Source organism: Perognathus longimembris, unplaced genomic scaffold (genome assembly GCF_023159225.1).
Source record: "Perognathus longimembris pacificus isolate PPM17 unplaced genomic scaffold, ASM2315922v1 HiC_scaffold_5388, whole genome shotgun sequence".
Lineage (NCBI taxonomy): Eukaryota > Metazoa > Chordata > Mammalia > Rodentia > Heteromyidae > Perognathus > Perognathus longimembris.
In genome coordinates, this window is record NW_025960809.1 from 15,754 (window position 1) to 87,842 (window position 72,089).

Below are 72,089 nucleotides of genomic sequence, written 5' to 3' on the forward strand. Positions count from 1 at the left end.
AGACTTTATTTAAGCGAGCTGCAACTCGGGCCTTGTCCTACCCACTGACACAGCAGAGGTTAGGAGGGAGCCCCCAGCTGTGATTACACAGGGCTGATAAAGGCAAAGAACAAAGTTACAACAATCAGGTGTTCAAGCAAGCAATATTAGGATACAGGTACAAATCTGATTGGCTCAGGGTTCGAAGCACCCCAGGGGTGGTCAGAGTTACCCATTCCCAGCGGTTAGAGTTCTAGACCGACTGGGCACTAAGGGGATTATCCTGGATCTGCACACGGGGCCTGTTTCTCTCAGGTTCACGTGGTAAAGTGGGGTTCACATGGTAAAAATGGGGTTCACAGAGTAAAGTGGGGCCTGACTTCAAAGTCTGGCACTTCACTGGGTGCTGGCTGATGCTTCTAATCCTCTCTCCTTGGGAGGTTGACATCCTCAGATCTCAGATTATAGCTCATTTTAGAGCCCCACCAGGCAAAAAATATCTGTGAGAATCTGTGTCACTGAAACACCTCAAAACTAAGCTAGAGTTGTAGATCAAGCAGCCGATCATTTATCTTGAAAACAAAATAGCTCAAGGACATTTCTTGACACTGAGTTCAAGGTCCAGGATCAGCACCCTCCAAGAAAAATTCAGTTTGTTCTAAATGTGAATTTTGAACATTGTCATAGAATACAAATTGCATGTTTCTTAGCAGGGTTCTAACACCAATGAAGTACCAAAGGAATTGCTTTATGTATTTGAAAGTTTTATTTTCTTCCCTTTTCTGGTGATATTATTTAATGATTAGTTGAGCTGCTACTTAGATCTCTTTCATGAGAGGAATCATTGAATGAGGTAGCACATAACGCTTTTGTGGTGACAGGATGTGGAATCCATAGCATCATTCAATTCACTGACGGGATTTATGTTATTGATATACTACTGTAAGGAATTTGAACAACTTTGATTCCTTAGAGTAGTATATCAATAAACATAAATCCAGTCAGTGAATTAGTCGTTCAAATAAGGAAGCTTTGGGAATGTTAGGAAAAGCCTAAACAGTTTCTGACACATATCTGATATTTCCTCAGCCTGTTCTTTCTGTCTGCAGTGAGAGTTGTGGTCCTGGATTCAGGAAATCCCTTCAGGAGGGAAAGGCTGCCTGTTGCTTTGATTGTACCCCTTGCTCAGAGAATGAGATGGCTAATGGGACAGGTAAGTTCACAGCAGAGGGAGACATACAGGTTCTCTCCTAGTGCCCCACAAACCATGCAAAGGACTACGAATGTCATGTATTAAAATTGCAGTCAAATCTTCCTTCATTCACTTAGGAGTTTTATTAAAACAATGGATGATACTGCTTCTTTAAAAGAAAAAAAAATCATGGGCTCTGAATTGTATATAGAATTAACTTTTTCTAGTATAATGTATGTATGTTTATTTAAATACTGAGAAATGTTAACATATTTTCTATCATATAGAATACAAAATCCTGTTAATAATGTCTCCATGTTTTGCAAATTTTTTTACATTATACAGAAAACACAGATCTTTATTTCCTAGTTGTCCAGAACTGTTATTAAAGCAGAGAAAATGCTCTTGTTTCGTTCAACTCTTCTGCATGGCCTGACTGTATAGCTTCAAAGAATAATTATAATCTCTGTTCTCTAGTGCTTTACAGGTGAGTAGGAAAAGCAAATATCACAACTACAAGGAAGGAACACAGTGCTCCTATCTATTTGAAACAGAGATAGAAAAAATTCAACATCTATCAGTCTTCATTTTAAATAAGGATATTGAGTTGTGTCCAAAATGGCTGAAAAATAGTATGGAAGAATGAAGAGATGTTTAAAATTATTGTTAGGACATTAGGAATGGCAGAGAAGAAAATGAATGATTTTCATTGCAAATTAATAGTTCCATCTAGAATTTAGAGCCAAGTGTAGGAACATAATGAAATTATAAAAATCATACTAAATAAGCCTAGTAATACTTGGTCATATGAAGTTGATGCTAGTAATTATCAATATGTCAGATTTTTTTTTCTAGGTAGGGGTATCCTAATTTCATTTCAAGCACTGGAAAGGAACTAATGGCTTTTTGTCTTCCACACCAGACATGGAGCAGTGTGTGAAGTGTCCAGATCACCAGTATGCCAACACACAGAGAAACCAGTGCCTCCTAAGAGCTGCAAGCTTCCTGGCTTTTGGGGACCCCTTGGGAATGGCCTTGGCCTGCATGGCTCTTGGTTTATCTACACTCACAGCAGCTGTTCTTGGGGTCTTTGTGAAACATCACAACACCTCCATTGTCAAGGCAAATAACCAGGCTCTCAGCTACATCCTGCTCCTCTCCCTCATCTTCTGTTTCCTCTGTTCCTTGCTCTTTATTGGCCGTCCCAACACAGTCACCTGCATTCTACAGCAAACCACATTTGGAGTTGCATTCACTGTTGCTGTTTCTGCTGTTTTGGCCAAAACTGTAACTGTGGTTCTGGCCTTCAAGGTCACTACTCCAGGGAGAAGGATGAGGTGGCTGCTGGTGTCAGGGGCTCCTAACTTCATCATTCCCATCTGCACCCTGGTCCAGGTGACTCTCTGTGGCATCTGGTTGGGAACCTCGCCTCCCTTCATTGACACAAACACATACTCTGAACATGGACACCTCATCATCCTGTGTAACAAGGGCTCCCTCACTGCCTTCTACTGTGTCTTGGGATACCTGGGCTCCCTGGCCCTGGCCAGCTTCACTGTGGCTTTCCTGGCCAGGAACCTGCCTGACACCTTCAATGAAGCCAAGTTCCTGACCTTCAGCATGCTGGTGTTCTGCAGTGTGTGGCTCACTTTCCTGCCTGTCTACCACAGTGCCAAGGGCAAGGTCATGGTGGCTGTGGAGGTCTTCTCCATCTTGGCCTCCAGTGCAGGGCTTCTTGGCTGCATCTTTGTCCCCAAGTGCTACATCATCTTGATAAGGCCAGATATAAATTGTGTGCATGGCTTTAGGGACAGAAAATGCCCTAGGAAAATTAAGCCCTCCTAAGAAGAAACTTACATATCTTTTCAAGGGGTTTCTTTTGCCATTAGATATTAATTTACATAGTTGGAATCATTTCAATAAATTAGCTGCTTTTACTCATTTTTCTAGTAATGGCACAGTCAGAAGTTGTAGCTAGAGATAGGTCAATTTGAATTTCATTTCATATATTTTTGTTCTTTCCTCTAATAAGCACTTTGTTCCAGTTTTCGATATTTCAGAGATATTTGAAGAAAAACAAAGTATATCAATCAGCCTTTGGCACACTGTCACTCATCAAATCCTTGATGATCAGGTGGCCAACTGAGATTTGAGGACCATGGTTCAAAGCCAGCCCCAGCATTAAAACTCTCTGAGAATCCATATTCAATAAACTCCCACAAAAAAGCTGGAAGTGGAGCTGTGTGTCAATGGTAGAACACTAGCCTTAAGCATAATTGCTTAATGATAAGGCACAGGCCTTGTGTTCCAGCCCCAGGACAAGCACACACACACTCACACACACACTACACACACACACACACACACACACACACACACAAACACACACAGAATACCAGGACTTGTGGTGTGGGGGAGAGGAAAGAAGTCAAGGGGAATCAGGGTAAATGAATGGACAGAGAAAGGGTGGGCAAATGAATTCCTAATATACGATGCCTAAATGTGGAAATGAAACTAGCACACATTAGAGGGTGGGTTGGGAGAGATGGAGGAGAAAGATGGAATTGGTGTCATGCATCAAGACGCCTTGCACTCACAAGGTGACATAGTGAATTGCATAGTGAATTCTCTAGATGTGTGTGTGTGTGTGTGTTCCAGTTTTGAGGCTGGCATTCTGGGCCTGAGTGATGTACCTGAGCTTCTCTTGTTCCAGCCTAGGTCTCTACCACTTGAGCAAAAGCACCACTTCCAGCTTTGTCTGAGTAGAACGTTTCTGCCTGGGCAGGCTTTGAACTTGATCTTCGATGTTAGCTTCCTGAGTAGCTAGGAAGACAACTGTGAGCTACTCATGCCTAACATTTTTTTTTTAAATGTAGTTTGGCAAGATTCCCCTCCCTCCCAGGACCACCACCTTTGCCTGTCTCTGGTCAGCTGGGTTTTTTGAGATTGCCTTCCTTATGAGCCACTTTCTTATCCCTGTGTTCTGCCAACCTAAGTTTAGCTCCTATACATCATGTTCACACAACACAATCCAGGAATTCGTTCATTCAATTATTCTATTCATTCAATAAAGGATTTCCATCTCCAAGAAGGTCAGCTTATTTATTCTTATCTTTCTTTATTGTTTTTTAATTTTTACCTTACTCCTCCCCATTTTTCTCCCCAGCCCACAAATTGTACAGTTGGTTCTCACCATATAGTTTTGTACGTATTACTGTTGCATAGGTTTGCCTTTTTCTCCTTTGTCTCTCCATTTTTTTGTATTCCCTTTCCCTTCCATAGTTCAGTTAAATGAATACACAATATTCAGGGTACTAAAATCAGTTACCCAGATAACAGGGGTAAAACCAGGGGAAATAAAGACAAAACTAAAAAAGCGCATAATTTCACATGGTATATAGAAAATAACAATGATAAGCCACATTCTTTCTGTTTTTCTTTTTTTGCTTCTTTGTGTGAGAGTACTTTGAAATGGAATCATGGCCCAAGCACTGTTACTTAGCTTTCTTATTTCAAGGGTGGCCCTCTACCATGTGACTCAGAAACTCCACTTCCGGGTTGTTTTCTGGTTAATTGGAGATCAAAATCTCAGATATTTTCGCTGAGGCTGGCCTCAAACTATGATCCTCAGATGTCAGCCTCCCGAGTAGTTATAATTACAAGTGAGAAGAAGCAGCCTTGGTCTGAATGACGATTTTCTTTCTTTCTTTTTTTTTTGTTGGTGGTTCCCCAATTGTATTCAGAGCTAGAGCTCTGTCCCTAAGCTCTTTTGCTCAAGGCTAGTGCTTTACCATGTTGACCCACAGTTCCACTTCTAGTTTTGTGGTGGTTCAGTTCAGATGAGAATCTCATAGACTTTCAAAACTCGGCTGATTTTGAACCATGATCTTCACATCTTTAATTTGTTGTGTAGCTAAGATTCTAGGCAGGAACATTCCTTATGTTGTACAGTTCTGAGAAAAGACATCTTTCTATTTGTTGTTTTTGCTCTTTCTTTTTTAAATGAAATGATGGATGGAAACAATGAACTGTAGGCCATCAGTGGGCTGCTGCTGGATGTGCAGGTTTGATTACAATCATTTGAAAAAACAAGATTGTGTTCTAATTCTTCCCAGAGAGGATACATTATAGACTTGTGATGTGGTTTGCACGGGATGCCTGGACCTGCAAAGGGCACAAAAGATCCTGGGGTTCCAGAGCTACAATTGAACTGGAAAGATGAAGCTCACAGGCCTTCTTATTACACACATGTACACACACACACACACACACACACACACACACAATTACATTATATTCCTGAGAAGAAAAGACACAGAGAGAGGGCCTATTACCCAGCCAGAGCCTCATGGTTATGAAACTCCTCATCTCTGAGCACCCAGGAACCATCTGCCCCCCGGGAGTAGTATAGTAAACATTTGCACAAATGACAGAAACTTGGGAAGATCTGGATCTTATTAGGGGTTGTCATCACATCTCCCAAATCCTGGGCAAAACCAGACAGAACCTGAAAAAAACTGTCAGGGTCCAAGTTCCCTGTGGGTCCATAGCTCTCCACAGGGGGAGAATAGATACTTTCACCCAAGTGGCCCAACCTAGCCAGGAGGCCCTGGAGGCTCTGCATGGTTTCCATGAATACCTGGTTTCCATAGAACCTGAAGAAGCTAAGCTTGGAGCACTGGCTCAGGGCTGGTAGGAAGACTGAGACCTGAGCATCTGTGATTTCACATTTCTCCAGCACCAAGGTCTCCAGGGTGCCGGCCACTTGCTCCAACAGGGCTCTCAGGAGTTCAGGACTAAAGCTTTTCATGGACAAATTCCTCAGGCACAGGTGCTGGAGCTGCCTGGTGCAGAGACACCGGGACAGTACCTCAGGTCCGTTTCCAACAGATTACACGAGCTCAAAGACATGTTCTTCAACAGTGGCAGTCTCCTGAAGATGGCGGGCAGCTTTCCACCAAGGAATAGGACTGCATATGCAGCCCCTGGAGACGCTGCAGCTGCCACAGATATGCCCCAATTGGGAGGATGAATACGAGGAATTTGGGGAGCTGGAAGTGTTGAAGTGGCCACTTGTATTGTCGAAAGTCGGGATGCGAATGTTCTTCATCTGGCTCCAAAATGAAGCAACGATTTGCATGGTTTCTTCGAGACTGAATTTACTCCCCAGCAGTTCCATGGCATAGTGCAGATTCTCAACTTGCAGAGCCTTCTGGGTTTCAGAGCTAGAGTCTTACAGAATCTCCACCATCCTGGGGCACAGCCAGACTCGTTCTCTCCTCTTCCAGGCCCACTGAAGCAGCGAGGCTTGGATATCGTCCTTAGGGCTATCGTGGATTCTCAGGTCCATGGTGATCATCAAGGGTTGCTCTCCAGCCATTCCTGTCCAGGGACTTGCTCTTAACTCTCCAGATGGGAACCCTGGATAGGAGATTTGGGCCATGGCAGGGTACCCCAGCGTCCAAATGCGTAGGTGCTCACCCTGCAGATCAACCCCTTGTAATTTCCACCGATTTGGGCGCTTCTTGATGTTAAGTAGCAAACCGAGCCCATGCAGGAGAGCCTTGAAGGTTTCCTGGTCTACTGACTCTTCCAGGTCCACCAGGGGAAGGGAAGGGAAGGGCCAGGCCTGCACCTTTGCCTTCAGCACCTCTTGTGGCCCCGAGTATAGGCCTCCATAAACAGCAAAGGGAAAAGCAACACTGGCAGATCATCTAGGACAGAGCTGGCCAGGGTCAGGTGGCTCAGCAGACTCTCCATGGTGAGACGCTGGAGCAAGGGTGGGGAGCTCTTGCTCATCTTGCTGGATAAGATGTGGGGTCCGCTGTGTAGGGCTCCCTGAAGCCCAGCAGGGCCAGGCACTGACTGCAGGCTCAGGGCCTCTGCTGCTGTTCTCTGATCGCTGGCCCCCTTTGTACCCTTGAGCCCTGCCTTTAGAAGTGCATGTCAACCAATCACAGAGCAGATTATTGAGCCACACCCAGCAAACATAGACAGGTGTCACTCTCCAAATTAATTCAAACTGAGCTTCTTATTCTTTGAAATGTAAATCAAACCCAGGCAAAAACAATTCCCACCCTTATCCCTCAATCTCTCCAGGAATTCCCAAGATTCTCCACTGCCCTGGGGCCAGGGAGGATCCCAGGAGAGCCACCAGCCCAGCTCCATAGCATCCACAGAGACCACTGGACATTCTTCTCTGTGTCCTTTTCCTTTATTTCTTTGTTCCTTCATTCCTTCCTTACCCCACTTGCATTTCTTCTTCATTCTGCCTTTCCTTTTTCCTTCATTCTTTGTCTGTCTCTTCTCCTTTGCTTTTCTGTCCTTTGTCTTATCTTCCCTTTTTTTGTTCTCTCCTTCGATTCCTTTCCTTCTGTTCTACAGTTTTTTCCTTTCTTTTCCTTCCTATTTAGTTCCCTTCCTGCTTGCTAGCCTCCATATTTTCCTCCCTTTCTTCACTTCTTTCATACCTGTCTTCTTTCTTTTCTTCCTGCCTGCATTTTATCCTTCCATCTTTCCTCCTTTCTCCCTCCATCTGCCCCTCCCTCCCTCCTTTTCTCTTCCCCTCCTCTTTTCTCTTTGTCCTTTCTTTCTTTCTTTGTTTTTCTTTTTCCCTCTGGAAGTGAAATTGGACTCAACTAGAGTCTTATCAACAAAGGGTGCTGTTATTGCTCACAAAAGCTCATGTGTGGCACCCAAGCCCTGAGTTCCAAGCCCAGAACTGCCACACAAACAGACACACAAACAAACCCATCAATGATGCATTTTGAAAGACAAGAATACCCTGATCCACTTTTTGAAGAAAATATAGGGGGAAGGGAATAAATATCAAATATGGAAGGACCTCCCATGACAACAAGGGAACTATTTCTTCATCTCCCACCCATTTTGGGATGAGACTCCTCCAGGGTAATGCAGTTGTTGTCGAGATTTGAAGAAAATGGCATGAGAATTCAGGCACTAATCGTTCATCATATAGATACCTTTACTTCATGTCTTCCCAGGTCCACCAAAAGAAAGAAAAGTAGAAAGATAGGAAGCTAGGAAGGAAGATAAGAAAGGAAGGAAGCAAGCAGGGAGGGAGAGAGGGAGGGAAGGAAGGTAGGAAAGAAGAAAGGAAGGAAGGAAGGAAGGAAGGAAGGAAGGAAGGAAGGAAGGAAGGAAAGATGGAAGGAAGGAGCAATGGGTAATTACTGTTGTGGCTCAAGTCTTAGGTAGACCACTAGCTTTGACATAAACTGCTAAGACAGAACAACCAGGTTCTGAGTGCAAGTTACTCTTTATCCCAAAGTAAAGAAGAAAGGGAGAGAGGGAAGGAGGGAGGGAGGGAGGAAGGTGAGAGGGAGAGAGGGAAGGTGGGAAGGAAGAAGGCAGGGACAGATTAAAAGTAATATAGATAACTTGGTGGGTGCTCTATATTGGGCTGGTTGTCCTTGTTTTTATTTTTGTTTTTGTTTCTGTTTTTAACTTTATTTGGATCTCTCAGAAACCTCCATTTCTCTGTCAGTATCCAGACACTTACATCTAATAAAGTCAAGAACAACTCAGAACTCCTGTGTGGGCTCGAGTGGTAGAACACTTGAGAAGCTGGGTTGTGTGAGTCACGCCGTTAATCCCATCACATACTAGTTCAAACCACTGTTTGCATTAACCGAAAATACATCACTCATCCAACATGTGCTGTGTTAGGCTCAGAAATCCCATGATAAACTGCTCTTTGGTTGAGATGGGATAGTGAGGGCAGGGCGGGGGGGGGGGGGGGGGTTCTAAAGATACCCAGGAATCAGAGAACAGCCGCAGAGTCATAGAGTCTGAAGGCAGTGCCTGACCCTGCTGGGGTTCAGAGAGCCCTGTACACATGACCCACATCTCATCCACCAAGAGGACCAAGGGGAGCCCAACGTCACCACAATTAGTGATGTGGCCCATGCGGTAGAGCACTTCCCTTTGAAGGGGGGAAATGAAGAGCCAGACTTTGAAGTCAGGCCCCACTTTACCACGCGAACCCCACTTTACCACGTAAACCTGAAATAAGCAGGCCCTGTGAGCAAACCCAGGACAAGCTTATTATGGCCCAGCCGGTCGAGAATTCTAACGACTGGGAATGCTTAACTCTAACTGCCCCTAGAATGCCTCGAGCCCTGAGCCAATCAGATTTGTACTCATAATCTTGCTTGCTTAAACACCTGATTGCTGTAACTTTGTCTTTTGCCTTTATAAGCTCTGTGTAATTGCAGTTGGGGGCTGCCTCCTAACCTCCACTGTGTCGGTGGGTAGGACAAGGTCCGGGCCGCGGCCCCGCTTGAATAAAGTCTTGCCTTGCTATTGCATTTCGGAATGTCTGAGTATTGATGGTCTTCTTGGTGGTGGTCTCGCGACTTGGAACAACACCTTGAGCAGAATAGGCTAAGCAAGTGTTTGCGACTTCAAACACTAGTACAAAATGAAAGAAAATTAAGAAGATAATAAACTAGTGGATGCTCACAAACTATATTTGATGATCACTCAAACATAGAACAAAGATGTTGCTCATCCAAGGTACTTAGTAAATAAGAACTTGAATCAGGGTGGAATCTCAGATCTTCCTAGATCAGGTATGTAGGATTGATAGCAATAACGATGGCTTCTCCTGATAGGGAACTGCAGAAAACATGACTACAAATTGGGAGACTGTGTGTTTGTTTCACAAAGAATGCACCCCACCACTGTGCACAACTGATGCATACTCATAAAACAATGATCAAAATAATGCAATAGCAAAAACTCAGTGAGCCAGTCCTCAGGGCTCACACTTTTAAACCCAGCTACTCAGGAGGGTAAAATCTGAGAAACACAGTTCAAAGCCAGCCTGGGCCTGAAAGTCCGTGAGACTCATCTCGAATGACCCAGCAAAAAAGGCAGAAATGATGCTACTGTTCAGTTGATAGAGGGCTAGCATGGAGTATCAAAGCTCAGGGACAGCATCCTGGCAGTGTTTGTCTTTCAAATGCATAACATATTGAACAGGGAAGATGTCCCAAGCTTATAGCCTCATTCCTCAATGCATTACCACAGATGGCCCAGTACCATGAGCCTGCAGAGGACCCAAAGGAGAGCAGCCAGCCCAATTTTTACCTTCTACCAAGAAATGTGGACATTCTGTCTTCGCTTCCCTCCCTCCCTCTCTCCCTTCCTTGGTTCCTACCCTTGTCCCTTCCTTCCTTCATGGCTTCTTTCCTTCCATTTTTTGTTCTTTCCTTCCTTGCTTGCTTCCTGTCACCTTCTTTCCCTATATCTCTCAGTCCCTGCCTCCCTCCAGAAATTCCTCACTAGCATCCTCCCTTCTTTTTTCCTTCCTTCCTTTATTTTAAATTTGTGCTGAACTGGGTCTTGAACTCAGGGCCTGGGAACTGTACCTGAGCCACTTTTTGTCAAAGCTATTGCATTACCACTTACAGTAATGATCAAATCCTAGAATATCTCACAGACTTTTGGCCTAGTTTGAGTTTGAATTGTGACCCACAGTTCTCAGACTTCTTCAGTAGCTAGGATTCTAGGACAACTATAATTTTTAGTGAGGAGGTTCTTGGGAATAATACTCTGACATACATTCTTGCCTGGCTGGCTTCTCAATGGGGTCCTCAGATCTCAGCCTCCTGAGTTGAATTACATGCAGGAGACATTGAAATCCAGTATGAATATTTCTTTCTTGGTTTTTGTTCTGGCTTTATCATTTTATTTTTGCTGTGCCTGGGTGGGGGGCACAAAGTGAAGACTCCTTATGGGAGAACAAATGGACTCTGGTCTGCATTTTGAAGGCACATTTGATCAAAACTCAACCACTACAGCTTCAACTACTGAGAATTCTCATCATGCAGTTTGTTGCAGAAGTAGAAAGACTTACTTTGGATTTCATGGGAGGTCAATAGTTATTTGATGTTGAATTTCCCCTCATACCATGTCCTCACTAGTGTTGTGGCTCAAGTGGTAGAGCACTAGACTTGACAAACAGCACATCAGGTACAAAAGCCAGGCCCCGAGTTCAAGTCACCGTTGAGGACAAAGTAAAAAATGAAGAAAGAAAAATGGAGGAAGGCAGGCAGGAAGGAAAGGAGGATGGGCGTGATGAAGGAAGGGAAGTAGAGATAAAGGGAAGCAGAAAAGAAGGTAAATATATCGAATTTTCTAGAGTGTAGGTGGGCTCCATAAAGTTGGGCTAAGAGCTCTTCTTGTGTCTTTTGCACTGAGGGCAGTGGAAGAACTGTGGGAATTCTGAAGGCTTTAAGAAAGAAGACAGTCAAGTCTTTTTGTCTAATTTGTTTTATGTTTCAAAGAGGAGCTACCAAGTGTGGGTCCAGCCTTTCATCCTGTGATTTTTTGGTTAAAAGTGTATGAGAATTGATCGCCTGTGCAACACCCAACCAAGGTGTATGGCTCAGAAATCCTATCAGAATCTGCTCCCTGATTGGTTGATATGAGATACTGAGGGCGGGGTATAGGAGTATAAAAGGACCCAGTGATCAGGAACAGCAGCAAAGCCCCTGAGTCTGCAGTCAGTGCCTGGCCCTGCTGAGATCCAGAGAGCTCTGCACACCTGACCCACATCTCATCCACCAAGATGAGCAAGAGGATGCCACCCTCGCTCCAGCATCTCGCCATGCAGAGTCTGCTGAGGCAACCAGCCCTGGCGATCCCTGGCTTGGAGGATCTACCAGTGCTGCTGTTCCTGTCCATCTTCATGGAGGCCTATACTGGAGGCCAGAGAGAGGTGCTGAAAGCCATGGTGCAGGCCTGGCCCTCCCCCTGCCTCCCCCTGGGGGACCTGGCACAGTCCCCACACCCACGAACCTTCAAGGCTGTCCTGGATGGGCTCAATCTGCTACTTGCCAAGAAGGAGTGCCCCAGTCGGTGGAAACTGCAAGTGCTTGGTCTGCAGAAAGAGCATCCGAACGTCTGGACATGGGGGTACACGGCCATGGCCCAAATCTCCTATCCAGACATCCTGACTGAGAAGCCAACAGTGAGTCGCTGTGCAGGGATGACAGAAGAGCAGCCATTGAAGATAGTCATGGATCTGACCATTAAACATGGTGCTCACTCCAATCTTACCTGCTCAATTGGGCCCACAAGAGGAAACCACAGGTCCAGCTGTGCTCAAGGCAGTTGAGGCTTCTGTCTGACTCCTTCCCTGAAATGCAGAGGTTCTGGAGATGCTGAGGCTAGACTTTGTCCAGGAGTTGGTGGTCAGTGAATTCTGGAGTCCACATACCATGCAAGTATGTGCTCCTTATCTGAGCTGGATGAGAAACCTTCGACGCCTGAAGATTTCCAACACGTTTGACCATATGTATACTGTTGAAAGGCAGAGTCCATACTGTGCCTGGAAGTTCAAGGCCCGCTATTGGCGTCTTCCGCATGTCAATCAGCTTCATATGGAAACCATCATGTTCCATCCTGAAAACCTGCTGTCCATCCTTAGGAGCCTGGGGCCACTGAAGACCTTCTCACTGAATATGTGTTCCCTGGGGGAGGCGGACTTGGAGTCTCTATCCCAGAGTCCTCACACTGGACAGCTCCAGCACCTGTTTCTCAGGTGTTCATCCCTGGGGGTCTTCAGGCCTGAGTCCCTGAGGGACCTGCTGGGGTTCCTGGCCTGCACCCTGGAGACCCTGGGCCTGGATGTCTGTGACTTGACTGATGCCCAGCTCTCTGCCATCCTGCCTGTCCTGAGCCAGTGGTCCTGGCTCCGCTTCATCAGTTGCTTTGGCAACCCTATCTCCTTGGCCGCCCTGCAGGAGCTCCTGAGCCTCATGGCCAGGATGGGCCACTTGAAAAGGGGGCTCTATCCTGCCCCTCTGGAGAGCTACGAAGACCCAGACAATGGCGACCCAGAGGATATTGACCCTGAGAGATTCGAAGAAGTTCTGGCTAAGTTGGCACTGGCATTGAGAGACAGCTACTCTAATTTTATTATGGCTACTCCTCTTATCAGGGAAGCTAGCAAACATTGTATTTCCCATGCCTTACGCTGCTTTGCTACTATGGGACTTCCTAAACATATTCAAACTGATAATGGTCCAGGATATGTCAGACGAGCTTTTAAAGCTTTTGGCAAATCTTACTAAATTGTTCACTCTACATGAATTCCCTATAATCCTCAAGGTCAAGGAATTGTTGAGCGGGCCAACGGTTTGTTAAAACACCAAATTTCTAAGTTAAAATGGGGGGGGGGGAATTATACCCCCTCTCTCCTGTTAATATTCTTTCTCATACTTTATTCGTACTAAATTTTTAAAATCTGGGCTGTAATGGCGTTTCCGCAGCACAGCGGTTCTGGGAAAAGAGAGCAAAGAGCTTTTGCCCAAGTTAAGTGGAAAGATCCTTTAACAGGTGCTTGTCACGGGCTCAATCCAATATTGACATGGGGTCGAGGACATGTCGTTGTTTTTTCAGAGGATGAAAAGCACGCCCGCTGGCTGCCTGAGCGTTGCGTTCAGATTATGGAAGCTCATCAGAATGGTACAAGCGCTGACCCACTCGGCTTACGCCCCAGATCCACCGATTTTACACCTTACAACTTGGGAAGGAGGTGAGGTGTTTGTCCATGTCAACAGATCAGCATACAGTACAGCTCCAGATCCTTTTTTCCAACACATTAAAATGGGAGACTTTGACGCTTCTGGCATTGGAATCCCTTCATGTTTTACAACTGACTACAACAGTCATATTCCAGGCTGCAGTGTAATGTAATCCATGAATCATTGAATTTGGATTCCTGTAGGGAACGGAGTCAGCAGTTATTCTCACTTTGATCTCTGGTGGTGTTGCTACCACAAGGATATGCTAAGTGCAAGGAGATTTGTTTACTAGTAACTCTGCCACTACCCAGAATTGCTTTGCTATGTCTGCTTTGCTATGTCTGCTGGAGTCCATTCCTATGTTATTCAACCTCATCCTGTCTTTACTGCCATCAAATGTTGCGAACTTCAAAGACTCTTTGTGTTCTTGAATTTTAGCAACTCTATGCTATTCCCTGGTTCCAAAACTGCATATAAGCTGGAAGTTAAGAATAAACTTGGCTGCAGTCTTGAGTTACAATCTTAAGATGCAGACCTCCTAAACCCCATCTTTTGTCTCTGTTCTTGCATTTTTCCTTTTCTTTAATCCTCGCCCCCTCAGTCAGGATTTCCTCTTCGCTGCCGGCTGGCTCGGCACAGTGGTGCCCAAACAGGGACCTGAAAACCTGGGATGAAGGCAGAGGACCCAGCTGAGGTAAGAGCATGTCTTATCACTTGGGAAAGAGAGCAGGAGAGAGTACAGAAAAATATAGTCGGGAGTAAAATATAATGGGACAAAGTAACAGTCGCATGCTGTATGTGCAAGCCCTCAAAGGGACGCTTCATGCCCGGGGAGTGAAAGTGGGGCAAAGTCAGTTGGAACGTTTCTTTCACTTCATCGAGGAAATATGCCCCTGGTTCCCAGAGGAAGGAACCATTAACTTAGAAGTTCGGCAAAAAATAGGAAAAGTTATTCAGGGACATTATGACACAAAAGGCCCTGAAAGAACCCCAGTGGGCTCCTTTACTCTTTGGAACCTGGTCAGAGATTGCTTAGATCCTAGACATGAACAGATTAAATTCAATCAGTCTATCAGAGAAACTGAACAGGGATCTGATGAGCGTTGCCCAGTCCCGGGAGTATATTCTGCTGCCGGGGAAGAGCTGAGAAAATTAATAAGATCTGAACCCGATGGGCTAGATATTAAAGAAGACTCAGATGGCTCAGACACTGAGGAAAAATTATGCAATGAGCCTACTAAAGATAGATTGACCCATGTTGAGAATATGTTGAAATCAGTTATAGCTTTATTGTCACAGCTTCATCCAGAACAACAAACTCCTTTAAAGGTAGATACTGGTGAGCCCCCACCGACAGTCCTGGCAGACTTAGAGCTCTCCTAGGTGCAGGCTGCTCGCAGAAGGGAGGGACCTGAGGCTAGGGAAATGCTAACACCACCGAGGTAACTTCTCCTGACCGAGCGCTCTACTTCCATCCACCACGACAATGACAGATTTGATACCCCCACCAGGGTGAGTGACCATTAGCCTGGAGCTTGCATTTTCCATAAAGCCACTGGGCTAGGTCAAAGGGATCAGCAATTGTGGGTGTTTGGAGTCAACTGATCTCTAGTTCAGCTCCGCTGGTCACTCATCAAGTGGGGGACAGTCTAAAATGCTTCAGGAAAGCTGCTCAAGCTTGAGCCCAATCTTATGTATTTGGAATATTTTGCAGGATTTACCTAACTTCTATAAGTGCTCAGGCAGATGAAGTTCTCTCTGTCTCTTTTTCTGCCTCTCTTTAAACTCTGCCTGCCTGCCTGTGACATAGGATGGGCTGGTGCTAGCTTCCAAAGGTACTAATATTTGTTTAACATCTGCTTTAAAAGACTCAAAAAAAAAGGTTTTCTATTCTTGTTATTGATGTTAGGTTTGGAGACTCAGTTAAATTTTGCTTGTTTGGCTAAATCCTAAGTTTTCTCTAACATTGAGCACATGGTCGACAATAGGATTGGTTGGAGTGAAAGCCTGACCATCCCCCAGGTCACAGGCATGCCAAATTCCTGGAGGCTGGGCAGGGACTTGGAGTCTCCGGCTCCCTGTAACCCTGTCCCCACTCTGACCTCTGTAATTGTGGCCTTGCAGTTCAAAGGTGTCTGCAATTCAAATGCTGGAAGGTGAAGGTGTCTTGCTGTGAGCTTGCTGTCTGTGTTCTGTTCATGCCCTGTCTCCCGTAAGCTCCCCATGGGAGCTGAACTGGTTTCTCAAAATGTGGCTTCTCGGATAATCTGTGAAAATTTTGATTTGCTGGATACGTTTTTTTCTTGGCCGGTCCTGTGCCTTGGACTCAGGGCCTGAGCACTGTCCCTGGCTTCTTTTTGCTCAAGGCTAGCACTCTGCCACTTGAGCCACAGCGCCACTTCTGGCCATTTTCTGTATACGTGGTGCTGGGGAATCGAACCTAGGGCTTCATGTATGGGAGGCAAGCACTCTTGGCACTAGGCCATATCCCCAGCCGCTGCTGGAAAAGTTTTTTTTTGTTTACTATCTAACCACGTGGTTCTAGAATATAGGCAAAATAATATCATTTGCCACTGAAATTCCAAAAAAATTACATGGCCAATTAAAGAACAATTCTAAGTGTGCCCCAAGGCTTGTGCACACTGTCTGTATGTGTATGTCTGTCTGTCTATGCCTATCTTTTGGTAAAACTTAAAAACAAAACAAAAAAAACAGGTTTTAAACCCAAACTGATCATGTTTGGGTGCAAGCAAATGTGTCTAAGAAAAACTCCAAAAGGTTCTAGTCAAGTGTACATCTAATCCTGACAATTCTTTGATATAGACTAAGATTTTGCTTCTCCATTCCGTTTTCTTTTTTTCCCTATGCTCTCATAAACTCTTTACGATCAAGGGACCAGAGTCATTTTGGAACAACTGCACAAATGTGACTATTAACCTAAATTTTCCTGATCCAAAATTAACATTTTGCTTTATAACATGCAGGTTGACATGGATGCTAGCTGAGTGGACCGTGGCAGTCTGGCTACAGGAAGCTGCCTCCACAGTCGGCTCCCAAACTGCCTGGTTTGCTCAAGCAATTTAGGAGTCCTGTGAGGATTTTGACAAGCCCAGGCTGTCAAAGGCTAATACCCTGGCTCTGCCTGCCCCAAGATTAGAGTTGGGTTTATAGAAGGTCTATCATGACAGAGTTGCAACCGAGACTTATTCCAAGATTAAAAAGCATCAGAGTTGTGTTTGGCGACCACAGGGTTGCATTGGGGTAGCATTGGTGTCTTCTCCCTCCATGTCTCCGAAACTGTCCTGGCTGCTACAAAGAGCAGACTTGGTTGGCCTTCAATCTGTGTGGATTTTGTGACTAGGAAGATGGTTAAAGGCCCAAGCCTTCTAAAATCTGTTTAAAAATGCCTTTAACCAGTCTGTGTAGAAATTTACAGGCAACCAGCAGGAGGTGTGACAACCTGTCCAGAGGACTCTCTGGGATGCTACTACAGGCTTACCCAGATGCATCCCATCTCTCCTGCTGGCCTCCTAATTTGGGATGGAAGACAGCCACTTCAGATACACTGAAGCTGAGACTTTTATTGTTATTCATTTGTTTTCGCTTTCACGTGCCAGTAAGGTAAGGTTAAATAGTATGTTTTGATATAAGAGCACATTGATCTCATTCAGTCTGCTGTTCTCTAAGTGTTACAGCAAAACTCTGGCAACTATTTGTTGGTCAATTCTTAACAACTTACAGGAAACTCTACTCCCTTTGTTCTCCTGTTGCTTTAATTAGAAATAAAAAGGGCATTGATGGCTAAGACTCCCTGGATTACAGTTCAAAGCAACCCCAGGCAGAGAAAAATAAAAATCCCCCTTGGTCATATTTGAGGACCTTATTAACTTAGTAGTCAGAAACTACAGATTAAGAATTCTCATTTGCGTAACTTGCATGATTTTCAAAAAATTTCTGGGAGATATTAATTGGCTTCACCATTATCTTAAATTATCCACAGCTGAATTAAAACCCTTATTTGATCTATTAAAGGGGGACCCTGATCCTACATCTCCCAGGCAAATGACAACTAAAGCAGCTAAAGCCTTAAGCATAGTAAATTCTGCCATTTCTTCCCAACATGTAAATTATATTGATTACTCAGCCCCTTGTGAAGCATATATTTTAACTACACCTCATTCTCCAACAGCGGTCCGCTGGCAGAAGGGACCCCTTTTATGGCTTTTCTTACCTGCTACTCCTTCAAAAGTGTTAACTCCCTATTATAAATTGGTAGCCAACTTAGTCCATATGTGCCGTGTGGAATCTTGTAAGTATCTTGGACGAGATCCACAGGTTATTTACATCCCCTATATTTTACAACAGCAAGAATGGTTTTATATTCATTGTAACTCCTGGGCCATTGCTTGTGCTAATTTCATGGGAACAATTTCACATCATTGTCCCTCCAACAAATTACTTCACTTTGCCTCTTCTTACCATTAAGTGAGGGCAATGCTATTACAGATGAGGCTACTCAAATTTTTCTCACTCAAATTGACTTAACAAAGCAATCACATGCTGCCCACCATCAAAACAGTCGTGCCTTACGTCAACAATTTTATATCACACGTGAGGCGGCTTGTCAAATTGTAAAAACTTGTCCCAACTGTACTACCTTCCTACCTGTAACCTCCAATGGCATTAACCCTTGAGGCTTAGTAGCCAACCATGTTTGGCAAATGGATGTTACCCACATTCCCTCTTTTGGACGGCTCCGCTTTGTCCATATTACCATAGACACTTAGTCTAATTATATTATGACTACTCCTCTTATCAGGGAAGCTAGCAAACATTGTATCTCCCATGCCTTACGCTGCTTTGCTACTATGGGACTTCCTAAACATATTCAAACTGATAATGGTCCAGGATATGTTGGACGAACTTTTCAAACTTTTTGCAAATCTTACCAAATTTTTCACTCTACAGGAATTCCCTATAATCCTCAAGGTCAAGAAATTGTTGAACGGGCCAACGGTTTGTTAAAACACCAAATTTCTAAATTAAAAAGGGGGGGGGGAATTATACCCCTTCTCTCCAGTTAATATTCTTTCTCATGCTTTATTTGTACGAAATTCTTAAAAATTTGGACTGTAATGGCCTTTCTGAAGCACAGCAGTACTGGGAAAAGGGAGAGCAAAGAGCTTTTGCCCAAGTTAAGTGGAAAGATCCTTTAACAGTTGCTTGGCACAGGCCTGATCCAATATTGACATGGGGTCGAGGACATGTCTGTGTTTTTTCACATGAAAATGATGCCTGCTGGCTACCTGAGCATTGTGTTCAGATTGTAGAAGGTCATCAGAATGGTACAAGCGCTGACCCACTGGGCTTACGTGCCAAATCCACTGATTGTGCACCCTGTGACTTGGGAAGGAGCTGAGGTGTTCATCCAAGTCAACAGATCAGCATACGGTACAGCTCCAGATCCTTTTTTCCAACACGTTAAAATGGGAGACTTTGAAGCTTCTGGCATTGGAACACCTTTATGTTTTACAACTGACTCCAACAGTTATATTCTAGGCTGCACTGTAATGCAATCCATAAATCATAGAATTTGGATTTCTGATAACAGTCAACTATATAATATACAAATGACTTCATTGCCTACTGGGTTCCCTGTACATGCTAATTCTACATCGTCCTTCATGATACCTCGCCACATCAACTTTTCTCAAATTGTAGAATCCATGGGAGAACTGCACCCCATAAAGTGTAGACATGATCATCCTTTTGTAACCAATATTTCAGGGAATAATTCTCAATTGATGGACTGGTTGGGAACCAATCTCACCAACAAGTACAACTCAGGTATGTCGTGGATGAATGGACACTCTCAACGTTCATGTCCGGATGTTAGTGGCTGCCCTAAATAATATCTCCTGGCTCACTTCTTCTTTTTTGAAAAATATTATGAGTTGCGTAACACCCCCTTATGCCATTATGTATGGACTTTTTAATATTTCTATAGGAGCCATGTATTTCAATGTTACTTGTACTAACTGTTCCTTTACAAATTGCTTGTATAGTGGTCTTACTGATTCTGAAATTGTTATTAAGCAGCCTCCATTTGTCATGCTTCCTGTGAACATATCTGAAGCTTGGTATGAAGAAACAGGTATTCAAGGGTTAAAACACTTAAAAGAGTTCATGCGCCCTAGACGATTTATACGGCTATTGATAGCAGGCATTGTAGCCTTTATTTCCTTGGCTGCCTCTGCTGCAGCAGCTACTGTGGCTTTAACACAAAGTGTGCAGACAGCTCATTATGTTAATCAGCTTGCTCATAATACTACGCAAGCCCTGCACTTTCAAGGCAGGATTGATGATAAGGTAGAACAATAATTAGAAGCATTGTATGAATCTGTGTTGTCTCTAGGAGAACAAATTTGTGCTTTACAAACTTTGCAACGGGTGAGCTGCCATTCTGGGTTTGACTTTATCAGTGTGACCCTCCATAAATATAATGGGTCAAGCTATCCTTGGGAACAAGTCGTAGCACATCTTAATGGTATTTGGCACCATAATAATTTGTCCTTAGATCTTTTCCAACTCCATAGGCAAATAACTGGGCTAGGGCAAGCTCCGCCTCTGGACTCTGATTTGGCAGAAACAGCAAAAGAACGGTTTAAACAACGTCAACAGTATATCCCTTCCTTCACTAACGTGAAGGGGCTGCTAATGACATTGCTCGGCCCAGAGATACTTTTGCTGATGGTTTTCATATGCCTTCCTTGCATTGTATGTTTATTGCAAAACTCTTTTATGAGTTTAGCCAGCCAGTAGCAAAAGATCCAAGCTCCAAGTAAACGAATTTCCCATGAGAGGAACAGAGCCAGAGACAGGTAAGAGGGGGTCCCGGTCTGACCGGCCTAAGACAGGGCCTTCAGCTTTGCTCTGAAGTTCCCCATTACAGGTAAGGCAGACAAGGTGACCCACCCAACCTACGACCAGCGGGTTGGCTTCTTTAAACAAAGACGGGGGAGATGTAGGGAGCCAACAGTGAAGTTCATCCTGACTTCTGGCTATACTGTCAAGAATGTGCAAGGGCATGGCTTAAGTCGATATAGGGAACCAACAGCGAAGTTCATCCTAACCTCTGGCTATGTTAGCTCGAGGGCGTGCAAGATCATGGCTTACAGAGCCAACAACTAAGTTCATCCTAACCTCTGGCTATGTTGTTATCTCAAGGACATGCAAGGACACGGTTTACTTGAAGGACAGTACTAATCCTGAGATGTTATATTATGTCCACAAGAGTCTGTTTTATGTAAACCACTCAACCTTATCTTGTTTTACTGCCCCTGGTCATTTACCAACTTCAGGGCCTTCCTGTTTTCTTAAACCATAGTTAATCCTATGCTATTCCCTGGTTCCTCAACTGCATATAAGCTGGAAGTTAAGAAAGCTGGAAATTAAGAATAAAACATGGCTGCAGTCTTGAGTTACAATCTTGAGCTGCAGACCTCCCGGACCCCATCATTGTCTCTTGTCTTTTTTCTCTTGTCTTGTATTTTTCCTTTTCTTTAATCCTTGCACTCCCTCATTCAGGATTCCCTTTCGTTGCCAGCTGGCCCCAGCAGTACAGGACCCCCAGAAATAAACAGATAGAAATTACAAGAGCCAGAGACCAACAAGAAGAGCAGCTCAATAAAAACAAGAAAAAAGAGAGAGGAAAATGAGACTAAGAGGAAAATGGAAGGGAAAAACACACTTATCCTTTATCTCTTTGACTATAAATGGAATAAACTCTCCGATAAAGAGGAGCAGACTGACAGAGTGGATCCATAAACAAAAAGTTGCTATCTGTTGTCTTCACGAGACCCATCTTACAGTAAGGGACAGAAACAGCCTCTGAATGAAAGGGTGGACCATGATCTTCCAAGTAAACGCACCTACCAAAACGGCAGGAGTAGCCATCCTGATTTCAGACAAACTAGACTTCTCATTAAAATCAACACAAAAAGACAAAGAAGGACACTGCATATTAATAAAAGGAAAAGTATAGAATCAAAACATCACGATGATAAATGTATACTCACTGAATAAAAGAGGCCCTAAATATGTCAAACATATTCCCACAGAACTACTCAACAAGATAGACCCAAACACAATCATAGTAGGAGACTTTAATACTCCACTCTCTCCAAGAGCCAGATCCAACACACAGGATTAGCAAGGGAGCTGAAGACCTAAGTAACACCATATCCCAAATGGATCTGATAGATCTGTACAGAGTCTTTCACTCAATAGAGACCCAATACACATTCTTCTCAGCAGCCCATGAAACATACTCCAAAATAGAACATGTCAAAGCCCACACAAAAAACCTCAGCAAATACAACAGTATTGACATAATCTCATGTATTATATCTGATCACAGTGGAATCAAGGTAACCCTCAATAACAAAGGATACCACAGAGGCTATAAACTTACTTTGAGACTAAACCCCTCACTGTTACCTAACACTTGGATCACAGACCAAATTAAGGATGAAATTAACGAATTCATGAGCCACAAGACAATGAAAATACAGCACAAAGAAACCTATGGTATACAGCTAAGGCAGTACTGAGGGGCAAGATCATCGCCCTCAGCACTCACACTAAAAGAATGGAAGCAAAGCAGGTGAATAACCTCACGATGACACTAAAACATCTGGGGAAACAAGAAATAATCGAATCTAAAATGACTAGGAGGAGAGAGATCACAAAGATTAAAGAAGAGATAAATCTGATTGAAAATAGAAAGACCATTCAACAAATAAATAAAACAGAAAGCTGGTTCTTTGAGAAAATGAAAAAATTGACAGACCCCTTGCAAGACTTACAAAGAAAAAAGAATAGAAGAGACTCATATCCGTAAAATCAGGGTCTCCACTGGAAAAATTACAACAAATACACACAATATTCAAACAATCATAAGGAACTATTTCCAGAACCTCTACTCACTAAAAAACAATAATTTTACAGAAAAGGATCAATTCTTACAGAATTATAAACTGCCCAAACTGAATCAAGAAGAAATAGATCAACTAAATAAACCAATAACTTACAACGATATACAGGGGGTAATCAAGAGCCTCCCAACAAAGAAAAGCGGAGGCCCGGATGGATTCACCAATGAATTGTATAAAACCTTTTGTGAGGAGCTAATACCAATAATCCTCAAACTCTTCCGTGAAATAGAAACAGAGGGAGAAATCCCAAATTCATTCTATGAAGCCATGCAGGATGTACACTCTCCCCACTTCTTTTCAACATAGTGCTGGAATCCCTAGCCATAGCAATAAGGCAACAGGAGGGCATCAAATGGATCCACATTGGCAAAGAAGAAATCAAGCTTTCCCTATTCGCAGATGACATGATCTTATATCTGAAGGACCAAAAATACTCAGTCCCCAAACTCCTAAACCTAATAAACCATTTTGGCAAATAGAAGGATACAAAATCAATCCACCAAGTCAGCAGCTTTTCTGTATACCGGCAACGTACAAGCAGAAAAGGAAATTATGGAAATCATACCATTTACAATAGCTAAAAAAAAGAATAAATTACCTAGGGATAAACCTAACTAAAGACGTGAATGACCTATTTAATGAGAACTATAAAAATCTAAAAAGGGAAATCAAAGAGGACACAAGGAGATGGAAAGACCTCCCATGCTCATGGGTAGGCAGAAACAATATAGAGAAAATGCCCATATTGCCCAAATTGTTATACAAATTGAATGCAATCCCCATCAAGTTCCCAGCTACATTCTTCACTGAAATAGAGAAAGCAACCCATAAATTCATATGGAACAGAAAAAGACCAAGAAAAGACAAAGCAATTCAGGCAAAAAAAGCAGTGCAGGAGGAATCACGATACCAGATTTCAAGTTCTATTATAGAGCCATCATAACAAAAACAGCCTGGTATTGGTATGAAAACAGACCAATAGAATAGAATAGAAGACCCAAAAATAAGGCCACACTCTTACAGTCAGCTGATATTCGACAAAGGAACTAAAGACATACAATGGAAAAACATAGCCTCTTCAACTACTTGTGCTGGGAAAACTGAGCAGCCATATGTAGAAAACTCAAAGTAGACACTAGCCTATTACCATGCACCAAGATCAACTCAAAATGGATCAAGGACCTCAACATCAGACATGAATGCTTGAAACTACTGAAGGATAGAATAAGAAAGAAGCTAGAACTTATAGGCACAGGAAGGAACTTCCTGAATAGAGTCCCAGGGGAACAACAGATAGGGAAGAGTCTTGACAAATGGGACTACTACAAATTAAAAAGTTTCTGCACAGCTAAAGACATACCAACCAACATAGAAAGCCAGACAACCATATGGGAAAGAATCTTTACCAGCACAGCAATAAACAAAGGCCTAATATCCACCATCTACAGAAAACTAAAAAAACTAACCCCTTCTAAGCCCAGTAAACCAATTATGAAAGGGGCAAAGGAGCTTAAGAGAGACTTCACAAGAGAAGAGATAAAAATGACAAAGAAACATATGAGGAAATGTTCAACATCCATGGCAGTAAAGGAATTGCAAATAAAAACAACCCTGAGATACCACCTCACTCCAGTGAGAATGGCCTATACTCTGAACTCAGGCAACAACAAATGCTGGAGGGGATGCGGTGAAAGAGGAACTCTTCTCCATAGTTGGTGGGAGTGCAAATTAGTACAGTCACTTTGGAGAACGGTATGGGGGTTCCTCAAAAAGCTCAACATAGACCTACCTTATGACCCAGCCATACCACTCCTAGGCTTCTATCCTGAACAACAGGTCTCAGGATATCAAAAAGACATCTGCACATCCATGTTTATCACTGCACAATTCACAATAGCCAAAATATGGAAACAACCCAGATGCCCCTCTACAGATGAATGGATCCAAAAAAATGTGGTACCTATATACAATGGAATACTACATAGCGATTAGAAATGATGAAATATTGGTATTCTCAGGGAAATGGACAGAACTTAAACAAATAATGTTGAGTGAGACAAGCCTAGAACCCAGAAAAAAAGGCGCATGATCTCCTTGATATATGACTGTTAAGGTAGGGGGAGGGTTAGACAGTAGAAACCAGGTCTGTGAAAGAGAAAACTTCTTGTCAAATGGTATTTCCTACAGATTTGTGTCAGCGAACTTACATTATGTAACTAAAACCAATCAACTACTAAACATATAAAGGTCTAAAATAGACCTCTCAGTGGATCACAATAGCTCAAAAGCTATGTATGTATGATCATATAAGACAATAATAAGCAAACTCTATTGTTGACGTTATATTTAAAGTTCTAGGTGAATTTCCTTTGGCATATGCCACGTGGCTACTGTATATGTTGTTGGTACACTGGGTATTATATATATGTCTACCTGATCTAGGGAAGGGAAAGAAAAACAAGGGTGTAAGATATCACAAGAAATGTATACACTGCCTTATTATGTAACTGTACCCCTTTTGCACAACACCTTGTCAACAAAATTTAATCAATAAATAAAATTTTTAAAAAACTCAGGGACCGTGCCCAAGCCCTGAATTCAAGCCCTAGACCAGTACTAAAATATAAGTAAATGAAACAAAAAATAAAATCCATGTAAGATCTATCCTTAGTTCATGGAGCATACACATACCAATATCTCTGAAAACTATCATGTTTTTCAAAATGAAAAGAAATGCTTCTTAAATTGGAATCTAAGCTGTGAAGCCAGTGAAGTAATAATTTCTGCCATCACTTCTACCAATTGTTTATCTCCCTCACTGAAGAGGGAATGATCATTTTGTGAAGCTGCCAGGGGCTGTGATCTCACTCCATCTTTGAAGAAAGTTGGAAATAAAGTGTTTTCGTTAAAAAAAAAAAGCTAGGTGCAATGCCTTTGCGCTAATCATACAATATAATAATTATCAAAATAACTCCTGGAAATAGAAAAAAAACAGAAGTATACATGGCTCACAAAAGTATACAAAGATTCCAAACAAATATACAAAGATATACTAAACATCTTAGGCAGAAAGAAAATGCAAAGCCAAATGACACTGAATTTTATCTTACTCCAGTAACAGAATCTATCCTCAAGAAGACTAATAACAAACGCTGCCAAGAATGAAGAAAAAGAGCACTTACACAGAAATCACAGGAATTTAATTTCATGGACACATTAGGGAAATCTGTATGTGTTCCACAAGACATATATTTGTGATATTATTCACAACTATTACCTTGTGAGGCTCAGGCTCATTGCATGCATACATGTTCACATCTCAAGGACACCTCTCTATATGCTACCAAGAATCTATAAATTCAGTGATAAAATGCTGTATAATGTAATGAATAGTCAGGTATAATAGATCACTATCAACCTCATTAGAAAGGTTTTTTTTCTCCTTCTGTTGGGCTATGCCTCCACGTCCCCCCTGGGGAGATGCAAGCCTCTAATTGTTGGGGACACTCGGCTCTGTGTGCCGCTCTGGCCGGCGGGAGAGCAGGGAGTGTCCCAGTCGGGCTTAACTGAGCTGGGATAGGGCTGCTGAAATCGCCACGTGTCCCCAGCCCCCATTACATTTAAGGGAAGACACTTAACATGGAGATTTTGGGGGAGCCGCCCGATGGTCTGCCAGCTTCTAAAGGGTTTTATTCAGGGGAGGGGTTTATATAACAGTAATGGCTGCAGGAAAAAGAGGCACTAACTGGGTATTAACGATTGGCTAATGAACTGCCCATCACGCTGATGTTACTACACTTCCTCTATGGGCAAAGACCACAGCCCGCCTAAGGACCGGGACTCTGGGGTCTCCTGCGCCATTAGGAGACATGTGCTCGCAGATGAGAGGGTGGGGCAGGTTTGGCATCTCTTCCAGTAGAACCTGGAAAGAGATGGGAGTTGGAAAGCAGCCAGCCATCCCAGGTCTTAAAGGCATAGCCATACTCTCCACCTTCATTTTTAAATTTCTTATAATGCCAAGTCCTTTCTGTATACTGTGATAAGTATTTTGTGATAGGCACTGCATGTCAACAGACAAGTGTACCATAATACACACCTAACACTGCAGGGATGCAGAGTGTGTTCACTGCCCTCAGGTAGCTGTCTTCTCCAGGGTCACTAATGTCTGCATGGAATTTTGGTCTAATAGATTTTTTTTTTTTGGCCAGTCCTGGGCCTTGGACTCCGGGCCTGAGCACTGTCCCTGGCTTCTTCCCGCTCAAGGCTAGCACTCCGCCACTTGAGCCACAGCGCCGCTTCTGCCCGTTTTCTGTATATGTGGTGCTGGGGAATCGAACCTAGGGCCTCGTGTATCCCAGGCAGGCACTCTTGCCACTAGGCTATATCCCCAGCCCATTGGCCTAATAGATTTTAACAAGCAGAAAACATAGGCTTGGTTTCAATATGGATTGAGCCTATGATAAAGAGGAATTTCATTATTCACTACATGTTTTAGACAAGTAAATCAGGGGAATAGCTTGATCTATGTTAGAAAGTTCAGTAAACATGACATATTCGAAGATAAAAGAGCAGAATGAAAATGTGCAACTCAATTTTGGCGTGGACCATGAATTTTTGAAGTGAAATTGCAGGTTTTGGCGGCTTTGCTGCTTCCTTAGACTTTAGTAAATGGGTGCATTTGTGGCGCGCTGTGCACGTGGAATTCTTATTGAATCCTGCTTGAATCCACCAGTAATACCTGGTGGCTGTAATGGACACTGGGTGGGTGAACGGACCCTGTGGATACAATGCAATAAGAACTTTGATAGTTCACTGACGTAGATTGTTTTCTGGCCATTTCCGTGCAGTCTCTGATGCAATCCAGTTGCTTCACTCCAAATGGCTTTCATACAAAAAGTTTCTAGACAAAGATGTCAAACCATATATATTAAAAATAACTTCATCCCTGGGGCCTCACTATCTGTGTTCTGAGAGAAATCACAGCACCTGAGATGAAGAAGGAGAATGGCAAAACACATTTTCAGAATAATATTTTTCTCCTGGATGCAAGGCCTCAGATGCAGAGCCTCAGAGAATGGTTTTCCACATTGTCCCTGTGGATTCACAAGAGGCTACAAGGAAAGATGGACAACAGTGTATCTCTCAATCAATAAAAAGACACATGTGCACCTGTACAAAGATATATGACAAAGATATATGACCGGACAATGTGGTTCTCGCTTCCAGCCAGAATTTCAGCTAGGCAGATACTTAAGGGATGTGCCCTTTGATTTTCATACTCTTTTTTCTCCAGTTTCCCCTCCCTGTCAATTCCTTGGCTGGCACTAGCTGCTTTTCCACCATGAAGCAGCGAGCACACATGGATGGTGATGTGATGATTGTTGCGTTTTTCCCTCTCTACACTTTGGGATCAGATCTCAGTAACAGCGGTGCTTCCAAATATGAAGACAAGCCGTAAGTAACATCTTATTTCCATGCACTGTTTTGTTCTCAGGATTTTAAATCACTAAGGGAACTCTAGGTGCACACTAGATGAATGTTCTGTTTCCTCTCCCCTGGCCTCCTATCCTGTTTATCAGCAGAACTAAACCCCCCAAATGGTATTATTTGCTTTGTGTAATACTGATGTCAACTTTTCACAAAACTTTATCAACATGTCCTCCATATGTGTACGTTCAATTAGATTTTCTTCAAGTACACTATTTTCTCACCCTGAGAGGACATAACTTACAGGATAGGCTTCCATTATGAAATTTCACATATACAAACACTTCTTTTTAATCACTTTATCCTATCATTTGGATTTCCATCCTTTTCTATTGTTTAATTCTGAAAACAACATGTTTTTAATTTCATAAGAATGTATGTGCTTACACACACACACCTTTATACTCACAGACATTTTAAATAGAAAGTTAATTTGGTCATTTTTATTTCACTGTATTTTTGCTTTTCAGATTCTCACTCTAAATAAATTAGTAAGAGAGTAGTAATCATTCCATTTTACAATGGTGCCCTTACAACTGGCATTTCAATATAAAGCTTACTTACAATTCTCTCCTCATTCCCCATGTTGGAGGCTCCGGTCTCCAAGACTAGGTCCTCAGAGTTGGATGCATCCCTTTTGTTTTGTTAGATAAGGGAAAATAAAATTCCCTGAGGCCTTTTGTCCTGGTTGATGCCACAGGAAGCTGTTCAATATGTTGGGTCTGTGAGCAGAGATTGCTATGGAATCTTAAATGCCACTTTGCTTCTAAAAAAAATGCTCTTCAGCTGAGGATTTTGTAGTTGGCCTGGCCCTGCCGCAGGTGCAGGTGGTTACTCCAAGAAAAACACAACAGGGCTGGGGATATAGCCTAGTGGCAAGAGTGCCTGCCTCGGATACACGAGGCCCGAGGTTCGATTCCCCAGCACCACATATACAGAAAACGGGCAGAAGCGGCGCTGTGGCTCAAGTGGCAGAGTGCTAGCCTTGAGCGGGAAGAAGCCAGGGACAGTGCTCAGGCCCTGAGTCCAAGGCCCAGGACTGGCCAAAAAAAAAAAAAAAAAAAAGAACACAACAGAATATTTGGTGTCTCTGATAATTTTATAGGAATATAGGCATTCACACGCTGAGGCCAAAAGAGTAGAGGCATAGGAGTGGTTGACAAATCATTACTAGCTATGTGCAGATGGTCATAGAAAAAAATACTCTATGAAAGGAACTCCAAGGAAAGGAGACATTTTCCGTTTCCATTGTTGCTGTTTTTGTTTTCTTTTCCTTTTGTCCTGTTTGTATTTGAGTGGATAATTCAGTATACATAAAAGGTTGAAGAAAGGTGAACAAGTACAATAGTGGTGCCCACTAGACAGTAGATGGAAAATGAAGTGTATATCTTGTGGGTAGGGACAAAAGGAAAATACCAGGAGAAAACGACAAAAGGAGAGACATGGTTCAAAAAAGAATGTACTCTTCATTCATTACGTGACCTATGTAACTGTAATCCCTCTTTATATCACCTCTAGAATAATAATGAAAAGTAAATCACAAAATTAATAAAAAATACATGCTCTGCTGAGCAAAAAATGATATTTGGTGTCTCATAATAGCCTATTCCATCTGTAGTATGCAAGAGGTTTTCACTGTGGTGCATGAAGTAGCAGAGAACAAATAAACTCTTATTCTTGGCATAACTAACTTTCTGAATCTCATTCATAACAAATTACCTGCATATCCTAATCTAATCTTATATGCAAGCACTAGACACTATATATACATTCCATCTCCATTATGGGTGATGTTTTAACATATTCTTTAGCAGAAAAGCAAGGATTCAGTCCATCAAAATAATGTTTCAACTACTCTGAAATTTCTATGCTAATTACACAGGCTTACCTTCAAGAACTATCAGTTTGTTTTGGCCTTAACTTTTGCTATGGAAGAGATCAACAAAACTCCTGCTCTTTTACATAACATGACTCTGGGATTTGATATCTGTAATGTTGAAGATGGATTGCCAACAGCATTTAAAAATCCCTTCATTTGCTTATTTGGGAACTACACGGTTCCTAACTATTCGTGTATACATGGCAGCAAGTCTATAGGAGCGCTTACAGGACCATCAGGAGTATCATCTGCCCAGATAGGCCCATTGCTGGACCTCTACAGGTTTCCACAGGTGAGGTTGGGAGGAGTGTCTATTTTGGTATCATTTCAGGTGTTTAGAAGAGAATGAGAATTAGTGACTGCATTCATGATTCTATCACATTTTGTGATATCAAAGAATAAGTATTCAGGAAAATGGGCTATCTATGCTGTCATAGTTTGGAAAAGGACTAAAAATTTAAAGCATAAAAAGTGACTATTTGGAGTTTTAACAATTATCAATAATTTTTTTTAATTCAGGAAATGGAAAATGACTTTAAAGTGTATGCTGAGCTGGGTGTTGGTGTCTCACACTTGTAACCCTAACTACATACAAAACATGTATCTATTTACCTACAAACACCAGAAAGTAACGTGTGGTTCAAGTCTTGAGGAAAAATCCAAGAAAATGCATGGGGCTCTGACAGTAAATAATCCTGCACAGTCACACACATACACACACACACACACACACACACACACCTTCGCACCAGAAAGAGAAAGACATTATGTTGAAACGTGTAAGGCAGTCTCTGGAAACAAAGGAGGCAATTATTTTCTCATATATAACTGTTAAATCTATCATATGAATATGAAATATGATATAAGGATAGAACACATATCAGTTATATATGTATATAAATATATATGATTAACCTATAAAGTCGGTTAAACATAAATGTGAATTTCCATGCTCCAGTCTCTCTAATCAAATAACAAAAATATGCAAATGAACACCAGACAAATATAGCATATATTCCCTGAAGGATGTGGGTGTTAAGGAAATGTGGAAAGCAACAAATAAATAGGAAATAAATGGGTGGGAAAATACAACGTACTATTCAAGATACATATGGGAACACGGAGCTAGGAATATATGGCTGGGAGTGTAATAGAAAGGAGGATTTATTGGATGTGTGACAAAGATAAAGAGACAATTTAATAACAAATTGACATGTTGCACAAATATTAAAATTTTTAATATTATATCAATAAGTAAAAGATAATCCTGTCACGTAGTTTGACAGGTTATTTAATATACATCATGGCTGAGGTTGTGATGGATAGAAATCTTCTCATTCATGGAGCATCCAATTTTCATTCCCTTTAGCTCACCATTGGGCCTTTTGATCAGGCCCTGAATGACCACAGGAAGTTCCCTGCTCTCTATCAGATGGCCTCAAAGGACACATCAATAGCCACCTGCCATGGTCTCCTTACTGGTTTACTTCAGATGGAACTGGGTGGGACTGGTAACCTTTCTAGATGAGAATGGCTTGTGGATTCTTCCCTCTACTGAAAGAAGAGATGGACAAGAACAGAGTTTGTGTAGCCTTTGAGCTGGCACTCTCAAACTATGGCCTATCATTTGTAAGCATGGCACTGTATAACCAGATTAACAAATCTTCAGCAAATGTCCTCATCATATACGGTGTAAAGGAATATGCACTTGACTTCATGGATGTTATTGAACAGTATTTAATAAAAGGTAAAGTTTGTATCCTGAACTCACAGTGGGAGTTACCATGAGGAGGAGATCTTTAACGCGAGGTTCATTCCATGTCCCTCTCGCTTTTCACACCATCACCCAGATGTTTCTGGATTCACAGATTTTGTCAAGGCAGTGAACCTTTCCAAATACCCAGAAGACATTTTCCTTGCTCGGCTGTGGTTTCTCTCTTTCAATTGCTCAGATTTTGAGTCTGACTGTGTCACATGCAGAACTGTCCTCGTGATGCCTCCTTGGATTGGTTGCCTGGGCACATTTTTGACATGACTATGTCTGGAGAAAGTTACAATATATACAATGCTGTGTATGCTGTGGCCCAGGCTCTCCATGAGATGCTGCTACATCAAACAGAAATACAAACAATAGAAAACAGGAAAGAGACAGTGCCTTCCCCTGCACAGGTGAGGCCTACTATTTCGAATGGCACGCACAAGAAGCACAGTCAATTCCTAGAGGAATTTATTACCACATGAAATTAAATATTTTTGTTTAAAGTGCCAGACTTTGAAGTCAGGCCCCACTTTATCACGTGAACCCCACTTTACCACGTGAACCCCACTTTACCACGTGAACCTGAGATAACCAGCCCTGTGAACAGACCCAGGATAAGCCCATTAGGGCCCATTCAGTCTAGAAACTCTAACCGCTGGGAATGCTTAACTCTGACCACCCCTAGAATGCCTCAAACCCTGAGCCAATCAGATTTGTAGCTGTGTCCCAATCTTGCTTGCTTGAACACCTGATTGTTGTAACTTTGTTTTTTGCCTTTATAAGCCCTGTGTAATCGTAGCTCGAGGCTGCCTCCTAACCTCCACTGTGTCATTAGGTAGGACAAGCCTCGGGCCGCGGACCTGCTTGAATAAAGTCTTGCCTTGCTATTGCATTTTGGAAGGTCTGAGTCTCCGTGGTCTTCTTGGTGGTTATCTTGCGACTTGGCACAACAAGTTATGTTCCCCAACCTAAAGAAATTAAATTTCTATAAATGTCTCTGAGGATTTCTAGACATGTGCTCCTGTGCTCTTATGGAGAACAGGCCAGTAGCATGAAAGAAATCAATTATATGCTTCTATTCTTTCTTCTAGTAAATAATAACTTCCACATACACATAGGCAATGTTGTGAAAAGAGTATAATCACCTTTTCCCTATGAGTTTCTAAGGATGATCTGCTCAGCACAAGTATCTCTATTTTTCATGAGTAATCTAGATTCATTCTCCTTTGTGTATTAAAACTTGAACAAGCTCAAGCTATAAACTATTGAAACCTGTAGAATTAGTTGTTTTGGAAAACTCTAGCCACCTGAGAATTGTTGCATTTATGCTTATTTAAATGAAATATTTTCTCTTGAAAAGAGGCCTTCTAGCACTTTGCTGTGTGACCAGCTTTCAGGAAAATTATTCTTATTTCTCCAAAGACTTTCTTCTGGACAGGTGTCTGTGTTTTTTTGAATTCTGAATCAGAGATTAAAGACACTCAGGAGATTTTCTATTTCTTTTCTTTTTTTCTTTTTTTCTTTTTTTTTTTTTGTAATCACATGAGAGTCTTTAATGCAAACTCAAGCCTGGGCTCACGCTCGTCACTGACGCAGTGGGTCTGAATCTAGAGTCCCAACCCTCTCTGGAGCTTTTATTAATTAAGCTTTTCTCTCTAACCACTTGGATATAGTTCAACATAAGATGATGTGTCTCTTGTAGTTGCACCCTTTTCTGAAGAACACCCAATTTCAGAATCCTGCTGGAGACAGATGATTTTAGATAACAAAAGAAAATTGGAGGCAGAGTATGACATTGTGAACATTTGGAATTTTCCACAAGGTCTTGATCTTAAAGTGAAAATAGGACAGTTTTCTCCATTTCCTCTACATGATCATCAACTATCTTTATCTGAAGATTTGGTAGAGTGGTCCATAGAAACTAAAGAGGTGAGTTGTTATTTAATTGTAATTATTTTAAGAGCATATAAGTAAGTCAAATGTATACCTGACTGAATGCCAGCACTGACTCCTGTAATAGTAGCTATTCAGTTCTGACTGTAATGGTTTGAATTCAGGCCCAGCAGGAATACCTCTGAGACTCTTATCTTCATTTAACCACCACATATGAGGTCCTGGGTGCTGGCTGATGCTTCTAATCCTCTCTACTTGGGAGGTTGACATACTCAGATCTCAGATTATAGCTCATTTTAGAGCCCCTCCAGGCAAAAAAAATCTGTGAGAATCTATGTCACTAAAACACCTCAGAAATAAGCTAGAGCTGTAGATCAAGCAGCCGATCATTTATCTTGAAAACAAAACTGCTCAAGTACATTTCTTGGACACTGAGTTCAGCCCCCTCCAAGAAAAAGTTCAGTTTGTTCTAAATGTGAATTTTGAATATTGTCATAAAATACAAATTGCATGTTTCTTAGGCGGTTCTAACACCAATGAAGTACCAAAGGAATTGCTTTATGTATTTGAAAGGGTTATTTTGTTCCCTTTTCTGGTGAATTTATTTAATGATTAGTTGAGCTACTACTTAGATCTCTTTCATAAGAGGAATCATTGAATGAGGTTGCACATAAAGCTATTGTGGTGACAGGATGTGGAATCCATAGCAGCATTCAATTCACTGACTGGATTTATGTGTATTGTTATACTACTCTACGGAATTTGAATGACTTTGATTCCTTAGAGTAGTATATCAATACACATAAATCCAGTCAGTGAATTAGTCGTTCAAATAAGGAAGCTTTGGGAATGTTAGGAAAAGCCTAAACAGTTTCTAACCATATCTGATGTTCCTCAGCCTGTTCTTTCTGTCTGCAGTGAGAGTTGTGGTCCTGGATTCAGGAAATCCCTTCAGGAGGGAAAGGCTGCCTGTTGCTTTGATTGTACCCCTTGCTCAGAGAATGAGATGGCTAATGGGACAGGTAAGTTCACACCAGAGGGAGAAATGAAGGTTCTCTCCTAGTGCCCCACAAACCATGAAAAGAACTACAAATGCCATGTATTGGAATTGCAGTCAAAGTCTTCCTTCATTCATGTAATAGTTTAATTACAACCGTGGATGATTCTGCTTCTTGTAAGAAAAAAAAATCATGGGCTCTGAATTATATATAGGATTAACTTTTTCTAGTATAATGTATGTATGTTTATTTAAATACTGAGTAATGTTAGAATATTTTCTATCATATAGAATACAAAATCCTGTTAATAATGAGGTCTCCACATTTTGCAAAATTTTTTTACATTATACAGAAAACACAGATCTTTATTTCCTAGTTGTCCAGAACTGTTATCATAGCAGAGAAATGCTATTGTTTGGTTCAAATCTTCTGCATGGCCTGACTGTATAGCTTCAAAGAATAATTATAATCTCTGTTCTCTAGTGCTTTACAGGTGAGTAGGAAAAGCAAATGTCACAATTACAAGGAAGGACCACAGTGCTCCTATCTATAAGAAACAGAGACAAAAAAATTCAACATCTTTTAGTCTGCATTTTACATAAGGATATTGAGTTGTGTCCAAAATGGCTGAAAAATAGTATGGAAGAATGAAGAGATGTATAAAATTATTGTTAGGACATTAGGAATGGCAGAGAAGAAAAGGAATGATTTTCATTGCAAATTAATAGTTCCAACTAGAACTTAGAGCCAAGTGTAGGAACATAATGAAATTATAAAAATAATACTAAATAAGTCTAATAATACTTGGTCATATGAAGTTGATGCGAGTAATTATCAATATGTCAGAATTTTTTTCTAGGTAGGGGTATCCTAATTTCATTTTAAGCACTGGAAAGGAACTAATGGCTTTTTGTCTTCCTCACCAGACATGGAGCAGTGTGTGAAGTGTCCAGATCACCAGTATGCCAACACACAGAGAAACCAGTGCCTCCTAAGAGCTGCAAGCTTCCTGGCTTATGGGGAGCCCTTGGGGATGGCCTTGGCCTGCATGGCTCTTGCTTTATCGACACTAACAGCAGCTGTTCTTGGGGTCTTTGTGAAACATCACAACACCCCCATTGTCAAGGCGAATAACCAGGCTCTCAGCTACATCCTGCTCCTCTCCCTCATCTTCTGTTTCCTCTGTTCCTTGCTCTTCATTGGCCGTCCCAACACAGTCACCTGCATTCTACAGCAAACCACATTTGGAGTTGCATTCAGTGTCGCTGTTTCTGCTGTTTTGGCCAAAACTGTAACTGTGGTTCTGGCCTTCAAGGTTACTACTCCAGGGAGAAGGATGAGGTGGCTGCTGGTGTCAGGGGCTCCTAACTTCATCATTCCCATCTGCACCCTGATCCAGGTGACTCTATGTGGGATCTGGCTGGGAACCTCTCCTCCTTTTATTGACACAGACACACACTCTGAATATGGCCACTTTATCCTCCTGTGTAACAAGGGCTCCCTCACTGCCTTCTACTGTGTCTTGGGATACCTAGGGTCCCTGGCCCTGGCCAGCTTCACTGTGGCTTTCCTGGCCAGGAACCTGCCTGACACCTTCAATGAAGCTAAGTTCCTGACCTTCAGCATGCTGGTGTTCTGCAGTGTGTGGTTCACCTTCCTGCCTGTTTACCACAGTGCCAAGGGCAAGGTCATGGTGGCCGTGGAGGTCTTCTCCATCTTGGCCTCCAGTACAGGGCTTCTGGGCTGCATCTTTTTCCCCAAGTGCTACATCATCTTGATACGGCCTGATATAAATTGTGTGCATGGCTTTAGGGACAGAAAATACCCTGGGCAAATTAAGCCTTCCTAAGAGGAAATTTACATATCTTTTCAAGCTGGTTTCTTTTTCCATTAGATATTAATTTACATAGTTGGAATCATTTCAATAAATAAGCTGCTTTTACTCATTTTTCTAGTAATGTCACAGTCATAAGTTGTAGGTAGAGACAGGTCATTTTGAATTTCATTTCATATATTTTTGTTCTTCCCTTTTACTAAGCACTTTGTTCCAGTTTTCTGATGTTTCAGAGATATTTGAAGGAAAACAAAGTACATCAGCATTTGGCTCACTGTCACTCATCAAATCCTTGATGATCAGGTGGCCGACTGAGATTTGAGGACCACAGTTCAAATCCAGCCCCAGCAGGAAAAGTCTCTGAGAATCCATGTCCAATAAACTCCCACCAAAAAGCTCTCTACCACTAGAGCAGCAGCACCACTTCCAGCTTTTTCTGAGTAGAACGTTTCTGCCTGGGCTGGCTTTGAACTTGATCTTTGATCTTACCTTCCTGAGTAGCTAGGAAGACAACTGTGAGCTACTCATGCCCAGCATCTTTTTAATGTAGTATAGCAAGATCCCCTTCCCTCCGGGACCACCACCTTTGCCTGTGTTTGGTCAGCTGGGTGTTTTGAACCAGAACTAACTGTGCCACACCCCTCTGTATCTTATCCCTCCTCAGCAACACAGATTTGGGGCACCAAAAAAGCCATATGGTAAGTCGACTGCACTACACTTGACATAGACATAAAATGCAAAGGAGCAGAGATTCCTTTCTCAGGTTAGTAGGACTCAACTGGGAAATTCTGGCATTTGTTGTTGTGTTGGGGACCTTCCTGACATCATTTCATTTTCCTTTATCTCTGGTCTTGAGGACAAAAATGAAGCTGAAGGTAGTGTTGGGTGTTGTGGGGAAATTTGTTCTGCAATCTGATAGGACCTGCTTGGTACCCATAATCTCTCTCTCAAATCTGCACCGAGAACCCCTGCATCTGGCTTGGTTTAATTTTCTAGATGCTTCACTTTGACAAATTTTTTCCTTTCTGTAACTCCTTTTCCCATCTCTTTCAACTTGAATCAGGGTTTTATCATGATTTTTTTCCTTTTTACATGATAGTCCAAAATTTGCTGCACCTTAAAATTTGGCCAAGCTTAATAAGGGTGAACCACCATTGAGGGTTTTATCAGGAAATCCAAAATTGCCATGATTACCGGGAACAGATATTTATTGCAGAGATTTGCATAGTATGCAAGTAGGCTGGAGATGAGTGCACAGCTCTATGGAAGGCTGTATAGCCACAGTGAAGGAGAAGAGTAACTCCATATTGTACTAAGACCTCATTCTGTACCTGACTGACCTTACTCTAAGCCCTAACCCACACCCCTCGCTGTGATGTATGCTAATTCCCGCCTTCCCCAAAGAATATGTAAAACAGCTGGAAGCCCTAGGCTCAGGACCTCTTAGCATCATCAGTTTACTGAATGTGTGGAGGACTGAGCTAGCCAGATATAAAATCCCTTTTTGCTGCTTGCATTGGTTTCTGGTGGTCTTTTGGGGGATCCACACTTCAGCATTTCTGTGGAGGCTCATACTGGATACCCCCCTAAGCCCACCTAGACACCTGATCACGGGTTCTTGACAATCCGGATGGTAAGTTGAGTGAGGCATTGCCAATGTGTATGTGTACTGTGGCCCTGCAGGATGTGTGTGTGTGAGGTTGGCAGAAGAGCCTTGGTGGATGCGCTGTAGGGCTGCCAACAAGATATGTGGGAGACGTCCCCAGACCCCCATGTGGGTAAATTGTTCCTCGGTACAGACATTTTGTAGACAGACAATTTTGTGGATCCATGTGTAGTGTGTTCCTCCATGCATAGTCTGTTAGCTTTTTGAACAATTTGCCACGCGCTGTGACTTCAGTAAATTGTTCCTCGGTACAGGCATTTTTGGATACAGGCATTTTTTTGGAGAAATCTGTGTGTAGTCTGTTCCGTGCATAGCCTGTTACCTGCACTTCGAACAATTTGCACTGTGCTGCGATTTGGGTTTATGTCAACTGCTTTGCATGTGGTCTGTGTGTAAGTGTTGTCTAACCACCTCCATACTGGCAGGAGAAATTCCTCCTAGGTATTGGGCCTGAACGGAGAACGTGGCAAACAGAAGATTTCCAGGAGTGACTCCTCTTTCTCCTTAGGTCCACAGCGGGATTCTCCTCCCTTCCTATTCTTTTCTTTTTCTTTTATTTTTGTTATTGTTTGTTGTTGTTGTTGTTGTTGTTGTTTGTTTTTTGGCCAGTCCCGGGCTTTGGACTCAGGGCCTGAGCACTGTCCCTGGCTTCTTTTTGCTCAAGGCTAGCGCTCTACTACTTGAGCCACAGCGCCAGTTCTGGCCGTTTTCTATGTATGTGGTGCTGGGGTCTCCAACCCAGGGCTTCATGTATACGAGGCGAAAACACTTGCCACTAGGCCATATCCCCAGACCCCTCCCTTCCTTTTCTAAGCAGTGCTGCTTCTCTAGATTTGTAAAACTGCTTTTACTCTTGCCACTTCTGTATGTTTGTCTGACTTATGTAAAATGTTCTGAGTAAACTGAATGGTGTGGTTAATTGAACTTTTATGTAAAAGAGAAAGTGAAATTGAAAGCAAAAGGGCCTAGAATGAGATTGAGTACTGAGGAGACTAGGTCTGGTGGTGAATTAGGAAAGAAAGTAAAAGTAAATGCAATCAGATACGAGAAAAGATTGTGTTGCAGAAAAGGAAAAATTGCCTGTATTGTTACAGGACTGGTCTGGATTGTTCTCTGTTTTCTGTATCTCTTGACTTCGAGGGACGAAATGGGACAGACTCCATAGCTCCCTGGATTTATGTTGAGTTCATTGGAAAGATGTACAGGAGACAGCTCAAAATCAGAGTGTGAGTGTCTGGAAAAAGAACTCTGGGGGACCCTCACCCAGCCTTATTCAGCAGAAAATTATTTGGTGTGATAAACTGCTTTGTTAAATCTATCAAGCCTGGGAAAATGTGTCTGGAGAATGATAAAATCATTTGTTAAAAGTTTTGTCTTGGGGCTGGGGATATAGCCTAGTGGCAAGAGTGCCTGCCTCGGATACACGAGGCCCTAGGTTCGATTCCCCAGCACCACATATGCAGAAAACGGCCAGAAGCGGCGCTGTGGCTCAAGTGGCAGAGTGCTAGCCTTGAGCGGGAAGAAGCCAGGGACAGTGCTCAGGCCCTGAGTCCAAAGCCCAGGACTGGCCAAAAAAAAAAAAAAGTTTTGTCTTATAATTTGGGTGTTGCAGCAGTAAGATTGGCAAAAATACCTCTTGCCACTGGAAGATGTACGGGCAATGTTTACATGGCATGCTTTAAGATCTTTTGAATGTGTATGTGTATGCATGTTTAATTGTAAACATGTTAAAGACTATGATATAAAATTCAGTGAGTTTAAGTTTAAATTCACATGGTCATCAAGTTTGGGCGTTACCAAATGCTTTAAAGGATTATTGCATTGTTTGAAAAAGGAACTATTGTTAAAAAAAAAATTTCTTTAATTTAAAAAAATCAGGGCTAAGTGTCAAAAATTTGAATGTAAAGGATTATCACTGTAAAAAAATTGCATGGGTTTCTCAATTAGAGACCAATAGGAAAGGACAGGAAAAACCTAGGATGGGCCTGTGTGCCTATCCACAGGAATGAGGGGTGATCTGGCAAAAATGCAGCTCAATCTTGAGCTGCAGACCTCCCGAACCCCATCTTTTGTCTTTTGTCTTTTTTCTCTTGTCTTGTATTTTTCTTTTTCTTCAATCCTCATCCCCTCAATCAGGATTACCTTTTGCTGCTGGCTGGCCTCGGCACAGAATAAAGAGTCCCACTAAAGGAAATAAGTATACTGTGTATTCAAAGTGACTAAACGAACATTGCCTATACACCAGAAAGTGAGATATGAGGACCGGGATTCAAAGGCAGCCCAGGCATGAAAGTCCATGAGACTCGTGTCTCTAGTGGGAGATCAGAGCCTGCCTGACCTCCAGCAGTCTTTCTCTTTAGTTCAGTTCTACAGGAAGTCCCTCCATCATCCTGGGCAGTATGGCTGAGGCGCAGAAAGAATTCGGTTGCTCTCATGGGATGTCTCTGCCTCCTGATTTTGAAATTCTGACACCCCCCCCCCACTGCCCCAGCTTTTCTTATTAGAATCCTTTTATAGAGGAGAAAACTAAAGTTCTTCTGAACTTGATCATCCACTTAATGGGATGGGAGTCTTCAATCCACTTTCTTATCCGTGTGTTCTACCAACATAGGTTTAGCTCCTATATATCATGTTCACACAACACAATCCAGGAATTCGTTAATTCAATTATTTTATTCATTCAATAAAGGATTTCCATCTCCAAGAAGGCCAGATTATTTATTCTTTTTTTCTTTATTGTTTTTTTAATATTTACCTCCCTCCTCCCCATTTCTATCCCCAGCCCACAAATTGTACAGTTGGTTCTCACCATATAGTTTTGTAGGTATTGCTGTTGCATTGGTTTGTCTTTTTCTCCTTTGTCTCTCCACTTTGGTTTTCCCTTTCCCTTCTATAGTTTAGTTAGATGAATACAAAATATTCAGGATACTTAAATCAGTTACCCAGACAACAAGGTTAAAACCAGGGGAAATAAGGACAAAACCAATAAAGCATGTAATTTCACTTGATATATAGAAAATAACAACAATGATAAGCCACGTTCTCCTGTTTTTCTTTTTTTGTTTCTTTGCGGGAGAGTACTTTGAAATGGAATCATGGCCCAAGCACTGTTACTCAGCTTTCTCAGTTCAAGGGTGGCCCTCTACCATGTGACTCAGAAACTCCACTTCCGGGTTGTTTTCAGTTTAATTGGAGATCAAAATCTCAGATGTTTCTCTGAGGCTGGCCTGGAACTGTGATCCTCAGATATCAGCTTCCCGAGTAGTTACAATTACAGGTGAGAAGAAGCAGCCTTAGTCTGAATGACAATTTTGTTTCTTTCTTTATTTGTTGGTGGTTCCCAGATTGTATTCAGAGCTACAGCGCTGTCCCTAAGCTCTTTTGCTCAAGGCTAGTGCTCTAGCATGTTGACCCACAGTTCCTCTTCTAGTTTTGCAGTGGTTCAATTCAGATGAAAATCTCATAGACTTTCAAAACTTGGCTGATTTTGAACCATGATCCTCACATCTTTAATTTCTTGAGTAGCTAAGATTCTAGGCAGGAACATTACTTATGATGTGCAGTTCTGAAAAAAGGCATTTTGCTATTTATTGTTTGTGGTCTTTCTTTTTGAAATGAAATGGTGGATGGAAACAATGAACTATAGGCCATCAGTAGGCTGCTGCGGGATGTGGAGGTTTGATCACAAACATTTGAAAAACAAGATTGTGTTCTAATTCTTTACACAGAGGATACATTCTAGACTTGTGATGGGGTCAGCACCAGACACCTGTACCCCCAAAGGGCACAAAAGATCCTGAGGTTCCAGATCTACAATTGAACTGGAAAGATCAGGCTCACAGGCCTTCCTTCTTACACACACGCACAAACGATGACATTCTAATGCTGAGAAGAAATGTCACAGAGAGAGGGCCTATTACCCAGCCAGAGCCTCATGGGTATGGAACTCCTCATCTCTGAGCACCCAGGAACCATCTGGCCCCAGGAAGTAGTAAACAGTTGCACAAATGACAGAAACCTGGGCAGATCTGGATCTTATTAGGGGTTGTCCCCACAGCTCCCAAATCCTGGACCAACCCAGCCAGAACCTGAAACTGTCATGGTCCATGTTCCCTATGGGTCCATAGCTCTCCACAGGGGGAAAAAAGATGCTTTCATTCAAGTGGCCCAACCTAGCCATGAGAGCCAGGAGGCTCTGCGGGGTGTCCATGAAGACGTGGTTTCCATACAAACTAAAGGAGCTGAGCTTAGAGCACTGGCTCAGGGCTGGTAGGAAGGCTGAGACCTGAGCATCTGTGATTTCACATTTCTCCAGCACCAGGGTCTCCAGGGTGCCGGACACTTGCTGCAACAGGGCTCTCAGGGGTTTGGGACTGAAGCTTTTCATAGACAAATTCCTCAGCTACAAGTGCTGGAGCTGCCTGGTGCAGGGACACTGGGACAGAAACCTCAGGTCAGCTTCCTGCAGGTTACATGAGCTCAGAGATAAGTCCTTCAAAGGTGGCAGGCTCCTGAAGATGGCGGGTAGATTTCTATCAAGGTAGACGTTTTCTTGCATACGCACCTCCTGGAGACGCTGCAGCTGCCCCAGATGGGTCCCCAGTTGGGAGGAGGAATACGAGGAATTTGGGGAGCTGGAAGTGTCGAAGTGGGCACACATATTGCATAAAGTCAGGATGTGAATGTTCTTCATCTGAATCAGGAAAGAAGGAAAGATTTGCACGGTTTCTCCAAAACCCAATTTACTCACCAACAGCTCCACTATGGAGTCCGTATTCACAACTTGCAGAGCTTTCTGGGTTTCTGAGCTGGAGAAGACAGAATCTCCAGCAACCTGGGCACAACCAGACCCATTCTCTCCTCCCCCAGGCCCACTGAAGCAGAGGCTTGGAGATGGCCCTTAGGGCGATCCTGGATGCTCAGGTAAATTGCGATCATCAAGGATTGCTCTTCAGCCATCCCACTCCAGGGACTTGCTCTTAACTCGCCAGGCAGGAACCCTGGATAGGAGATGTGAGCCATGGCAGGGTACACCAGAGTGCAAATGCATGCATACTCACCGGGCACATCAACCAGTTGTAATTTCCACCGATTTGGGCACTCCTTCGTGTTTAGTAGCAAATTGAACCCATCCATGACAGCCTTGATGTTTTCTGGGTCTACTGACTCTTCCAGGTCCCCCAGGAGAAGGGAAAGGAAGGGAAGTGCCAGGCCTGCACCATGGCCTTCAGCACCTCTCTGTGGCCCCAGCAGAGGCCACCATAAACAGCGAAGGGAAAAGCAGCACTGGCAGATCATCTAGGGCAGAGCTGGCCAGGGCCAAGTGGCTCAGCAGACTCTGCATGGCGAGACGCTGGAGCATGGGTGGGGTCCTCTTGCTCATCTTGCTGGATGAGATGTGGGTCCGCTGTGCAGAGCTCTCTGAATCCCAGCAGGGCCAGGCACTGACTGCAGGCTCAGGGACTCTGCTGCTGTTCTCTGATCCCTGGGCCCCTGTATACCCTCTATCCTCACCTTCAGGAGTGCACGTCAACCAATCAAGGGGCAGCGTTGGTTTGGATTATTGAGCCACACCCAGCAAACCTAGACAGGGAGACACTCTCCAGATTAATTCAAACTGAGGTTCCTATTCTTTGAAATGTAAATCACACCCAGGCAAAAACAATTCCCACCCTTATCCCTCAATCTCTGCAGGAATTCCCAAGATGCTCCACTGCCCTGGGGCCAGGAAGGATCCCAGGACAGCCTCCAGCCCAGCTCCCTAGCATCCACAGAGACCAGTAGACATTCTTGTCTGTGTCCTTTTTCTTTATATCTCTCTTCCTTCAATCCTTCCGTACCTCACTTGCATTTCTTTTTCATTCTTCCTTTTCTTTTTCCTTCAATCTTTGTTTCTTCTCCTTTTCTTTTCCCTCCTTTGTCTTTTCTTCCCTTCCTTTCTTCTCTCCTTCTTTCATTCCTTTCCTTCTTTTCTGCAGTTTCATCCTTTCTTTCCAACCTATTTAATTCCCTACCTGCTTACCAGCCTGCATATTTTCCTTCCTTTCTTCACGTCCTTCACACCTTTCTTCTTTCTTTTCTTCCTGCCTGCCTTTCTTCTTTCCATCTTTCCTTCATTTCTCACTCCATCTACCCCTCCCTCCCTTTTTTCTTCCTCCCCTTCTTCTTTTCTCTTTGTCTGTTCTTTCTTTCTTTTTGCTCTCCAGAAGTGAAGATAGGACTCAGTTTTAGAGTCCTATCATCACAGACTGCTGTCATTGCTCACAAAAGCTCATGGGAACCCGAGCCCTGAGTTCAAGACCCAGAACTGCCACACAAACAGACACTCAAACAAACCCATCAATGATACATTTTGAAAGACAGGAATACCCAGATCCACTTTTTGAAGAAAATATAGTGGGGATGGGAATTAATATCAAATATGGAAGGACCTCCCATGACAACAAGAGAACTATTTCTTCATCTCCCACCCATTTTGGGATCTGACTCTTCCAAAATTAACACAGTTGTTGGGCTGGGGATATAGCCTAGTGGCAAGAGTGCCTGCCTCGGATACACGAGGCCCTAGGTTCGATTCCCCAGCACCACATATACAGAAAACGGCCAGAAGTGTCGCTGTGGCTCAAGTGGCAGAGTGCTAGCCTTGAGCGGGAAGAAGCCAGGGACAGTGCTCAGGCCCTGAGTTCAAGGCCCAGGACTGGCCAAAAACAAAAACCAAAAAACAAAAAACACAGTTGTTGTTGAGATTTGAAGAAAATGGCATGAGACTTCAGGCACTAATCTTTTATCTTATAGATACTTTTACTTGTCTTCCCAGGTCCACCAAAAGAAAGAAAAGTAGAAAGATAGGAAACAAGGATGGAAGGAAGGAAGGAAGGAAGGAAGGAAGGAAGGAAGGAAGGAAGGAAGGAAGGAAAGAAGGAAGGAAGGAAGGAGCAAAGGATAATTAGTGTTGTGGCTCAAGTCATAGGTAGACTACTAGCTTTGACATAAACAGCTAAGAGAGAACAACCAGGTTCTGAGTACTAGTTACACTTTAGCCTAAATAATGAAGAAAGGGAGAGAGGTGGAAGGGAGAGAGGGAAAGAGGGAAGGAAGAAGGCAGGGACAAGGCAAAAGTAATACAGATAACTTGGTTGATGCTATACACTGGGCTGTTTGCCCTTGGTTTTCTTTTTGTTTTTGTTTTTTACAATATTTGGATCTCTAAGAACTCTCCATTTCTCTGCCAATATCCAGACACTTATATCCAATAAACTCAAGAACAACTCCGAGCTCTTGTTTTGGCTCGAGTGGTAGACACTTGGGAAGTTGGGCTGTGTGAGTCACACCATTAATCACATCACATTTTAGTTCCAACCACTATCTGCATTAACTGAAAATTCATTCCTCATCCAGTGTTCTGTGTGTGACTCAGAAATCCCATCATAAAGTGCTCTTTGGTTGAGATGGAATTGTGAGGGCAGGGCTGGGGGGTATAAAGATGCCCAGGGATCAGGTAACAGCCGCAGAGTCCTACAGTCTGAAGGCAGTGCCTGGTCATGCTGGGGTTCAGAGAGCCCTGCACACCTGACCCACATCTCATCCACCAAGAGGACCAAGGAGACCCCAAACTTACCAGAATTAGAGGTGTGGCCCATGCGATAGAGCACTGCACTTGTGCAAAAGGCTAAGCAAGTATTTGATACTTGAAACACTGGTACGAACCCAAAGGAAATTAAGAGGATGATAAACTAGTGAATGCTCACAAACTATATTTGATGATCACTCAAACATAGAAAAAGATGTTGTTCATTCAAGTTACCTGGTAAATAAGAACCTGAATCAGGGTGGAATCTCAGATCTTTCTAGATCGGATATGTAGGATTGATAGAGGGACCGACCAGTGAGAGCCAGTAGACCAGAGAATGCCCACTGCCCAGGCGGGATGCTCCTCCTGGGCCGCAGCATAGCCAGAGGTGCCCCGCCCTCCCCGCCAGAATTTCTAAATTTAAAGCAAAAGTGGCAAGCAGCTACCGGCGGCACGGAAACACCAGACAGGGGATCAAACAGTGCCTGAGACAGATAAACGGTCCTGTCACAGAGGAAGCCCAATTCCCAGCCTGAAACAGAGCTGAATTCCACAGCCACCTCAGCCAAGGAGGTCGTTCGGCCCAGGACAAGGAACCAACCCCAGGCAAGCAACTCTCAGCCAGGTGAACCAGGCCAGAGGTGCCCCGCCCTGCTGAGTCCACAGCCTATTCAAAGCCAGGCATTAAAGGCAGCGGCCCCTCAGCAGATGGAGGAGCCATGGTTCCGGAGAATGCTCACGTCGCCATCTACAGAGCATGCCCAAAGCCCACCTGCAAGCTGTGTGAACCACAGAGACTCTGGATTTCACTAACAGGGGAGGAGGGTCAGAGCAGATCCACCCCCTGCAAACTGAAAGCAAGTCAAAACAGCCAATCAGGAAAATAGGCTGCAGACCATCGCAAGGAAACCAGGGACTGTAGAAAGCCCACCCAAACAAGGAAGACCCATTTTTTTTTTTTTTTTTTTTTGGCCAGTCCTGGGCCTTGGACTCAGGGCCTGAGAACTGTCCCTGGCTTCTTCCCGCTCAAGGCTAGCACTCTGCCACTTGAGCCACAGCGCCGCTTCTGGCCGTTTTCTGTATATGTGGTGCTGGGGAATCGAACCTAGGGCCTCGTGTATATGAGGCAGGCACTCTTGCCACTAGGCTATATCCCCAGCCCCCATTATTTTTTTTTGTTCTCAAACTTTTAAAAAATATATGTACATATATATATTTTTTTTCACTTTGGAAAAGTCGTTGATTTTTTTGTTTTCCATTTTTACCTGTTGGTTTTATCAATTTTTTTTTCTGGTTGTTCGTTTTTCTATTTTTTTTTCCTTTTTATTTTTTAAGTAATTTTTTTTTTGTTTTGTGCATCTGTTTCCAGTATTTTTCTTTATTTTTCTCTTTGCATTCCTTTTCTTTAAAAATTACTTTCCTATGAATAACACCTCCACTCTTTTCTGCTAACTCCTTTGTCTATCATTTTAACCTTGTTCTTTCCACTGACTCTACTCTTCTCCACATTTCCACGTCGCTGAAACTAAACTAAAACCATCAACCCCATACATTTTACTCTATTCTCTTTACTACCTGTAACTTACCCTCCTGACTTACTTCCAGGACCTCCAGATTCTATTGACTCCTGGTTATTGGATAGAGGGTATCCCTGCTTAATCTGAGTGAATCACAGGGGTTCATAGAGAAAGCCAGTCCTAAAAGAACTTAATATAAGAACAAGAATTGCTCATAGGGTTGTAACAGTAAATAAGTAATTACTGAATACAGGGCTCAGGATCCGTTGTTATATTGAAGTTGTATTCTTTAGAAACACCAAATCTAATTTTATATACAGGTATACAAGGTATCTGTATATAATTGTGAACTTCTAAGATTTACACAACAGTGCATGGTAAGGTCTGCTTTGGGTCTTAAACGGTGCTCACAGGTGCCTGTAGATTGGCATTCCCAATCCAAATGGGCAGAAGAAACACAAGACAGATGGCAAACAATGGAGTCTTATCTCCCACTCAAAACAAGCAGGAAGCAGGGCAGTCAACCAAAGATATAGAAGAGAACCCTCAAAATGCTCTACAAAGTCTACTGATAAACATGATAAATGAAAAGCTTGAATCAATACAGCAAGTCTTCTATAAAGTAATAGATGACTTCATGTTCTTGACAAATAGAAAGATAAATGAAATTCGAGTCAAATGAAAAGATAGCTACCCAGCTAAAAGATTTGAGAGACAGCACTCAAAACCAAATTAATGAAGTTAATGAAGAAAAGAAGTCCCTACAGGACCTAAGAAATGACATAGAAATCATCAGGAAAGACCAGTCAGAAGGAAAAGAGATTCGAAATCAACTAGATAGCCTACAGTCCTGTCTAACTGCAGCAGATGATTGAATCTCAGGAGCTGAAGATTCCCTAGAATCTATGAGGAAAGGTCAAAAATCAATACAAAACTAACGCAATCGACAAAAGAGATCACTGCTCGAGCTCCAAGACACAATCAGGAAAACCAATTTAAGAATAATAGGTATTGAGGAAAGCCTGGAGAAAGAAGTTAATGGAATAGGAAACGTATTTAACAGAATATTAGCGGAGAACTTCCCAAATATCCAGAAAGATCACCCTATACAGATACAAGAAGCATTTAGAACCCCAAGCCGACCAGACCAGAACAGAACATCCCACCAACACATTGTGATCAAAACAGGATCAATAGAGTCCAAGGAAAGAATTCTTAAAGCTGTTAGGGAGAAGAAAACAATCACATATAAAGGAAAAGCAATCAGAATTACCCCAGACTTCTCAGCAGAGACCATGAAAGCAAGGAGAGCCTGGAATGAGAAATGCCAAACCCTAAATAAAAAATAACTACCAACCAAGAATGGTGTACCCAGTCAAATTCTCATTCATAGCCAAAGGTCAAATAAAAGTCATCCACAGTAAGGAAAAACAGAAACAATATATCTCCACCAAACCAGCTTTACAGAAAATCCTCAAAGATGTACTATACAGGGAAAATAATCAAGATCCCAATACAGACAGAGAATGAACCCTAAATAGTAAACCAGAATATCAGATCAAGAAATGGGACGACACACCTTTTAACAAGATAGTGATAATGAAAGGAACAAATGATCACCTCTCAATCCTAACTCTCAACATTAATGGTCTTAATTCTCCAATGAAATGACATGGCCTCATAAGTTGGATCAAAAATCAAGATCCATCTTTCTGCTGCCTCCAAGAGACACATCTATCCAGCAAAAGTAAACATCTTCTAAAAGTGAAAGGCTGGAATCAAATCTAACAAGCAAATGACCCCCATAAGCAGGCCAGAGTTGCAATCCTAGTATCAGACAAAATTGACTTCAAATTAAAAAAGGTAAGAAGAGACAAAGATGGTTACTACATACTAATAAAGGGATCTCTCCTACAGGAAGATATAACCATCCTAAATACAGGAACACCCAACTTCATCAAACAAACACTACTGACTCTAAAAACATTCATAGACCCAAACACATTGATAGTTGGGGACTTTAACACTCCACTGTCACCTGTGGACAGATCAACATGCCAAAAACTGAACAAAGAAACCACAGAACTAAACAACAGCATAAACCATCTTGACTTAATCGACATCTACAGAAAATTCCACCCAGTAACAACAGAATATACATTCTTCTCAGTAGCATATGGAACATTCTCCAAAATACATCACATCTTAGGGCACAAAGAATATATGTACAAATTCAGAAGTATCAAAACCATTCCCTGCATTCTCTCAGACCACAATGGAATAAAATTAGAGCTCAATCAGCCACTGCAGAAAATCCTAAAATTCATGGAGACTAAACAACACAGTGCTGAACCATCAGTGGGTCTTTGAAAGAAATTAAAATGGAAATTCAAACGTTTATGGAACTCAACCAAGATGAGGACACAAAGTACCAGCTCCTTTGGGACACAGCAAAGGCAGTACTCACAGGAAAATTTATATCTCTGAGTGCATACACCAACAAACTAGAGAAACAGCAACTCAATAATTTAAGGAGGCACCTTAATATCCTTCAAAGAGAACAATAAGCCAAACCCCAAGTCAATCGAAAGGAAGCAAATGATTTAAATCAAATCAGAATTAAATCAATTAGAGACAAAAAAATCGAAAGAATCAACAAAATAAAGAGTTGGTTCTTTGAAAAAGTCAACAAGATAGACCCCTAGCAAATCTGACCAAAAAACAAAGGCAGCACACTCAAATAAACAAGAAAAGAGATGAAAATGATAAAATCACCACGGAAACAACCAAAATTCAAAACACAATAAGGGATAATTTTGCAAACCTTTATGACAACAAGTTTGAGAACTTGGAAGTAATGGATTATTTCCTAGAAAAAAACTGATATCCCCAAACTTAACCATGAAGATGTAAACCTTCTGAAAAGACCCATGTCCAGCATTGAAATAGAAACGACAATAAGTGAACTCCAATCCAAGAAAAGCCCAGGTCAAAACTAGGATTCCAGGGAACCTTCCTGAATATAATCAAGGCAGTTTATCACAAACCAACAGCAAGCATAACTCTAAATGGTGAAAAACTAAAGCCATGCCCTTTAAAATAAGGAGCAAGACAAGGATGTCTACTTTCTCCCCTTCTCTTAAACATAGTACTAGAATTCCGAGCCAGAGCAATTAGTCAAAAAGAAAATATAAAGGGGATCCAAATAGAAAAAGATGAAGTTAAACTTTCTCTCTTCGCAGATGACATGATCCTATACCTAAAGAACCCCATAGACTCTACTCCCAAGCTACTAGAGCTGATCCAAAATTTTGGGAAAGTTGCAGGATATAAAATAAACCCTCAAAAATCAAGGGCATTTCTATATGCAAATGACCCAAACGCTGAGGCTGAAATCAGGAAAGCAACTCCATTTGCAATAGCCTCAAAAAACATAAAATACCTAGGAATAACCTTAACCAAAGAAGTGAAAGACCTCTATGATGAGAACTTTAAAAACATGAAAAATGCAATTAAGGAAGAATTAAGGAAAGCTATAGTAATAAAAACAGCTTGGTATTGGCACTGGAAAAGACCTGAAGACCAATAGAACAGAATTGAAGACCCAGAATTGAACCCACAGAACTATGCCTACTTGAGCTTTGATAAAGGAGCTAAAAAAATAGGATGGAAGAAAGATAACCTCTTTAACAAATGGTGCTGGCAAAACTGGTTCAACACTTGCAACAAACTAAAACTAGCTCTTTATATATTACCCTGCACCAAAATCAATTTCAAATGGATCAAGAACCTCAAAATCAAAACAGATACCCTGAAAACACTAAAGGAAGGAGTAGGAGAAACACTTGGGCTCCTTGGCACAGGACAAAACTTCCTTAACAAAGACCCTGAAAGGCTAAAAATCAAAGAAAAGTTCTACAAATGGGACTGCATAAAACTGTAGAGCTTCTGCAGTGTAAAGGACATAGCTCACAAGATAAACAGAAAGCCCACAGATTGGGAGAAGATCTTTACAGGCCATACAACAGACAAAAGATTCATATCTAAAATATATGCAGAACTAAAAAAATTACATTCCTCCAAAACAAAGCCTCAAAGAACCAATAGCCCCCTCATCAAGTGGGCTAAAGACTTAAAAAGAGACTTCTCTGATGAGGAAATGAGAATGGCCAGGAGACATATTAAAAAGTGCTCTATATCATTGGCCATAAAAGAAATGCAAATCAAAACAACATTGAGATTCCATCTCATCCCAGTAAGAATGTTCTATATCTAGAAAACCAACAATAACAATTATTGGAGGGGATTGTTGGTGGGAATGTAAACTGGTTGAGCCACTCTGGTGAGCCATATGGAGATTCCTTAGAAGGCTAAACATAGAGCTCCCTATGATCTAGCAGCCCCACCTTTGGGTATCTATCCAAAATACCATGAACAAAATTACACTAAAGCCACCAGCACAACAATGTTCATCGCAGCACAATTTGTCATAGCTAGAATCTGGAACCAACCCTGATGCCCATCAGTAGACGAATGGATCAGGAAAATGTGGTCCATATACACAATGGAATTTTATGCCTCTATCAGAAAGAATGACATTGCCCCATTTGTAAGGAAATGGAAGGACTTGGAAAAACTTATACTAAGTGAAGTGAGCCAGACCCAAAGAAACATGGACTCTATGGTCTCCCTTATAGGGAATAATTAGCACAGGTTTAGACAAGTCACATCAGAGGATCACAAGAGCCCAATAGCTAAACCCTTATGAACACAAAAGATGATGCTGAGTAAAATGAACTTAATGTTATGGAAATGATTGTTATATCACTTTTGTAACTACTGTCAACATGCTATGTGTAACTGTAGCTTCTATTATTTATGGCCATCTTGTATCCCCTTCCTGTGGTTGTACCTACACTATCTCTGTTTCTTATCTGCGTATATTGGAAACCATGTATACTGGTAAACAGTGGTATATAGGGTAAAAATATATATATAAACAACTACAAAAGCAATACTTGCAAAACTGTTTGTTGTAAATGAACCGAACAACTCATGGGGGGGAAGGGAAAGGGGGAGGGGGAGGGGGACTGAGGGATGAGGTAACAAACAGTACAAGAAATGTATCCAATGCCTAATGTATGAAACTGTAACCTCTCTGTACATCAGTTTGAAAATAAAAATTTGAGACAAAAAAAGTAAAGAAAGAAATAGAATTTTCTAGAGTCTTTGTGGGTGCCATAAAGTTGGGCTAGGAGCTATCCTTCTGTCTTTTGTACTCAGGGCAGTGGAATAACTGTGCGAGTTCTGAAGGGTTTAAGATAGAAGACAGTTAAGTCTTCATGTCTATTTTGTTTTACGTTTGTGGGTCTAGCCTTTCATCCTGTGACCTGAGGGACCTGCTGCAGTTCCTAGCCCGCACCCTGGAGACCCGGGCAATGGAACTCTGTGACATGACTGATGCCCAGCTCTTTGCCATCCTGCCTGTCCTGAGCCAGTGCTCCAGGCTCCGCTTCATCAGTTTCTATGGAAACCCCATCTCCTTGGCCGCCCTCCAGGAGCTCCTGAGCCTCTCAGCCAGGATGGGCCATTTGAGACAAGGGCTCTATCCTGCTCACCCTGGAGAGCTACGAAGACCAAGACGATGGTGAAGATATTAACCAGAGAATATTGACCCTGAGAGATTCTAAGAAGTTATGGCTAAGTTGGCACTGGCATTGAGAAATGGCGCCAACCCACAAGGTCCACATTGGTACCGAGTATTTTCGTGAATGGAGGAAGTACCGATTCTATCTCCTGTAGCCTGACAGAGCGTGGCTGGCCAACAAGGAGATCCTAATTGGCCTTTCTGATCTGTTTATGTAGTCAGCCATCTCTCCCTTGGAATACCTTCTCAGCATCAGAAATGAAAGCCGGGACACAATTGCATCCTTCAGGACACCCATACTTGCAAATTCAGCTATTGCTTTCAATGGTAGCTCTGAAAGCCCAGGAAATCCAGGGCTCTTTTGGGGGTACGTGTGTCTTGTGCACACAGCATCCAGAATCTGGAGTGAATTGAGTCTGGAAAGAACTGGGACATGACCTGTTTTGCTGAATGGTTGTAATGAAACCCCTAAGTTGTGGACTAATAGATTACTAAGTGTAATTACTATATGCATCAAATGAAAATTAAAGAAGTGAAAAACCAGTAGAAGGTATCATATCAGGGTACTATAGCGTGAGAGAGTTGGGAGTGGGATTGTGTGTAGGTTTTCAGTGTTCATTTGTTCAGCGATGTTAGTGTGCATGGTCTTCACGGGTGAGCCATTGGAACCTGGCTGTGTTCGTCTCTGGATGAGAGCTGTGTCCCAATATCATGGAAATATGAACAAAGCCACATTTTATTCATGTCTTGATATACTTGTCTCAATAGAAAAAAATAATCATAACTTGATTGAAGGCTATCAGAAGGTACAGAATAACTCCTTAGTCTGTACAGTCCCAGTATAGGAAATAACTATACTGTGTATTCAAAGTGATTAAACAAACATCGCCTATGCCCCAGAAAGTGAGATGTGAGGACCGGGATTCAAAGGCAGCCCAGGAAGGAAAGTGTATGAGACTCGTGTCTCTAGTGGGAGATCAGAGCCTGCTTGACTTCCAGCAGCCTGTCTCCTGAGTTCATCCTATAGGAAGTCCCTCCATCTCTCTGGGCAGTATGGCTGATGAGCAGAAAGTTATGTTGTTCTTATGGGATGTCTCTGGCACTTGATTTTGAAATTCTGACACCCTGCCCCACCGCCCCAGCTTTTCTTATTAGCATCCCCTTATAGATGTGGAAACTAAAGTTCAGAAAGCTTCATCATCCACAAAATGGGACGTAAGGCTTCATACCACTTTCTTATTACTGTGTACAGCCAACATAAGTTTAGCTCCTTATTCATCATGTTCACACAACATAATGGGCCACATTATCATATAGTTTTATACATTTTGCTATGGCATTGGTCTGTCTTTTTATCCTTTGTCTCTCCATTTTCGTATTCCCTTTCCCTTCCATAGTTCAGTTATGTGAATACATAATATTCACGGTACTAAAATCAGTTACCATGATAACAGGTGTAAAACCAGGTGAAATAAAGACAGAACCAAAAGGGGCATAATTTCACATGGTATGTTGAAAATAACAACAATGATAAGCCACATTCTTTCTGTTTTTCTTTGCTCCTTTGTGTGAGAGCACTTTGAAATGGAATCATGGCCCAATCACTGGTATTCAGCTTTCTCAGTTTAAGGGTGGGCCTCTACCATATGACTCAGAAACTCCACTTCCAGGTTTCTGGGGTATTTTGTGGTTAACTGGAGATCAAAATCTCAGATGTTTTTGCTCAGGCTGGCCTTGAACTGTGATCCTCAGATCTCAGCCTCCCAAGTAGTTACAATTACAAGTGAGAAGAAGCAGCCTTGGTCTGAATGACAATTTTCTTTCTTTCTTTTCTATCTTTTTTTGTTGTTGGTGGTTCCCAGATTGTATTAAAAGCTAGAGCGCTGTACCTAAGCTCTTTTGATCAAAGCTAGCCCTCTACCGTATTGTCCCACAGTTCCACTTCTAGTTTTCTGTTGGTCCAGTTTAGAGGAGAATCTCATAGACTTTCAAAACTCGGCTGATTTTTTTTATTTGTACATAGCAGCTTTATTCATAATACAGAAAACTCCAAGGTAACCTAGATGTTGACTAATAGGAATAGCTAAACAAATATTGCATTTTCTTATAATAGAATTATATATCAGAAAGTATATAAATGAATCCAATTTTTGATAAGCTAACATCATAAAGCAACTGGAAAAATCTCAAAATGCAAACTATTTAGTCACAAATTTCACAACAAAGAAACACTCATTACAAAAAACAACATACCAAACGTTAAGTACTCACTTCTCAAGATACCTGACTGCCTTCTGAGAATATTTATTATTTAATAAAAAAATTATGTGATCATTCTAAAGCTGACCATTCTAACCCAGGCTCTTTCTAATGGTTTAACCTATGGGTAAAATATAATACTTTTTAAGGCAAGTGCTGACATCAACTTTGTAAAGAAAGAGATAGGCATTCCACTAAAACAATTTTTAAACCATCCCCACAAAAATGTAGGCCATGACTTACAGGCTCTAACAGTGTTAGGTAAGATTCCTTAGCATACAATGGCTATGTTTTATCTCTAACAGATAAAAAGTAATTTAGACCAATGATTCCATCCTGAGTGGCAGAAATAGTAAGACCTAAAAGTTCTAAATGATTATACTACAAAGTATAGTGTGAAAGTAACAATCCATGTTAGCAATGATAGTTTGTGAATATGATGTTAGCCTTTTAATAAACTATTTTTAGGGTCTGTTTATAATTTCATTTTGAAGTTATTTTTAATATTTATTTTCTTTTATTTTTGAGACAGAGTCTTGCTATTTAGCCCAGGTTGACCTCAAACTTACAATCCTCTTGCCTCAGCCTCACAAGTGTTGGAACACAACCAGGCCTGGCCATAAACTACTTTTTTCAACATATCTTTCTCATACTCATGGGATTAGATTACAAATAACATTCCAGTTTCTCTGTATTTTTGTTTAAGTTATTTGATCATTGGCATTATGATATCCCTACCTTTTACTTTTAGAAGAATGTTATTTAGTTACTTAAGTTGTAATTATTTTTTCATTTCATTGACTAGATTAACAAAAAATAACCTAGAAAAGTAACTTTAAATCACCAGCTGGAAAGTTACAAGCAAACAAGTGTTTTCACGGTTTTCTATGCTTGTAAAAATGAGGAAAATAAACAGTGATTGTGAGTGGGATAATGTAGTACAATTTGTTGGCATGACTGTAACTGCCATCATTTAAAAAATTACTACTATGGGCTGGGAATGTAGCTTAGTGGTAGAGTGCTTGCATAGCATGCATGAAGCCCTGGGTTTGATTCCTCAGTACCACAAAAACAGAAAAAGCCAGAAGTGGCACTGTAGTAGAGCACTAGCCTTGAGCAAAAGTAGCTTAGAGAAAGTGCCCAGGCCCTCAGTTCAAGCCCCAAAGCTGGCAAGGAAAACAAAAAGACTATTAGTGGTGAGAACTACATTGCCATGTAAAAAATTCATTTAACATTTATCAATATTTCACACATTGAACAAATACTAAAGGAGATGACTACTAGTGTTACAAGTAATGTCAAGAGAAGCCAAGAGCAAGTGGCTCACTCCTATAATCCTAGCTACTCAGGATATTGAGATCTGAGATCTGAGGATGATGGTTCAAAGCCAGCCCGGGTAAAAAGTCCATGAGAGTCTTATCTCTAATGAACCACCAAAGAACTAGAAGTGGAGCTGTGGCTCAAGTAGTAGAGTATCAGCCTTGGGCGAGAAAACACTAGAAGCCAGCTTCCACATCTTTACTTCAAGCCTCAGCTACTAGCACAGAAGACAAACAAAATCCAGAAGCACAAATCAGAATAGAAAGAAATATCAAGGAAAGAAGATGTACACATTTGCATGCATTTTCAGGCAACCTTTCAAAGATTCTATATAAAACAAAATGATAACTTTGAATCATAAGGGAGGGTAAAATTATTCAAGTTTTGTGAAGCCTTAATTCAATAAGGATGGAAGCAAGAAAGATGGAAGAGTAAATAATAATTACAACATTTTTCTAGAAGAAATCATACATTCTCTTCACTATAAAACAAATGTTAATGGGTCAATACTCTAATAACATTGGTTATCAAGTTATTCACTACCCAAGAATATACTTTCCAAGTCATACCTTTAAGTGTAACCACAAACATATCCCAATTAAACGAAGTTTATCAACCCAAACACATTTTTCTCAGTTTAGCTTCATGTAGAAGTCATAACTTAAAAAGCACAGTCAAACACTACATAATGATTCTACCACTGCATTTTTATATACCTCATGAGAAGCAAATGTATTTTATGGACAGCAGTCTCATCCCTGTCTCAGAGTACGTGTGTGTCTCTGTCTAAATGTGAAGCAGTAATCGGAAAGACGCAAATAATTTAGGGTGGGTCCGCTTCATCAGGCTTTGATAAACACAGAGTTGTCTGGCGGTGGAGCGCCCTCTTCCTTCTCTGTTACAGTCTCCACTGTCCTGGAAGCGGACACAATCACCACGGTTTTATTTGCCGCTGCTGTCTTCTGTTTCTCAGCAATAGCGGCACACACAGCCACAATCTCATCAATCTCAAAGTCATAGTCAGGGATAGACTTAGGGAGAATGGTATCGCTCCAGATGGTGCTTCTTCGCTCTTCTTAACCCTTTGTGCTACCTTCTGCTGCTCCTGGAGGGTTCTTGCCCAAGAAAGGTCCTCTTGCCATATGTCAGGATTCATTGGATAGATGTGAAGGGCTATTTGAAACCTTCGAATTGCCAGTACTATCTCTCCTAACACAAGCTGAGCACGATCCAATTTGCCAAGACTCCATGAATGTGGGGTTTGCAGGACAGCCATTTCTGCTGCATGCACTACTGGAAACATTTCATGAAGAGACATTAGGACCTGTGATTTCATCTCATAGAGGGTAGCATCATTTGGAGTTAACTGTAGTGCTTCATCCCACTTCTGAATTGCTTCCTGATATCTTTTACCTTCTGCTAAATTGGCTCCTTCCTCCTTCAGCTGTTAGCTTTTCTCAGCACAGCCTTCCTGGAGAATTTCTTTCCTACGTTTAGTGGCATGAAGCCAGTTCCCTTCATCATTCTCAAGCCCCTCCTTCTCGACAACATCCTCAGCTTCAAGCTGCTGGGATGTAGCCTTTGACACCTTCTCACCAATCTTCCTCTTCCACCCAAACGAAGCCATTCTGACACTGCTCCGTGGTGTTTACATTCCGCTTGACCTTTGCCACCAGAAGAGGAAGTTGTGGCTTCCAAGTCCCGCCTACTTCGTTGCATGCTTCTGCCTGCCGGGCCAGCCGGCAGGGAAACAGGAATCCTGACTGAGGGGCAGCGGGGATACAGAAAAGGAAAAGTAAGGCAAGAGAAAAAAGACAAGAGACAAAGATGGGGTACGGGAGGTCTGCAGCCGCAAGGTTGAACCTCAAGACTGCAGCCGCATATATTTTTAAATTCCAGCTTATATACAGTTTGACCACCAGGAAATAGCATAGGATTAACCAAGGTGTAAGAAAACAGGAAGGCCTTGAAATTGGTAAATAACAACAGACAGTAAAACAAGGCATGGTCGGATGGTATACATAACAGACTCTTGTTGACATAATAAAACATCTCGGGATTAGTACTGTCCTTCAAGTAAACCATGTCCTTGCATGTCCTTGAGAAAACAACATGGCCAGAGGTTAGGATAAACTTTGGCTCCCTAAGCCGTGACCTTGCACGCCCTTGAGAGTAAGCCAGAAGTTAGGGTGAATTTCGCTGTTAGCTCCCGACACTTCTGTACCATGGCCATGGTGCCAAGATCTTCTAAGAAATAGGCAAGAACACTTGGAGAGCATCCATAGTAGACCAGAGAGGGGGAAAGAGGAAAAACAAGGAAGACTTCGGTGCACCGCAGTCTTCTCAAACTAGGCTGATTTTGAACCATGATCCTCACAATTTAATTTGTTGAGTAGCTAAGTTTCTAGGCAGGAACATGACTTATGTTGTGCAGTTCTGAGAAAAGACATCTTTCTAGTTGTTGCTTGTGCTCCTTTCTTTTGGAAATGAAGTGGTGGATGGAAACAATGAACTGTGGAACATCAGTGGGCTGCTGCGGCACAAAGAGGTTTGAACAAAAACATTTGAAAAACCAAGATTGTGTTCTAGTTCTTTCCAGAGAGGGTACATTCTAGACTTGTGATGAGGTTTGCACGGGATACCTCGACCGGCAAAGGGCACAAAAGTTCTTGGGGTACTGGAGCTACAATTGAACTGGAAAGATCAGGCTCACAGGCCTTCTTTCTTACACACACACACGATCACATTCTAATGCTGAGAAGAAACGACAGAGAGAGAGGGCCAATTACCCAGCCAGAGCCTCATGGCTATGGAACTCCTCCTCTCTGAGCACCCAGGAACCATCTGGCCCCAGGAAGTAGTATAGGAAACAGTTGCAGAAATCACAGAAACCTGGGCAGATCTGGATCTTATTAGGGGTTGTCCCCACATCTCCCAAATCCTGGGCCAACCCAGCCAGAACCTGAAAAAACCTGTCAGGGTCCAAGTTCCCTGTGGGTCCATAGCTCTCCAGAGGGGGAGAATAGATGCTTTCATTCAAGTGGCCCAACCTAGCCATGAGCCCCAGGAGGCTCTGCAGGGTGTCCATGAAAACGTGGTTTCCATAGAAACTAAAGGAGCTCAGCTTGGAGCACTGGCTCAGGGCTGGTAGGATGGCTGAGACCTGAGCATCTGTGATTTCACATTTCTCCAGCACCAGGATCTCCAGGGTGCCGGCCACTTGTTCCAACAGGGCTCTCAGGAGTTCGGGACTGAAGCTTTTCATAGACAAATTCTTCAGCCAGAGGTGCTTGAGCTGCCTGGTGCAGGGACACCGGGACAGAAACCTCAGGTCAGCTTCCTGCAGGTTACACGAGCTCAGAAACAAGTCCTTCAAAGGAGGCAGGCTCCTGAAAATGGCGGGTAGCTTTCCACCAAGGAAGACAATTTCTTGCATACGCACCTCCTGGAGATGCTGCAGCTGCCCCAGATGTGCCCCCAGTTGGAGGGAGGAACACGAGGAATTTGGGGAGCTGAAAGTGTCAAAGTGGGCACACGTATTGCAGAAACTCAGGATGCGAAGTTTCTTCATCTTGCTCAGAATAGAAGCAAAGGTTTTCACGGTGTCTCCTAGACACAATTTACTCACCAGCAGTTCCAGTATTGAGTCCGGATTCACAACTTGCAGAGCCTTCTGGGTTTCAGAGCTGGAGTCAGACAGAATCTCTAGCACCCTGGGGCACAGACAGAGTCGTTCTTTCCTCTCCCAGGCCCACTGCAGCAGGAAGGCTTGGAGATCGTCCTTAGGGCTATCGGCGATGGTCAGGTCCATGGCAATCATCAAGGGTTGCTCTTCACCCATCCCTGTCCAGGGACTTGCTCTTAACTCACCTGGCGGGAACCCTGGATAGGAGATTTGTGCCATGGCAGGGTACCCCAGCGTCCAAATGCCTGGGTGCTCACCCAGCAGGTCAACGACTTGTAGTTTCCACCGATTTGGGCGCTCCTTGTTGCTAAGTAGCAAATCTAGCCCAGCCAGGACAGCCTTGAAGATTTCCAGGTCTGGTGGCTGTGCCAGATCCCCCAGAGGGAGGCAGGGGAAAGGCCAGGCCTGCACCATTGCCTTCAGCACCTCTCTGTGGCCCCCCATATAGGCCTCCATAAACAGCGAAGGGAAAAACAACACAGGCAGATCATCTAGGGCAGAGTTGGCCAGGGCTGGGTGGCTCAGCAGACTCTGCATGGCGAGATGCTGGAGTAAGGATAGGGTCCTCTTGCTCATCTTGCTGGATGAGATATGAGTGTGCTGTGCAGGGCTCTCCGAATCCCAGCAGGGTGACGAACTGATTGCAGACTCAGGGCCTCTGCTGCTGTTCTCTGATCCCTGGGCCCCTTTATACCCTGAAGCCCCGCCTTCAGCAGTGCACGTCAACCAATCAGAGAGCAGCTTTGGGTGGGATTATTGAGCCACTCCTACATGCGGTGTCAATGTGGATTAGTTCAAGGTCTGCTTCCTGTACAAAAGTGAAGGGATTAAGGGCGTGTTTTCCACCTGATCTTTGAAATGTAAATTACACTGAATAACTGAAAAAACAGCTCCTACCCTTATTCTCTAACCCCAAAAATCATAACCAAGGTCAAACATTAATACATCAAGAATTGGAGAAAATCTGGGGCGGGGAGCAGGAGCAATTTCAAAATCAAATGTTAGTTACATGTCATGAAAGTAACAGAACTCTTTCTGCTCATCAGCCATAGTGCCCAGAGGGTGGAGGGACTTCCTGCAGAACTGAATTCAGGAGAAAGGCTTCTGGAAGTCAGGCAGGCTCTTATCTCCCAGTAGAGACACGAGTCTCATGGACTTTCCTGCCTGGGCTGCCTTTGAATCCTGGTCCTCACATCTCATTTTCTGGGGTATAGGCAATGTTCATTTTATCACTTTGGATACACAGTATAGTTATTTCCTATACTGGGACTGCACAGAATAAAGAGTTATTCTCTATCTTCTGATAGCCTTCAGTAACTTGTGATTATTTCTTTTGTATTAGCGCAACTATTATGTTAACAAGACATAATAAAAATGTGTCTTTCTTGACATTTCCATGATGTTGGGACACAGCTGTCATCCAGAGTCGTACACAGCCAGGAAAACAAAGGAATAAGCTGTAAGGAAAGGAAGGAAGGAATGAAAGAAGAAAGAAAATGGAAAGAAAAGGAAGGAAGGAAGGAGGAAACAAATGAACCATGGAAAGAAGGAATGAAGAAACAAGACAGGAGGAAAAAGAAATACAAACAAGACAGAATGTCCAGTGGGATGTGTGGATGTTGTAGCACTGGGTTGGGGCGGGGATGGGATTCTTCTCAGCCCCAGGGCAGTAGAGTAGGTTAGGAATGTCTGGAGGGGTTAGAGAATAAGGGTAGGGGTTGTTTTTGCTTCAGTGTAATTTACAGTTCAAAGAGCAGGTGGGAGACACGCCCTGAATCCCTTCACTTTGTCCAGGAAGCAGGATTCAAACTAACCAGAGAGTGACACCCCTTTCTATCTGTACTAGAAGGGTGGCTCATGCATCCCCTCAGAAGCTGCTCTCTGATTGGCTGGACCTCCGTTGAGAGCAAGAGAACTAATTCGTCATCTCCCACAAATTTGGTGATGAGTTCCCTACATTGTTCACACAGTCATGGTGGAGACTTGAAGAAAATGGCACAAGAATGCTGGCAATACTTCATTTGCTCCCCTTATATTGTATAGATATATTTACTTCATGTCTACCCAGCTACCAAAGTAAAGAATGAAGACAGGGAGCAAGGAAAGAACGAAGGAGGAAGGGTTGGATCAGAGGAAGGAAGAAATAGAGAAAAGAGAAAGAAAGAGAAAGAAACAAAGAGAGAGACAAAGGAGGATGAGGGAAGCAGGGAGGGAGGAAGAATGCAAGGAGGAAATGGAGAAAGGAAGGAAGGAAGGTAGACATGAAAGACGGACGAATGGCAGGAAAGAAAAGCAGGGAAAGGAGTAAAGGAAGGAAGGAAAGAAGGCAAGCTTGGAGGCTGGCAGACAGGTAGGGAACAAAGGGAAAAAACAAAGGAATAAGAAGTAAGGAAAGGAAGGAAGGAATGAAACAACACAGGAAAGACGAAAGGACACGGAGAGAAAAGGAAGGAGGAAACGATGAAAGAAAGGAATGAATAAACAAGGCAGGAGGAAAAAGCAATACAGAGACAGATTGTTCAGTAGGATGTGTGGATGCTCTAGCGCTGGGCTGGGGCTGGGCTGGGATTCTTCTCAGCCCCAGGGCAGTAGAGTAGCAAGTGCATGTCAGGAGGGGTTAGAGAAGAAGGGTAGGAGCTGTTTTTGCTTCAGTGTAATTTACATTTCAAAGAGCAGGTGAGAAACACACCCTTAACCCCTTCACTTAGTATGGAAAGCAGGGTTTGAACTAATCCAGAGGTTGACGCCCTATGTAGGTGTGGCTTAGTATTCCCACCCAAAGCTGCTGTCTGATTGGTTGACGTGCACTCCTGAAGGCGGGGCTTAAGGGTATAAAGGGGCCCAGGGATCAGAGAACAGCAGCAGAGTTCCTGAGACTGTAGTCAGTGCCTGTCCCTGCTGGGATTCAGAGAGTCCTGCACAGCGCACCCCCATCTCATCCAGCAAGATGAGCAGAAGGACCCCACCCTCGCTGGCGCATCTCGCCATGCAGAATCTGCTGAGCCACCCGGCCCTGGCCAACTCTGTCCTAGATGATCTGCCCATGCTGCTGTTCCCTTTGCTGTTTATGGAGGCCTACACTGGGGGCCACAGAGAGGTGCTGAAGGCCATGGTGCAGGCCTGGCCCTTCCCCTGCCTCCCCCTGGGGGACCTGGCACAGCCACCAGACCTGGAAATCTTCAAGGCTGTCCTGGATGGCCTCGATCTGCTTCTTGCCCAGATGGAGCGCCCCACTCACTGGAAACTGCAATTGCTCGATCTGGGGAAAGAGCACCCAGAGATATGGACAAGGGGGTACCTGGCCATGGCCCACATCTCCAGCCCAGGGTTCCTGACTGAGGAGCAAACTGGCAGCCCATGTTTGGGACTGACTAATCAGCAGCCCTTGCTCATCGCCATGGACCTGACCATTCAACAGGATGCCCAGGATGATCTCCAAGCCCTCCTGCTCCAGTGGGCTGGGGAGAAGAAAGGACGAGTCCAGCTGTGCTCCAGGAAGCTGCAGATTCTGTCTGGCTCCGTCTCTGAAATGCAGAAGGCTCTGCGTGTGGTGAGGCTGGACTCCATCCAGGAGCTGCTGGCGAGTCAAATCTGGCGTCGAGAATCCATGGATTATTTTGATCCCTATCTGGGCCAGATGAAGAGCCTCCGCCTCCTCAAATTCTCTGACATGCGTGGCGATTCCCAAAGTTCCAGCCTCACAAATTGCTGGTACTGGAGCAAATTGGGGGTCCATATGGGACAGCTGCAGCAGCTGCGGGAGCTTCATGTGCATGACGCCAGGTTCCTTCATGGACAGCTGCCTGCCCTCTTCAGGAGCCTGCGGCCTCTGCAGGCCTTGTCCCTGAGCTCCTGCGACCTGCAGGAAGCTGACCTGAGCTTTCTGTTCCACAGCACTTGCGCCAGGCAGCTCCAGCACCTGCGTCTGAGGAGTTTGCCGAGAGACTCCTTCAGTGCGGAGCCCCTGAGACTATGGCTGGAGCAAGTGTCTGGCACCCTGGAGTCCCTGGCTCTGGAGCACTGTTACATTACTGATAACCAGCTCTCTGCCATCCTCCCCTCCCTGGGCCAGTGCTCCCAGCTCAGCTCCTTCAGTTTCTATGGAAATACCATCTCCATGGCCGCCCTACTGAACCTCCTGAGCCTCACGGCCAAGCTGGGCCATTTGAAAAGGGGGCTCTATCCTGCCCCCCTGGAGAGCTACTGCCCTCAGAGGTGGTGGCATAGGACCATAGACGCTGAGAGATTTGCCCAGGTTCAGGCTGGTTTGGTGCAGACATTGAGAGACATGGGGACAACTCAGAAAGTCCAGATCTGTACCAACTTCTGTCACGTGGTTAACAAGTGCCAATTCTATAGTCTGGAGCCCAGTGGATCTTGGGTATTCAGAGAGGGGGTTCCTCCCGGCCTTTCTGATCTGCCTGTGTAGATGGGACCCTCTCTCCTGAAATAGCTTCTCAGCATCAGAAATGAAACCCCAGACAGAAGTGCCCTCTCCAGGGGACCTGAACTCCCAAGTTCAGTTGGCGTACAAGAGGCTGGTCACCTGGTGCTGTGCTTTCCAGTTCAAGCATGGCTGTAGAGCCCCAGGAGTTTCAGTGTTTTAGGGGGTACATGTGTCCTGTGCACACCCCATCCAGAATTTGCAGTGAATTTACCTTGCAAAGAACTGGAACCTGGACTTGTTTATATCAATTCTTTAAGCCAACTGCTACATGGGGAAGAATGCTTTCTTACCTGTAACTTAGTGTGTCACTCAACCAAAACCAAAAAGTTTCTGAAGCATGAGCCAAGAGATAGCGTTTCTAGGGACCAAAGAATGAGAGTAGTTTTCATGGCTAGAATCCGAGGTACACTGAGAGTTTGTGACTTGAGGATCCCAGTTCTAAGCCTGCCTGAGCAGGCAATGCCTTGAGACTCTCATCTCCATTCAACCTCCAAAGAGCCAGTAGTGGAGATGTGGTTCACATCCAAGAGTGCTGGCTGGCATTGAGCCCAACAGCTCAGGCAAAGCCCAGTTGTGCCAGAACTGGCACAAACGAACACACAAATTAACCCATAACCAGGTTCAAAACTACCTAGACCATATTCTAGATTAAGGTAAGGAAGAAAGGAGAAATGAGGGAAGAGAAAAGGAGAAGAAACAGAAAATGAAGAGAGGAGAAAAGAACGAAAGAAAGGAAAAGGGAGGAAGTGATAGGGCTGACCTGAAAACTGGAGTAACTAAATATAAGTTTTAGTGTTAAAATTATAACAGCTTCTAAACAATGGTAATGACTCCATGATAGAGGGCTGCACCCCCACCCATGAGACTAGTTTCTTATAGTTTGACATTTAAAAACGTAGGGAGCACTTGTTCACCTCTGTACCTGGGTAGCAACATGGTAACGAACAGTAAAAATGAGCATAGTCATAGACTATAGAAATAACCATAATAGTAGTAGAAATGCCATGGTAACTGTTGGGTTGGTTTACTTATGATTGAGTACTGGATTGTTTTAGCCCGCTCAAGCTTGCTTAGTGGTAATGGGAAAACATGGTCACAATTGTTAAAATAAAGTTAGTACTAGCTCAGCCTAACCGCAGAATTCTGCTTCTGTAAATGGCTTGCTTAACCCATTTGTGCCTTGTTCTACCCCCTGCACTAACCCCCTGTGTCAGTGCTACGTGACCACCTGTTGTCAATTCCTGATATCGAGGCCAGTTCCCAATATCAAAGCCAAAATATATAACTGAAAGGGTAGATAGTCAATAAAAATAGGACAAGACTTGCTTGCTATATGCCATCCAATCAAGTATCTGCCAAGTTGGAAATACCCTGCCCCTGCTGTAATCACAATAAAAACCCTGCCTATCTGAGGGGCAGGACTCTCAATCCAGATCCGCTGTGTCGGTAATGGTTTGGAGTCCAGGCTTTAGCTTGCAATAAAGATTCTCGTGTGTTTGCATCAGTATCGGCTCCTTGGTGGTCTTTGGGGATTGGAAATCTGGCATAACAGAAGGAAGGAACAAAGAAATAAAGCAAAAAGACACAGAGACGGGATGTCCCCTGGTCTTTGCTGATGTTAAGGCGCTGGGCTGGGGATCTTCTAGGATCCTTCCCAACCCAACGGCAAAAGAGTCTCATGGTACTGCTTGGAGGGGTGAATGGATAAGGGTGGAATTGTTTTGCATCAGTGTAATTTACATTTCAAAGAATGGATGGGAAACACGGCCTTAAGCCTTTCACTTTTGTGGAAGAGTGACATACCTTCTTGTTGTAGTGGGGGGTGGAAGATTGTTTCAAAAGTCCCATCAGAAGCTACTCTCTGATTGGATGGACCTCTCATGAGAGCAAAAGAACGAATTCTTCATCTCTCACATATTTGGGGATGAGTTCCCTACATAGTTCATGCAGTCAAGGTTGAGATTTGAGAAAAATGGCACAAGAAGGCTGGCAATACTTCATTTGCTCCTCTTATATTGTATAGATATAGTTACTTCAGGTCTACCCAGGTAGCAAAGTAAGGAATGAAGACAGGAAGCAAGGAAAGAAGGAAATAATGAAGGAAGGAAGAAAGGAAGGGAGGTGGGATGGAACACAGGAAGGAAGAAATAGAGAAAAGACAAAGAAAGAAAAAGAAACAAAGAGAGAGAGAAAGAAGGATTAGGGGAAGCAGGGAGGGAGGGAGGAAGAATGCAAGGAGGAAATGGAGAAAGGAAGGAAGGAAGGTAGACATGAAAGATGGACAAAGGGGAGGAAAGAAAGGAGGAGTGAAAGGAGTGAAGTATGAAGGAAAGAAGGCAAGCTTGGAGGCTGGCAAACAGGTCGGGAAGAAAGGAAGGACAACAAAGAATAAGCAGTAAGGAAAGGAAGGAAGGAATGAAAGGTGACAGAAAGGAAGACAGGAAAAGGAAAGAAAAGAAAGGAGGAAATGATGGAAGGAAGGAATGAAGAAACAAGAGAAAGGAAAAAGCAATACAGAGACAGATTGTCCAGTAGGCTGTGTGGATGCTACAGCTCTGGGATGGGGCTGGGCTGGATTCTTCTCAGCCCCAGGGCAGTAGAGTAGCATGCATGTGTCTGGAGGGGTTAGAGAAGAAGGGTAGGACTTGTTTTGGCTTCAGTGTAATTTACATTTCAAAGAGCAGGTGGGAAACACACCTTTAATCCCTTCACTTTTGTACAGGAAGGAGACCTTGAACTAGTCCAGAGACTGACCGCCCATATAGGTATGGCTCAATAATCCCACCCCAGGGCTGGGGATATAGCCTAGTGGCAAGAGTGCCTGCCGCGGATACACGAGGCCCTAGGTTCGATTCCCCAGCACCACATATACAGAAAATGGCCAGAAGCGGCGCTGTGGCTCAAGTGGCAGATTGCTAGCCTTGAGCGGGAAGAAGCCAGGGACAGTGCTCAGGCCCTGAGTCCAAGGCCCAGGACTGGCCAAAAAAAAAAAATAATAATCCCACCCCAAGCTACTCTCTGATTGGTTGATGTGCACTTCTGAAGACAGGGTTCTAGGATATAAAGGGGCCCAGGGATCAGAGAACAGCAGCAGAGTCCCTGAGTCTGCAGTCAGTGCCTGGCCCTGCTGGGATTCAGAGAGCCCTGCACAGTGGACCCACATCGCATCCAGCAAGATGAGCAAGAGCACCCCACCCTTTCTCCAGCATCTCGCCATGCAGAATCTGCTGAGCCACCCGGTGCTGGCCAGCTCTGCCCTAGATGATCTGCCCATGCTGCTGTTCCCTTCGCTGTTTATGGAGGCCTACACTGGGGGCCACAGAGAGGTGCTGAAGGCCATGGTGCAGGCCTGGCCTTTCCCCTGCCTCCCCTTGGGGGACCTGGTACAGTCACCAGACCTGTATACCTTCAAGGCTGTCCTGGATGGCCTCGATCTGCTTCTTGCCCAGAAGGAGCGCCCCACTCACTGGAAACTGCTCAATCTGGGGAAGGAGCACCCAGAGATATGGACAAGGGGGTACCTGGCCATGGCCCACATCTCCAGCCCAGGGTTCCTGACTGATAAGCAAGCTGGCAGCCCATGTTTGGGACTGACTAATCAGCAGCCATTGCTCATCGCCATGGACCTGACCATTCAACAGGATGCCCAGGATGATCTCCAAGCTCTCCTGCTCCAGTGGGCCGGGGAGAAGAAAGGATAAGTCCAGCTGTGCTCGAGGAAACTGCAGATTCTGTCCGACTCCTTCTCTGAACTCCAGAAAATTCTGCACAGGCTGACGATGGACTCTGTCCAGGAACTGGTGGTGTGAGAACTCAGGAGTCCAGACACCATGCAAGTATGTGCTCCATATCTGAGCCGATGAGAAACCTTCACAGCCTGAAGATATGCAACAGGTTCGAGCACATCCACGCTACTGAGAGAAGTCCTCACTCTTATGACTGGAAGTTCAAGGCCCATTTATGGTGTCTGTCACATGTCAAGCAGCTTCACCTGGAATCCATCATGTTCAGTGCTGGGACCCTGCCGGCCATTCTCATGAGCCATTGAAGACCTTGTCGCTGAGTATTTGTTTCATGGATGAGAGGGACATTTGGTTTCTGTCCTGGAGTCTTCACACCTGGCAGCTCAAGCACCTGCTTGTCAGGTGTTCATCCCTGGGGGACCTCAGGAATGAGGACCTGACAGACCTGCTGGGGTTCCTGGCTGGCACCCTGGAGACACTGGGCCTAGACCTCTGTGACCTGACTGATGCCCAGCTCTCCACCATCCTGCCTGTCCTGAGCCAGTGGTCTTGGCTCCGCGTCATCAATTTCTATGGCAACCCTATCTCCTTGGGCACCCTGCAGGAGCTCCTGAGCCTCACGGCCAGGATGGGCCATTTGAAAAGGGGGCTCTATCCTGCCCCTCTGGAGAGCTACGAAGATCCATACGATGGTGACCAGGAGATACTGACCCTGAGAGAATCGAAGTTCTGGCTAAGTTGGCACTGGCATTTGAGAGAAATGACGCCAACCCACAAGGTCCACATTGCTTTGGATTATTTTGCTGAGAAGAGGAAGTACCGATTCTATCTCCTGGAGCCTGATGGATCTTGGCTGGCCACGGAGGAGAGCCTCATTGACCTTTCTGATCTGCCTGTGTAGTCAGCCATCTCTCTCCTGGAATCCCTTCTCAGCATCACAAATGAAAGCCGGGGGCTGGGGATATAGCCTAGTGGCAAGAGTGCCTGCCTCGGATACACGAGGCCCTAGGTTCGATTCCCCAGCACCACATATACAGAAAACGGCCAGAAGCGGCGCTGTGGCTCAAGTGGCAGAGTGCTAGCCTTGAGCGGGAAGAAGCCAGGGACAGTACTCAGGCCCTGAGTCCAAGGCCCAGGACTGGCCAAAAAAAAAAAAAGAAAGAAATGAAAGCTGGGACAGAAGTGTGTTCCTCGAGATGCACATGCTGCAAATGCAGTGTGGGTAAAAGAGGCAGGGCCTCTGATCCTGAGCTACTCCATTCAATCAGAGCTCTGGAACTACAGGAGACTCTGAGCTTATTTGGGGGTACATGTGTCCTATGCACACACCATCAGGAATGAGCCATTGGAACCTGGTTGTGTATGACTCTGGATGACAGCTGTGTCCCAACATCATGGCAAGGTCAACAAAGACACAATTTATTTATGTCTTGATAACATAATACTTGCATTAATAGAATAAAATAACCATGACTTTATTGAAAGCTATCAGAAGCTGCAGAGTAACTCTTCATTTTGTGCAGTCCCAGCATAGGAAATAACTATACTGTGTATTCAAGGTGACGAAATGAACATTGCCTATACCCCAGAAAATGAGATGTGAGGACCGGGATTCAAAGGCAGCCCAGGCAGGAAAGTCCATGAGACTCGTGTCTCTAGTGGGAGATAAGAGGCTGCCTGACCTCCAGCTGCCTTTCTCCTGAGCTTAGTTCTGCAGGAAGTCCCTCCATCACTCTGGGCAGTATGGCTGATGAGCAGAAAGAGTTCTGTTGCTCTCCTGGGATGTCTCTGGCACTTGATTTTAAACTTCTGCCTCTGCCCCACCCCCTACCCTGCCCCAGCTTATCTACAAATTTCGAGCTATCAATGTTTGGCCTTGGTTATGATTTTGGCTGTTTGTTTGTAGTTTTCTGAGACATCAAAATTTGATCAAAGTGGCACGAGAATGCTGAAAATTCTTCATTTGCTCTTCGGATATCTTATAGGTATATTTAATTCATGTCTACCGAGGAACACCAAAAGAAAGAAGTAGAAAGAAGCAATGAAAGGAAGGAAGGAAGGAAGGAAGGAAGGAAGGAAGGAAGGAAGGAAGGAAGGAAGGAAGGAAGGAAGGAAGGAAGGAAGGAAGGAAGGAAGGAAAGAAAGAAAGAAGGGAGAAAGGAAGGAAGGACAGAGGGAAAAGGGAAAGAGGAAGGAAATGGAGGAAGGAAGAAAAGAGAAAGAAAAAGAAACTCGGAAAAAGAAAGAGTATGAACAGGACAAAGAGACAAAGGAGGATAGGAAGAGGCAGGGAGTGAGGGACAAAGTGTGCCAGGAGGGAACGGAGAAAGGAAGGAAGGCTGACAAGAAAGAAGGAAGAATATGGACACCCTGCAGCACCTCCCGGGCCTCATGGCTAGGTTGGGCCACTTGAGTGAAAGCATCTATTCTCCCCCTGTGGGGAGCTATGGACCCACAGGGAACTTGGACCCTGACAGGTTTTTTCAGGTTCTGGCTGGGTTGGCCCAGGATTTGGGAGATGTGTGGTCAACCCATAATAAGATCCAGATTTTCCCAGGTCTCTGTGATTTCTGCAACAGTTTCCTGTACTACTTCCTGTGGCCAGATGGTTCCTGGGTGCTCAGAGTTGAGGAGTTTCATAACCATGAGGCTCTGGCTGGGTAGTAGGCCCTCTCTCTCTGTCGTTTCTTCTCAGCATTAGAACATAATCGTGTGTGTGTGTGTGTGTGTATGTGTGTGTGTGTGTGTGTGTGTGTGTGTGTAAGGTGCAAGGCCTGTGAGCCTGATCTTTCCAGTTCAATTGTAGTTCTGGAACCCCAAGATCTTGTGTGCCCTTTGTGGGTCCAGGTATCCCATGAGAGCAAGAGAACTAATTCGTCATCTCCCACAAATTTGGTGATGAGTTCCCTACATTGTTCACACAGTCATGGTGGAGATTTGAGGAAAATGGCACAAGAATGCTGGCAATACTTCATTTGCTCCCCTTATATTGTATAGATATATTTACTTCATGTCTACCCAGCTACCAAAGTAAAGAATGAAGACAGGGAGCAAGGAAAGAACGAAGGAGGAAGGGATGGATCAGAGGAAGGAAGAAATAGAGAAAAGAGAAAGAAAAGGAAACAAAGAGAGACAAAGGAGGATGAGGGAAGCAGGGAGAGAGGAAGAATGCAAGGAGGAAATAGAGAAAGGAAGGAAGGAAGGTAGGCATGAAAGACGGATGAATGGCAGGAAAGAAAGAAGCAGGGAAAGGAGTAAAGTAAGAAAGGAAAGAAGGCAAGCTTTGAGGTTGGCAGTTAGGTAGGGAAGAAAGGAAGGAAAACTAAGGAATAAGAAGTAAGAAAAGGAAGGAAGGAAGGAAGGACACGGAAAGAAAAGGAAGGAAGGAGGAAACGAATGATCCATGGAAGAAAGGAATGAAGAAACAAGGCAGGAGGAAAAAGCAATACAGAGATAGATTGTTCAGTAGGATGTGTGGATTCTACAGCGCTGGGCTGGGGCTGGGCTGGGATTCTTCTCAGCCCCAGGACAGGAGAGTAGCATGTGCATGTCTGGAGGGGTTAGAGAAGAAGGGTAGGAGCTGTTTTTGCTTCAGTGTAATTTACATTTCAAAGAGCAGGTGGGAAACACGCCCTCAACCCCTTCACTTAGTATAGGAAGG

General features: G+C 43.4%; 3 protein-coding genes and 1 pseudogene across 3 annotated transcripts; 2 read left to right on the forward strand and 2 right to left on the reverse strand.

The window, feature by feature from the left end:
• Positions 1-11,768: 11,768 nt before the first annotated feature.
• On the forward strand, positions 11,769-52,978 carry LOC125345197 (PRAME family member 12-like). Its single transcript, XM_048337412.1, has 3 exons — positions 11,769-12,240; positions 12,350-13,082; positions 52,702-52,978. Exons 1-3 carry the CDS (start codon positions 11,769-11,771, stop codon positions 52,976-52,978), a joined length of 1,482 nt encoding a protein of 493 aa, XP_048193369.1.
• A 4,417-nt stretch (positions 52,979-57,395) lies between these two features.
• On the reverse strand, positions 57,396-58,180 carry LOC125345201 (annotated as a pseudogene).
• A 1,158-nt stretch (positions 58,181-59,338) lies between these two features.
• On the reverse strand, positions 59,339-60,394 carry LOC125345198 (PRAME family member 8-like). The gene has a single exon (XM_048337413.1). It carries the CDS (start codon positions 60,392-60,394, stop codon positions 59,339-59,341), a length of 1,056 nt encoding a protein of 351 aa, XP_048193370.1.
• A 2,791-nt stretch (positions 60,395-63,185) lies between these two features.
• On the forward strand, positions 63,186-64,667 carry LOC125345200 (PRAME family member 12-like). Its single transcript, XM_048337414.1, has one exon. The coding sequence runs from the start codon at positions 63,186-63,188 to the stop codon at positions 64,665-64,667; it is 1,482 nt and encodes a 493-aa protein (XP_048193371.1).
• The last annotated feature ends 7,422 nt before the right edge of the window (positions 64,668-72,089 follow it).

Coding starts and splice junctions, on each gene's coding strand:
- LOC125345197 (XM_048337412.1), top strand. CDS start 11,769: ATGAGCAAGAGGATGCCACCCTCGCTCCAGCATCTCGCCATGCAGAGT. Junction 12,241..12,349: donor GGATCTGACCATTAAACATG/GTGCTCACTCCA, acceptor CCTGAAATGCAG/AGGTTCTGGAGATGCTGAGG. Junction 13,083..52,701: donor TTCGAAGAAGTTCTGGCTAA/GTTGGCACTGGC, acceptor TTGTGGGTCTAG/CCTTTCATCCTGTGACCTGA.
- LOC125345198 (XM_048337413.1), bottom strand. CDS start 60,394: ATGGGTGAAGAGCAACCCTTGATGATTGCCATGGACCTGACCATCGCC.
- LOC125345200 (XM_048337414.1), top strand. CDS start 63,186: ATGAGCAGAAGGACCCCACCCTCGCTGGCGCATCTCGCCATGCAGAAT.